Source organism: Lathyrus oleraceus, chromosome 5 (assembly GCF_024323335.1).
Source record: "Lathyrus oleraceus cultivar Zhongwan6 chromosome 5, CAAS_Psat_ZW6_1.0, whole genome shotgun sequence".
Taxonomy (NCBI): domain Eukaryota; kingdom Viridiplantae; phylum Streptophyta; class Magnoliopsida; order Fabales; family Fabaceae; genus Lathyrus; species Lathyrus oleraceus.
In genome coordinates this window covers 609,641,762-609,713,850 of record NC_066583.1, presented here as the reverse complement: position 1 = coordinate 609,713,850, position 72,089 = coordinate 609,641,762, and the positions used below count along the sequence as shown (strand labels likewise).

The 72,089-nt window shown below is 38.5% G+C and overlaps 1 protein-coding gene and 1 pseudogene across 2 annotated transcripts; both read left to right on the top strand.

Annotated features, from left to right (window-relative positions):
* Window positions 1-33,110: 33,110 nt before the first annotated feature.
* LOC127089332 (uncharacterized) lies at window positions 33,111-33,210 on the top strand (annotated as a pseudogene).
* A 21,997-nt stretch (window positions 33,211-55,207) lies between these two features.
* On the top strand, window positions 55,208-65,903 carry LOC127087005 (V-type proton ATPase subunit a1). 2 transcript variants are annotated; one of them, XM_051027840.1, is made up of 19 exons: window positions 55,208-55,344; window positions 55,441-55,684; window positions 57,013-57,057; window positions 58,249-58,371; window positions 58,576-58,683; window positions 58,990-59,103; window positions 59,219-59,392; window positions 59,554-59,691; window positions 60,120-60,227; window positions 60,372-60,479; window positions 60,574-60,722; window positions 61,439-61,592; window positions 62,381-62,541; window positions 63,452-63,658; window positions 63,745-63,928; window positions 64,024-64,107; window positions 64,448-64,644; window positions 64,733-64,792; window positions 65,165-65,903. In XM_051027840.1, the coding sequence occupies exons 2-19, from the start codon at window positions 55,541-55,543 to the stop codon at window positions 65,367-65,369; spliced, it is 2,463 nt and encodes an 820-aa protein (XP_050883797.1). In that variant the 5' UTR covers window positions 55,208-55,344; window positions 55,441-55,540; the 3' UTR covers window positions 65,370-65,903. The 2 variants fall into 2 exon arrangements, with proteins under 2 accessions (XP_050883797.1, XP_050883796.1); XM_051027839.1 differs by having other exon boundaries at window positions 55,317-55,684.
* Window positions 65,904-72,089: the final 6,186 nt, after the last annotated feature.

The following is a 72,089-nucleotide window of genomic DNA, read 5'->3' as shown; positions in this document are numbered from 1 at the left end:
GTACGTCGACCGGGGCAACCCCTTACTCCCTTGTGTATGGTATGGAAGCGGTCCTGCCTGTTGAAGTGGAGATTCCTTCTCTAAGAGTCATGTTGGATGTCAAGTTAGACGAAGCTGAATGGATTCGGACAAGGTTCAATGAGTTGAGTCTTATCGAAGAGAAACGAATGACAGCCATTTGTCATGGGCAGTTGTATCAAAGTCGGATGAAGAGAGCCTTTGACCAGAAAGTGCGTCCTCGATGTTTCCAAGTTGGAGATTTAGTGTTGAAAATGATCCTTCCTCCTCAGACAGATCACAGGGGCAAGTGGACTCCTAACTATGAGGGACCTTATATTGTCACCAAGGTTTTTGATGGAGGGGCTTTGATGCTTGCAACGATGGACGGTGAAAACTTCACTTCCCCTGTGAACTCAGACGCAGTTAAAAAATACTTCGCATAAAATAGACCCGCTGGACGGTAAAAAGAACAGTCCAGGCAAAAATGGGCATCCTGACGAACCAAGAAAATGAAAAGGTTCGGGCAAAAGTTAGGGATTTAAAAATGAAAAGATCGTACACCCGGTAAGTTGAAAACCTGAAAAGGCAACTTAGGCAAAAATGGGTATCCCGGTGGATTGAAAACCCGAAAGGGCGATCCAGGCAAAAGTTAGGGATTAAGCGAATGACTGCGTTCCGAGTTAGTTCTGAATCCCATCTCAAGTCAATGACTGGAAACTTTCAAAAGGAAGAAAACAATCTAATCACCTTTTCAGAAGGCTGATCATCTGGAAGATCTTGAAGACGAGCGGGTCATAGCAGAATTGGAACCCAGTAGAAATCCATTTCACATTGCCATTAGATTAATTTCCGTTTTTATCTTTCGTGCGATTACCTCTTTCCAGGGATTGCTTCCTGATGTAAATGCCTATTCAGAGGCTATTCAATCAATAAAATCATGTTATTCAGTATATCTCTGTTTTCATTTTCATTTTACTGTTTTGTTTGCAAAAATGACGTCCGAATTTTTGATAAACATTGCATCATGAAACATAAGAGCTTTACAGGTACATGCTCAATGAACATTTAAAATTGCTGTGAATTTTAAGTATTTTGAATCGTCTATTCAGAACATGTACACTCAGGGCATTTCCTTAAGATTCCCAGCAGGTTCTCACTACGGTGCCTCCCAAGCATGTGTTTCAGACTATACACTCCCTAGTAGAGTTAACAGTGCCAGACTGTGTATCCCCAGCGGAGTTAACAGTGCCAGACTGTGTATCCCCAGCAGAGTTAACAGTGCCAGACTGTGTATCCCCAGCGGAGTTAACAGTGCCAGACTGTATATCCCCAGCGGAGTTAACATGTGCTTCAGACTATACACTCCCCAGTAGAGTTGACAGTGCCAGACTGTATATCCCCAACGGAGTTGACAGTGCCAGACTGTATCTTCCCAGCAGAAGCAGCTGCTCCTCGGGGTTCGATGTCAGATCAATGTTTTCAATCCCAGATCGATGATCTCTTTCCTGGAAGCATAACCTCGGTACTGTATCGGTGTTTGCTTCCCCCTACTGAGTCATCTCTCGTAGATTATGGTTGCCAGAACCACTATCGCTTTCCCCAACAACAGGTTTTCAGTGCCATTCTCTCCCCAGTCAGAGTCTCGGTATTTCGCTATCGTCAGAACACCGCGCGGCCGGTCATTTCCCCAACAGGATTCCTTGCTTCGGCTTGGCATTTTCCCCAGCATTTCGCATCCCTGCATGTAGAATCATATTGCATTGCATCCTCCCAAATCGCGTAGCATTTCCATTCTCATGGAGCATTACGCCATTGAAAAATTCAAACATACGCATGTAAGCATAAAACATTCTCGGTATCCCAAGTGATAAGCCAGAAGTTTGTTTCCAGTGCTCAGACTGAAGGTTGTTTATGACTTATCCCCAACAGGGATCGTTGGCCCACGTGGCGCCTCAATTATTATTGTTCCCTATTTCTGCCGATGCTGACAGGCATGAAGTTTCCGGTATCCAGACCGAAGTGGCATTCAGGCCAATTTTTCCGATATTCAGATCGAAGAAGTTTCCAACATTCAGGTCGATGCAACTTGTGGCATTCAGGCCAATTTTCCGGTATTCAGACCGAAGTGGCATTCAGGCCAGTTTTCCCGGTATTCAGACCGAAGTGGCATTCAGGCCAGTTTCCGGTATCCAGACCGAAGTGGCATTCAGGCCAATTTTCCGGTATCCAGACCGAAGTGGCATTCAGGCCAGTTTTTCCGATATTCAGATCGAAGAAGTTTCCGACATTCAGGTCGATGCAACTTGTGGCATTCAGGCCAGTTTTCGGTATCCAGACCGAAGTGGCGTTCAGGCCAGTTTTTTCCGATTTTCAGATCGAAGAAGTTTCCGACAATCAGGTCGAAGCACTTATGGCATTCAGGCCAGTTTCCGATTTTCAGATCGAAGAAGTTTCCGACATTCAGGTCGATGCAACTTGTGGCATTCCGGCCAGTTTCCGGTATTCAGACCGAAGTGGCATTCAGGCCAGTTTCCGATTTTCAGATCGAAGAAGTTTCCGACATTCAGGTCAATGCAACTTGTGGCATTCAGGCCAGTTTCCGGTATCCAGACCGAAGTGGCATTCAGGCCAGTTTCCGATTTTCAGATCGAAGAAGTTTCCGACATTCAGGTCGATGCAACTTGTGGCATTCAGGCCAGTTTCCGGTATCCAGACCGAAGTGGCATTCAGGCCAGTTTCCGATTTTCAGATCGAAGAAGTTTCCGACATTCAGGTCGATGCAACTTGTGGCATTCAGGCCAGTTTCCGGTATCCAGACCGAAGTGGCATTCAGGCCAGTTTCCGATTTTCAGATCGAAGAAGTTTCCAACATTCAGGTCGATGCAACTTGTGGCATTCAGGCCAGTTTCCGGTATCCAGACCGAAGTGGCATCCAGGCCAGTTTCCAATTTTCAGATCGAAGAAGTTTCTGACATTCAGGTCGATGCAACTTGTGGCATTCAGGCCAGTTTCCGGTATCCAGACCGAAGTGGCATCCAGGCCAGTTTCCGATTTTCAGATCGAAGAAGTTTCCGGCGATCAAGTCGGAGTACTTGGGGCATTCAGGCTAGTTTTTCCGATTTCCAGATCGAAGTGGTGTTCAGACCAGATTTCCGGTGATCAGACCAACATTGATACTCTCATATCCCAATGCTTAGTGTGCAGACTAATGTGCGGCGTTCAGGCCATGGGTATTCCTGTGTTGCCATTTATTTTGGTATCCAGGTCAACTTGCTGTTTCGATACTCAGGCCGATCTTCACCACACCAGCCAGATTCTTCTTTTGAGATTGCTTCTTTGCTGATTCTGACAGGCATTGTTAATTATTTCATGGGGATTCAGGATCAAAATCCGGGTCTTCTTAGTATTTAACCATCTCCCACAATGATCATATGAAGAACGTCCTGCTTCATATTCTCTAGTTGAAGACGCTTAAATAGGGGCAACTGTCATACCCCGATTTTGGTCCTGAATTTTTTTTATGTTTTTATTTTTGTTTAGCATGCCTGGCCTAACCTTACTTTGGTTTTATGAGGATTGGTTTTTGTCGCATCCTGCGAAAAATCAACCGGCGAGCCTAAAAATAAAAACACACAGAGCCGCCACTAAACGTTATTTATCCCAAGATAGGGAAAGGAAACGCTCAGAGAAACCTGGAAAGACATGGTCTCGCGACCAGAGAGAAAAGGTTCGGGAGTCGGTTACGCAAGGGGAAGGTATTAGCACCCCTCACGTCCTAGGTACTCCTAGGGATCCACGTCCTAGAATAAAGAAAAGGTTGCTAAACATCACACACACACACGGGGAACACAGGTGGGGTTAGGAGAAGGGAGCTCGATAAGGTATCGCACCTTATGCCTACATATCTTGTCTGGAACAAGAATCAGAGCCACTGTAGTTCGGCTTACGCACGCCAAACAACACAACATACAAACAAGCAAGGGTGGCAAACATGGAGCCCGACAACCACTGGATGGAATTACGTCGGCATCCGAACCAAAACACACTCAAAAGGGCAAACGTGGGGCCCGACAGCCAATCACTGGGCTTACGTCGGCATCCGAACCAAACACACAATCAGATAACAAGTAAACACACGCAAAAAGAAAAAGGTTGCCCGGAGAGGTCTCGCACGACCCCCTGCCTACATACCTCGTCTGGAACGAGGATCAGGGCGATGTAGTTCCCCTGAAAGGGACTGAATTGCTAACTAGAAACCGGGGAAAGACACACTACTAGGGAGCTGGGACTCGAGCCTAGTGTTGTCATGCATCGTTACCCTAAGTTCAGTTTTCTATCCTACTTGCATAAGCAAACTACTCCTATCCAGGAAAGAAGCCAGCACACAAGCATACAAAATAATTCAAGCATACATCAAATGAGAACAAGCGTCTCAAACAGATATCCACACAGCACGCACTATAACCAAACAAGTGGCTCACACAATAGGTTTGACTGCCGAGGCGAGTCGTCTGTACGGGTTGGGTTTGCTCTTAACCTTGCCATTACGAGGCTAAGGTGAAGCAGATGAAAGGTGAAGTGAGGATCAGACCTCACAGCTCTTATCCCTAACTAGGGAGAGCTTCTGACAAATGAGCATGGGTCCAGAATGGGGGGACCCTTCTATACTCAGAGACTCTGACACAATGTGCACTGCACGAGATCTTGGGCTTTTGATCTCAATGCTACAACCATGTAATGGGAGCAAGGAGAAGACTCAACTGAATAGTGGGGGATAGATTGCATATCCCTACCTTCCACCAATTGCCTCTTTAGAGGACTTTCACCTGCTTAGGCATAAAATTAAACAATCACAATCATCGCCTCTTAAGGAGGACTTCAGACATTTATTTGCCCGGCCCGGTAACAGCCGGGTCTCCAGACTACATGAAGTTAGGAAGTTATACCTCAATGCAAGTTGCTTAAGCAAAGCAAAGCAAAAGTTCACAAGGAACTGAGCAACTAAAAGTACCTGGAAACAGTCAAACACAGTTAGTACTCAGACAGACAAAACTAAACAGCAAGTATCAACCAATTAATCTATACAGATCAATGCACAACAAAGCAAGCTCAAAGCTCAATCCCAAACTTCACAACCTACAAAACAATGTTATGTTAGTGTACAAACATCAAACAACACCAATTACATTTAACTTGATTCATTCTCCATGTGCATTATGCTTTTGATCCTGAAAAATCAAGCAAATATTAGCAACAAGACCACTAGGCTAAGCCTAGGGTCCAAAGGCAATAAAAATTCCTAAACAGCAAGGTATTCACCATCCAAACTCAAATTAATGTCAAACAAGAGCAAACACCATTGGTCTCATGTTTATATCATTCATCATGTTCATTTTAAGCACAAAACAAGGCAAACTAGTTCAAATGAAGCACCAAACATGCAAACAGAACTATTGCATTCAAATCCACATCAAAACAACTTCAAAAATTCTCAAATAAATTACACCTAAACAGGACCTAATCCAGGTATGGCACACCAAATTTCAGCTTAATTGGGCAAATGGAACCATGTCAATGAAAATCAACAAAAACAGACACAATTACATGCTCCAATTCACAACATCAATACATGAACTCACTTCAAAAATTCACAAGTTAATGAAAACAATAAAGAAATGGATGAGACCAAAACAGGGATGTCACATCATGTGTCTATAACTATCATATCAAATTTCATGACAATCCAATACCATATGAGCATTTCTCAAAAGATTTGCCAACCTATGTCACATGAACTTGTAAATTCAACCACCAGAGATGAAAAATACCAAACAATTTGAAAATGCAATGTAAAATTCCACAAAAATTCATACAACATCTCAACATGTTAATGATTCACCATGCAAAATTTCATTTCATTCTAACAAGTATAGACCACTCAATTAAATCCAGCAAGTTGACATCAAGAGGTGTGACACAAATTGTCACACCTAAGTTCCAAAATTCATATCTCAATGGCCAGGTATCAAAAATTCATGAAACTTACATATAAATGAACATCAGCCAGTCAACAATCATCACAAAAATTTTCAAGTATTTATTTTACACTATGTGCATTTTATGAACAAAATGGTAGAATGTAGCAAAAATGAGTACATGTTAAAGATCCCTAGGTCAAACATTATTCCTACCATGCACAACTTTGACCAATAGGTCAAACAAATCCTACAGTCAACAAGGAAGTCAACATAAAAATTTCCACATTTTTCTGATTTTTCTACATTTTTCTATGAATTTTTTAAGGTGCTAATGTATTTTATGAATTAAACAAATTAATTAAAATTAACAATGGCATATTCGTAATTACTGCATGGCGGGAGCGGTAAACATAGAATTTGAAAATTCAAACAGCTTTGAAGATCAAACAAGCTAAACTCCATCGTTCCAACTCAGAAATTCCCAGAACATGCAAGAACACGCAATTTCCAAAACGTCACCAAAATGGACAAGCCTATATTCATTCAAACCGTATGAACGTGTAGATCTCAAATATCAACTTAGTTTGACCTAACAGTTCCTAAATCAAACGAATCGCGCGAGCTAGGGTTTGACATCAAAATTTCAATTCCAGATTTCTCCTCCTATGGTTCATCATTCGCAAAACCAAAAGCATCACAGTACTCTACGATCAACACACTATAGAATGCATATAACAATTAAGGCATTGGCATGATTCGAAAAATTGAGAACCTGCTATGGCAGTGGTGAGATCGAAGCTTTTCACGTGTTTCCTCCACAAACAGTCCAACTATAAGCTCCAGGAAGATGAATTATGTACTCAGGTTCGAACAATGTTGCTTCTAGTGCTCGAAATCCACATTCACCATTGATGATGCTCCTTGGAACAGTCACGATTCAATGCTTCTTCCAATCCAAACTCCACAAACAGTTTGAGAAGATGATGAGAGGAGTTCAGTACAAAAAGAAATTCGAAAATTGGTTGAAGAATGAAGAAGTTTGATGGATTTGAAGCTTTTGGTGTTCTTGAGGGTTTGAGAGAATTTGGATGAGTTCTTGATCTGGTTTTGAAAAGTGTGCATTCTGTTATGCTTAGAATGAGATTAGGATTATATATGTGTGTTTAATCATTCCTTAATCATGTAATTAGCCAAATTGGAATTGTTAGTGAAAATGTGAAATTTCAAGTGAGGGCAAAAATGGAATTTCCATAGGACAGCTCATGCCACCTCAATGACAGCTCACACACCTTCCAAATGCCATGTGTGAGCTGTAGAAACTTGTCTCACCCTCATTGGTTGTGTAATGCTCAATTTCACCTTGTATTTGCCTTTTGTCCAATTTTACACTTTCATTTTTCAAGCCAATTCTCAAATTACATGCCTTAGCCATGAAATGAGGATTCCAACAAATTTTAAATACCATTCATGAGGCATTGCAAAAATCCCCACTCAAGAATTCCAATTATTTTGCAAGTTGGACAATTTTGCCCTTGGTCCATTTTAACTGTCCAGTTGAAAATTGACTTTTTGCATTGACCACCTTTGGAAAAATCCAATTATGCACCATGAAAGTACATGTCAAATGGAGTTTGTGCATATAAAGAACTTGCAATTTGGACAAACCATGTGGAAGTTATGGCCTCCTGATTATGGGTCATTTTTGAATTTCACTGAGCCATAATTTCCCAACCATACATGGTATTTTCAAGTTCTTGGACTTTTTGGAAAGGTGAGAACAAGATCTACAACTTTCATGTTGAACAATTTTTCATTTGAAGCTTCCTTGGACACGTGGTCTTGAGGTCAAAAACTTTCCATTTTTGGAAACTTCAATTACAAGTCACTTTCTATTTTTGGCAGTTTTTGTCCTGACTTGATTTTCTTCATTCTTAAGCTTTGAGATGTCATTTAACACTTGTTCCAACATGAATGAAGTGTATCCAATTCATTTCCACCTCCAAATTCATCAGATCATGTACAGTTGACCAGAGTTGACTTTTCATCTGACAGATGAATCTGGCAATGCATAGATCAATCTGAGCTCCAATCTTCAACTGAAATGGCTCAAGGGTGAAACCCTAGCCTCAATAAGCACAATATAATCATATAATGAACCCCATAACCATCATAAACCCCATCTCCTGACCATGCCCTGATTGGCCCAATGCAACTGATTAGGGTTGACCAGTGGTCAAAACCCTAATCTCAAGGAATAAGCTCCAATCACTTGATTCTTCTGATGATAACAAGCCATGATGATGATGATGTATCATTGTAATCAAGATGAAATCCAATATCCTTGGAGAATCGCAAAACCCTAATTCACAGCCCAATCCTCAGATGGCCAATGATCAGTCAATAAACCCTAGGCTTGCACTTTTGACTTCCTCATCTCCTGATCAAGACTTGGGAAGATAGCTTGCACAATGTAACCACATGATATGCAATATGCAATGCCTAATGACCTAAAATGAAATGCAATATATGTTAATGCTAGTCCCAAGAGAGGAGGGCAAATTTTGAGGTGTTACAGCTGCCCCTATTCAATCCACTGTGAACCTGTCGATACGAAATAGCCTCGGCTTTCGGATGATCAGGATGAAGAGTGATTGAATACCAAGAACAGACGAACAATTTGCACTCTGATGGGATATAATTAACAGCGCCTGTCAGCATCGGCGAAGAAACAAACTCGAAAAACGTCGACCTGGATACCAAAATAAATGGTAACGCTGGGATAACCATGGTCTGAAAACCACACATCCACGCGGGATTATTATCTCTTCTTTTTATTTTTCTTTTCTTGAACCCCGACATTTTTCTGCGCAAACGATCCTCAGATCTCTGCATTTGAACCCCCGAAAATGCCTCAGCACTCCTTTTTTCCAAAATAATGAACCCCAATCTCCAGTTTGAATCCCAGTCGCCTGACGATAACTCGCGATCGCCAATATGAACCCCGTTCTCCAGAAAATGTCGCAACATCTCCTTTTCTCCATTTGAACCCCAGAAAATGCCTCAGCATTTCTTTTCTCCGTTTGGACCCCAGGAAAATGCCTCAGCATATCCTTTTCTCCGTGATAATTCCGCTGGCAACGTCGGAAATAACACCAAACCACTCTGAGGGCGACATGTCAGAGGGTATACCTTCACAAAAGGAAGGTAGCGTGTGTATCTCTTCCTCAGAAGACACCTATAACGACCTCCATTGGCCTCAGCCCGAGTCTAAGGTGACACATGAACAGAAGAAAATCCTAAGGACCTCATCCCGGATATAATCTTCAACTCCATCTCCATTTGAACCCCAGAAAATACCTCAGTATCTCCTTTTCTCCATTTGAACCCCGGAATCGCGCTGATCGCGTAACGTCCTCTGGTTTTATTTCCATCTCCGTCCGACGGAAACATTTCCTCCAATATCGCACTACTGGGGAACATTGCTGATCTGACGTCATGATGCTAGACTCCTCGGAGTAACATCCAACTCCTGTCTCGCACGACAGAAATCTCCTCCAGTATCGCACTACTGGGGAACACCTTTGATCTAATCATGATGTTGAACTCCTCGGAGTAACACCTCTTCACCTTTGGGCAAAACCACTTCTCGAACAGTAACCACGGTTTGAGACTAGCTTATGCTTGCAATGATGAATGATCGATTTTTCTCTGCGTAATGCTCCATAATTATGGAAATGCTACGCGATTTATTATTTTTTCTATGCAATATGCTATGCTTATTTACATGATGAATGCATAAAAAATATCCCCCTCAAGGGACTCTTCTGGGAAGCACGAGACACTCTGCTGAGGAACTCGCCATTGCTTCAATTCCACCCTGCTGGGGAATAGCACTGCTGCTGGGAAAAGGCAACCCTTGCTGGGAAGAACCTCCTTTGCACCCAATCCGCTCGGGAATTTGCTGGGGATAAGCACCACCAACGCTCTGTGAGGATACAACAGTCTTGACTTGCTAGGGATATCAATCCTGACTCCGCTTCGGGAAAACCCTCACAGATACCTGCTGACTTCACTGGGGAAATGCTCACAGATACTCCGCTGGGGAAATAGCAATCTATCACCTGCTGGGGACAACCATCCTGACCATGCTAGGGCAACGAATGCTACTCCGCTGGGGATAACCCATGCAATTTATAGGTAGAATCAACTCAGCTGGGGATGCAAAAAATCCGTCCGCTACGGGAACTTGTCCAATCCACTGGTAGGATGAACACTGCTGGAGATATATTTCATTGAAACCCGCTCCACTCGGGGATCTGCTGGAGATATATTTCTTTGAAAAAGACCCGCTCCACTCGGGGATCTGCTGGAGATATATTTCTTTGAAACCCGCTCCACTCGGGGAATAGCAACCTTCAGACCTGGCTGCTGAGGAAACACCGTTGTAAACCGGCCGGGGACAACCATCCTAACTCGGCTGGGAACCACAGACCTTGGATCCGCTGGGGAGCTAGTCCTCTTCACTCTGCTTGGGGACCTAGCTGGGAAATGAGAAAAGTTGGCACAGAACACCCGTCGACTCGTCGAACCACGGTATCCACCTCCCAATCTCGTATCAGCTTTCCACTTTTGAGAACTCCCAGACTCGTCTGGACCTTTTCTGCTCCATCATCTTGTATTCCAAATCGCTCCGCGCTCGACGAGAACGTACTCCTGGGATTTATACATAATTTCAACCTTTCGACTTTGAAGAGTCTTCTTGGTTAATTTCAAAGGTCGTCGGACGTCTCGTCGTCTCTCCGTCCTTTCTTCATGCACTCGTCCCTGAGCGGACTCTGCGGGGAATTACACACTTTCAGGTCTTCCGACTTTGAAGAGTCTTCTTGATTACCATCAAGGATCGTCGTACGTCTCAACGTCACTTCGTCGTTTTCATTCATTCGTCCCTGTGCGAACTCTCTGGGGATTTGTTACAAAGCTTCCACATCACAACCTGCAAGTGAGTGAAGAATACCCAGCAGTTCCTGCAAAATAAACCGTCAGATAAAACCGTGTCCCATGCGTGTCAAGATTTCAACACTTGAGTCACTCATCCTTCCAAATAAGATTTCAAGCTTTCAATCTTATAAACATGCATTGGAAGGGACCTATATGTCTTAAAATGCAACATTCTTTATCAAAATAATCGGATGTTTTTGCAATCAAAGCGGTAATGAAAACAAAACAAAATTATTTGACTGAATATGCATTTTATTGATTGGAAAAGTGTGGCTCAAATGAGCAATACAAAAGGAAGCAATTCCTGAAAAGAGGTAACTGCGCTCAAAAGGAAAAATCTATCCTAATGGCAATGTGAAACCCGTGATCTCATCGAGTTCCAATTCGGTTACACCCCACATGTCCTCAGACTCTCCATGCTTTCTGACTTCTGAACAAGACGCTTCCAACTGATCCCTACCGGGTATTATCCACGATGCTTTAACCAAAGCGCAAACGATCATGCTAGACGCAGTTGTTCGTTTCAATCCCCCTTTTGCCTGGACCGCCCTTTCGGGTTTTCAGTCCACCGGGATACCCTTTTTTGCCCAAGTCGCCTTCTCAGGTTTTCGACTTGCCGGGTGTACAGTTTTTTTTCATTTTTTCCCTAATTTTTGCCCGAACCTTTTTTCTGTTTTTTGGTTCGCCGGGATGCCCCTTCTTGCCTGGACTATTTTATTCTTTTCGCCCAGCGGGTCAATTATACGAAGTATTTTTTAACTGCGTCCGCATTCACAGGGGATGGAAAATCCTCGCCATCCATGGTCGTTAGCAACAAGGCTCCACCAGAGAAAACCTTCTTGACCACGAATGGACCTTCATAATTGGGTGTCCATTTGCCCCTTCGATCGTTCTGAGGAGGAAGGATCCTTTTCAGCACCATATCACCTACGTGATATACCCGAGGTCGCACTTTCTTGTCAAAAGCACGCTTCATCCTTTGCTGGTATAACTGCCCATGACAGATGGATGCCAGCCTCTTTTCCTCTATCAGGCTCAACTCTTCGTACCGGGTCCTTACCCATTCAACCTCTTACAATTTCACGTCCATCAGGACTCTCAAAGAGGGAATCTGAACCTCAACAGGTAATACAGCCTCCTCCATCCCATATACCAATGAGAAAGGAATTGCCCCAGTAGACGCACTCCTCGAGGTTCAGTACCTGGGATACCAGTTTCCTACTCAATCACACCATCGGTGCATTCAAAGGTTATCCGGGCAACAAAAGCTCATTCACCTTAACCTCCCCATCAGACATCAGAATCCGTTCGGATTCAGGGTCAGGCCCCTCCTCCGGGATCGGTTACTCTCAATCTTTCGATTGGAGCACCTCGAGATGTCCTCATCAGGGAACTCAAACTTCATCGGTTGATAACCTCAACGGGTTGCAGAGAGATGTAATCAGACAATACACCCCTTGATTGCTTTCTGAGCGGATCACAACTCAGTCAACATTCTTTTGCTCTCCCGCAACCCGTCCGGTCGATGTTGGCTTCTCAAACACATACCCGATCGGATCCATCTCGGAAATCCACAAAATGGCATGAATCAACATATACTGTCTCAGTCGGCGAGCAGCCTATGCCAAAGTATATCAAGTTTTCTCGAACAGTGAATGTATTGTTTCACAGTCGGTAAACTTTTTGCTAAGGTAAATTGCATGCTCTTTTCGACAAGACGCGTCATGCTGACCCAATTCACCTTGTAGACCCCTCGAAGGCCGTCAAGTACAGATTAACAATTGCTCCTTCCACAGGAGGTATCAGAATTAGAGGTTCCTGCAACTTATTCTTTTTTAATCTTCAATGCCCCTTGGCAATCATTATTTCACCTGACCGTTTGATCTTTCTTTTTTCAACATCTCGAATGTGGTTCGCACGTGGCTGTTAGATGAGATGTGAACCATGACAGGTAGTTCAATCTTTCTAAGAAACCACGAACCTCTTTTTTCCTTTATCGGTTCAGGCGTTTTTTTTTTTTTTTTTTTTTTTTTTTTTTTTTTTTTTGCAGGATGAACCTCGATTCCTCCCTTACAACTTATGATGAACCCCAGCAATTTACCGGACCGCACTCCGAAAGTGCACTTGTTCGGATTCAACCTCAGTCTGAACTGTCTCAGCCGGTCGAACAACTTGGCCAGATCTACCAAATGCCCCTCTTCTGTTTGGGACTTTGCTATCATGTCATCAACATAGCATTCAATTTCATGATGAATCATATCATGAAACAAAGTCACCATGGCTCTCTGATAAGTAGCACCAGCGTTCTTGAGACCGAATGGCATCACCTTGTAACAAAAGGTACCCCATGGTGTAATGAACGTTGTTTTCTCCATATCATCTGGCGACATTTTGATTTGATTATAGCCAGAAAAGCCATCCATGAAGGAAAACACCGAGAATTGAGCTGTATTATCTACCAGCACGTCAATGTGAGGCAGTGGAAAATCATCCTTCGGACTAGCCCTATTCAGATCTCGGTAGTCCACACACATTCTCACCTTCCCATCTTTCTTCGGGACTGGCACAATATTCGCGACCCATGGCGGGTAATTAGTGACAGCAAGGAAACCAGCATCCCACTGCTTCTGCACTTCTTCCTTAATCTTCATCGCCATGTCAGGTCGAGTTCTGCGCAACTTCTGCTTCACTGGAGGACAATCTGATCTCAACGGTAGCTTGTGCACAACGATATCGGTATCCAACCCTGGCATATCTTGATAAGACCAGGCAAAGATGTCGACATATTCTTTCAACAACGCTACCAATCTGCTCTCGACTTGCCTCTGAAGCGGCCCCATTTTCCTATTTCCTTCCTGACCTCGGCGGTGCTTGGAATAACAATCTCAACCCGCTTCACTTGCGGCTGAATCACCTTCTCCTCTTGTTTAAACAACCTGGCTAATTCCAGCAGATCACAATCTTCTTCGTCTTCTTCTTCAGCAAGATAGATCGGTTTGTCGAAGTCATATGAGGGTGTAACAGGATTGTTATCAATGAGATCCGGAGAATTATTTTTGAATTTGGGACGAGACAAATCAAAAAAGAAAAATGAAAACATTGCCATTTTTTTATTTGTTTTTAAACTGCAAAAATAAATGAAAAACAGGGAACACCGCTTTTTGACTGAAAAACATCCATTTATTAATGATGCAGAAAATGCAAATTTAAACATGAGGTGGCCCTTACAATGGACCATTACGTGTCGGGCAACACGTATGGCTTTCATGCATATAAACTGAAAACAAGAAACATTACTCTTCAGGTTGAGTGTCAGTGCTGATCTTTTTTAGGCCTTCCAGTTCTGGTACGCACGGCTTTATCCAACCACTGAACTTGCAGTCACTGTCAATCTCTCCCCCTACCGCACAGGCGCGATCTGAATTTTCAGCAATTGCACCCACCATCGCCTGTCCATGCGCCGGCATGGGATTGGCATCAGCATTCAATGACAATGTAAAATTGAGGGCCTTGGAATCCACCAGGTCTTGGACTACGTGCTTAAAAGCTTTGCAGTCCTCTACACTGTGCCCGGGAGCACCCGAATGGAATTCACATTTGACATTCTCATTATAGTTAGGTGGCCTCTGATCTGATCTCACTGGAGCTAACATCCTTGGCTGAACCATCCCCAGATCCATCAACTTCTTAAACAGAACAGCATACGTCACGGGCGGCTTATCAAAATGGCGATCAATCCCTTTACCTCTCCCTTGATACCCGGCTCTCTGTTGAGGTGATTGACGTTGCTGTCGGACTGACTGATTACCAGCAGGGATGGTTACAGCAGCAGTGTGCTGGTAGTAACGATCCCTACTGTATCCCCTCTGGGCATACACAGCACTCGATTCACCCTCATCCTTGTGCTGGTCATTACCAAAAGATTTCTTCGGTCCAGATGACGAAGCGTTTCCTTGCATGTTCCCCATCTTTAGCCAGTCTTCAATCTTCTCCACCTTCTCAGCAATTACTCTCTGCCCCAAGGCGAACTCTTGCATGACGCCGATCAGCTCTCCCATCTTCTCTTTCAGCTCGAGAATGTCGGTGTTGGACGGATTCATCATTCCTGGAGTATTGCGTCTGGTGAAGTATCTGTGAGGGCGTGTTGAGTGCAAAGGTACAACTCTGCGAGCACGAGCAATGATTCCTGCAAAACAGCAAACAGGTTAATATGCATGAATGCAACGTCTATCCATATGAGGAAGATTCTGTCCTTCGATCCTGGTTTCATCGAGACAGATAAAATTTCACCAATAACATTTTGACATCCAGATGTCTCTCAACCAGATTCTCACTCCATAATGCTCCCCATATGGCTAGACGTAGGTTTGATGCAGATGAATGCAAAATGTGAATGATGCAGATGAATGAATGCAATGCATTGCCATCCTCCAAGTCCTCTAATCATCTGTTGCTCTGAAACCTGGTCTCTGAACTGATCATAACCATCTGAGGAAATGTAACCACAAATCCACCTCAAGAGTTCCGAAATAAACGGAAGACAGATACATCATCATCATCACCAGACAAAACTCTGAGCAGATACCCACAACATCTGAATCGGCCCGGGGAATCCTGAAATAAACGGATCCCCACTGATAAATCACGGACAGCACTCCGGCGTCTCAGAAATAAACGGCCATAAATCCGACTTATAAATAGAACTCTGATCCACGGAACAATTAGTCACCATCAAAGTCACCATCTGAACATGCATCTGAAAGAATCACCCTCCCCTCACAGGTAAATTCTAAACAGGTCACCCTAAGGCGGACAATAGTCTCGACAATCGGGCAGAGATACTCAATGGGTTTGCCCTTTCGGGTGTGCCATTGCAGCTCTCCTGAGATCGTCTAAACCAAAGATCCGGGAAATGATCGGTCACCAGAGTCAACAGCTCAGATGAAGTAACTCAACCAAAGTGGAGTACCCCACAGAGGAAAGCACTATCACATGAACCTCGTCTGGCTTGTGGTATGTCACGTTGCAACAATATGCTGATCCAGCAAATGAGGAACATGAGACCACACTAGTCCTAGGTGTATACTCGGGCCTGGGTTTTAGCCCCACTCAGAACACCCACCCCACACAGAGGAACCACCTGCACAGAGGACGGCAACAGCATGATAGTATGATGCATGCAAACATTAATGCAAATATATACACAGGTTAGAATAATAAATGCAATAAATAACACAAAACGAGCAACCTAACTCGTCCTAAAACGCTAGGAAGGACTCGCTTAGGGACGATGGACCAGCATAGGTCTACATCAATGACTTTCCCGAGCAGAGTCGCCAACTGTCGCATCCTGCGAAAAATCAACCGGCGAGCCTAAAAATAAAAACACACAGAGCCGCCACTAAACGTTATTTATCCCAAGATAGGGAAAGGAAACGCTCAGAGAAACCTGGAAAGACATGGTCTCGCGACCAGAGAGAAAAGGTTCGGGAGTCGGTTACGCAAGGGGAAGGTATTAGCACCCCTCACGTCCTAGGTACTCCTAGGGATCCACGTCCTAGAATAAAGAAAAGGTTGCTAAACATCACACACACACACGGGGAACACAGGTGGGGTTAGGAGAAGGGAGCTCGATAAGGTATCGCACCTTATGCCTACATATCTTGTCTGGAACAAGAATCAGAGCCACTGTAGTTCGGCTTACGCACGCCAAACAACACAACATACAAACAAGCAAGGGTGGCAAACATGGAGCCCGACAACCACTGGATGGAATTACATCGGCATCCGAACCAAAACACACTCAAAAGGGCAAACGTGGGGCCCGACAGCCAATCACTGGGCTTACGTCGGCATCCGAACCAAACACACAATCAGATAACAAGTAAACACACGCAAAAAGAAAAAGGTTGCCCGGAGAGGTCTCGCACGACCCCCTGCCTACATACCTCGTCTGGAACGAGGATCAGGGCGATGTAGTTCCCCTGAAAGGGACTGAATTGCTAACCAGAAACCGGGGAAAGACACACTACTAGGGAGTTGGGACTCGAGCCTAGTGTTGTCATGCATCGTTACCCTAAGTTCAGTTTTCTATCCTACTTGCATAAGCAAACTACTCCTATCCAGGAAAGAAGCCAGCACACAAGCATACAAAATAATTCAAGCATACATCAAATGAGAACAAGCGTCTCAAACAGATATCCACACAGCACGCACTATAACCAAACAAGTGGCTCACACAATAGGTTTGACTGCCGAGGCGAGTCGTCTGTACGGGCTGGGTTTGCTCTTAACCTTGCCATTACGAGGCTAAGGTGAAGCAGATGAAAGGTGAAGTGAGGATCAAACCTCACAGCTCTTATCCCTAACTAGGGAGAGCTTCTGACAAATGAGCATGGGTCCAGAATGGGGGGACCCTTCTATACTCAGAGACTCTGACACAATGTGCACTGCACGAGATCTTGGGCTTTTGATCTCAATGCTACAACCATGTAATGGGAGCAAGGAGAAGACTCAACTGAATAGTGGGGGATAGATTGCATATCCCTACCTTCCACCAATTGCCTCTTTAGAGGACTTTCACCTGCTTAGGCATAAAATTAAACAATCACAATCATCGCCTCTTAAGGAGGACTTCAGACATTTATTTGCCCGGCCCGGTAACAGCCGGGTCTCCAGACTACATGAAGTTAGGAAGTTATACCTCAATGCAAGTTGCTTAAGCAAAGCAAAGCAAAAGTTCACAAGGAACTGAGCAACTAAAAGTACCTGGAAACAGTCAAACACAGTTAGTACTCAGACAGACAAAACTAAACAGCAAGTATCAACCAATTAATCTATACAGATCAATGCACAACAAAGCAAGCTCAAAGCTCAATCCCAAACTTCACAACCTACAAAACAATGTTATGTTAGTGTACAAACATCAAACAACACCAATTACATTTAACTTGATTCATTCTCCATGTGCATTATGCTTTTGATCCTGAAAAATCAAGCAAATATTAGCAACAAGACCACTAGGCTAAGCCTAGGGTCCAAAGGCAATAAAAATTCCTAAACAGCAAGGTATTCACCATCCAAACTCAAATTAATGTCAAACAAGAGCAAACACCATTGGTCTCATGTTTATATCATTCATCATGTTCATTTTAAGCACAAAACAAGGCAAACTAGTTCAAATGAAGCACCAAACATGCAAACAGAACTATTGCATTCAAATCCACATCAAAACAACTTCAAAAATTCTCAAATAAATTACACCTAAACAGGACCTAATCCAGGTATGGCACACCAAATTTCAGCTTAATTGGGCAAATGGAACCATGTCAATGAAAATCAACAAAAACAGACACAATTACATGCTCCAATTCACAACATCAATACATGAACTCACTTCAAAAATTCACAAGTTAATGAAAACAATAAAGAAATGGATGAGACCAAAACAGGGATGTCACATCATGTGTCTATAACTATCATATCAAATTTCATGACAATCCAATACCATATGAGCATTTCTCAAAAGATTTGCCAACCTATGTCACATGAACTTGTAAATTCAACCACCAGAGATGAAAAATACCAAACAATTTGAAAATGCAATGTAAAATTCCACAAAAATTCATACAACATCTCAACATGTTAATGATTCACCATGCAAAATTTCATTTCATTCTAACAAGTATAGACCACTCAATTAAATCCAGCAAGTTGACATCAAGAGGTGTGACACAAATTGTCACACCTAAGTTCCAAAATTCATATCTCAATGGCCAGGTATCAAAAATTCATGAAACTTACATATAAATGAACATCAGCCAGTCAACAATCATCACAAAAATTTTCAAGTATTTATTTTACACTATGTGCATTTTATGAACAAAATGGTAGAATGTAGCAAAAATGAGTACATGTTAAAGATCCCTAGGTCAAACATTATTCCTACCATGCACAACTTTGACCAATAGGTCAAACAAATCCTACAGTCAACAAGGAAGTCAACATAAAAATTTCCACATTTTTCTGATTTTTCTACATTTTTCTATGAATTTTTTAAGGTGCTAATGTATTTTTATGAATTAAACAAATTAATTAAAATTAACAATGGCATATTCGTAATTACTGCATGGCGGGAGCGGTAAACATAGAATTTGAAAATTCAAACAGCTTTGAAGATCAAACAAGCTAAACTCCATCGTTCCAACTCAGAAATTCCCAGAACATGCAAGAACACGCAATTTCCAAAACGTCACCAAAATGGACAAGCCTATATTCATTCAAACCGTATGAACGTGTAGATCTCAAATATCAACTTAGTTTGACCTAACAGTTCCTAAATCAAACGAATCGCGCGAGCTAGGGTTTGACATCAAAATTTCAATTCCAGATTTCTCCTCCTATGGTTCATCATTCGCAAAACCAAAAGCATCACAGTACTCTACGATCAACACACTATAGAATGCATATAACAATTAAGGCATTGGCATGATTCGAAAAATTGAGAACCTGCTATGGCAGTGGTGAGATCGAAGCTTTTCACGTGTTTCCTCCACAAACAGTCCAACTATAAGCTCCAGGAAGATGAATTATGTACTCAGGTTCGAACAATGTTGCTTCTAGTGCTCGAAATCCACATTCACCATTGATGATGCTCCTTGGAACAGTCACGATTCAATGCTTCTTCCAATCCAAACTCCACAAACAGTTTGAGAAGATGATGAGAGGAGTTCAGTACAAAAAGAAATTCGAAAATTGGTTGAAGAATGAAGAAGTTTGATGGATTTGAAGCTTTTGGTGTTCTTGAGGGTTTGAGAGAATTTGGATGAGTTCTTGATCTGGTCTTGAAAAGTGTGCATTCTGTTATGCTTAGAATGAGATTAGGATTATATATGTGTGTTTAATCATTCCTTAATCATGTAATTAGCCAAATTGGAATTGTTAGTGAAAATGTGAAATTTCAAGTGAGGGCAAAAATGGAATTTCCATAGGACAGCTCATGCCACCTCAATGACAGCTCACACACCTTCCAAATGCCATGTGTGAGCTGTAGAAACTTGTCTCACCCTCATTGGTTGTGTAATGCTCAATTTCACCTTGTATTTGCCTTTTGTCCAATTTTACACTTTCATTTTTCAAGCCAATTCTCAAATTACATGCCTTAGCCATGAAATGAGGATTCCAACAAATTTTAAATACCATTCATGAGGCGTTGCAAAAATCCCCACTCAAGAATTCCAATTATTTTGCAAGTTGGACAATTTTGCCCTTGGTCCATTTTAACTGTCCAGTTGAAAATTGACTTTTTGCATTGACCACCTTTGGAAAAATCCAATTATGCACCATGAAAGTACATGTCAAATGGAGTTTGTGCATATAAAGAACTTGCAATTTGGACAAACCATGTGGAAGTTATGGCCTCCTGATTATGGGTCATTTTTGAATTTCACTGAGCCATAATTTCCCAACCATACATGGTATTTTCAAGTTCTTGGACTTTTTGGAAAGGTGAGAACAAGATCTACAACTTTCATGTTGAACAATTTTTCATTTGAAGCTTCCTTGGACACGTGGTCTTGAGGTCAAAAACTTTCCATTTTTGGAAACTTCAATTACAAGTCACTTTCTATTTTTGGCAGTTTTTGTCCTGACTTGATTTTCTTCATTCTTAAGCTTTGAGATGTCATTTAACACTTGTTCCAACATGAATGAAGTGTATCCAAGTCATTTCCACCTCCAAATTCATCAGATCATGTACAGTTGACCAGAGTTGACTTTTCATCTGACAGATGAATCTGGCAATGCATAGATCAATCTGAGCTCCAATCTTCAACTGAAATGGCTCAAGGGTGAAACCCTAGCCTCAATAAGCACAATATAATCATATAATGAACCCCATAACCATCATAAACCCCATCTCCTGACCATGCCCTGATTGGCCCAATGCAACTGATTAGGGTTGACCAGTGGTCAAAACCCTAATCTCAAGGAATAAGCTCCAATCACTTGATTCTTCTGATGATAACAAGCCATGATGATGATGATGTATCATTGTAATCAAGATGAAATCCAATATCCTTGGAGAATCGCAAAACCCTAATTCACAGCCCAATCCTCAGATGGCCAATGATCAGTCAATAAACCCTAGGCTTGCACTTTTGACTTCCTCATCTCCTGATCAAGACTTGGGAAGATAGCTTGCACAATGTAACCACATGATATGCAATATGCAATGCCTAATGACCTAAAATGAAATGCAATATATGTTAATGCTAGTCCCAAGAGAGGAGGGCAAATTTTGAGGTGTTACAGTTTTGGTCCAAAGTCATGGTGTTGTTCATGTGATTGTGGATACATCTATGGTCTGGGTCATCTGAACAACCAAGCTTCTTGTGTTTCAAGCCACTTGCTAGTCATGTTAGTGGTTCATGGATACTATGTCAAAACCCTAACCTTATGGTCTCATTTCATGACCTTGTTCATGTACATTATCAGTCAAGTTATTTTTTTTTTCAAAAAGTCAAACACTCAAGTCATAAACAAAACAATTTGGAAACCAACTTCAAACCATTTTGTTAATCCATTTCAATTTATTTCATGTCATTGTAAACCATTACATTTGATTCCATACAAGAAAAATACAAAATTTGACATTTTTGACCAATTGTTGACTTTGGTCAACGTTTGACTTTTTGGTCAACTTTGACCAAAGTCAACCCAAAATCCAAAAACTCTAAATTTCACCCTAACCAATAATTCATTTTCCATTTACAAAGAAGATACAAAAAAATGCATTTTTGACCAATTGTTGACTTTGGTCAACGGTTGACTTTTTGGTCAACTTTGACCAAAGTCAACCCTCACTTGCTCTTGACTATCCAAACTTGGCCCGGCCCTTTGTTTCATTGTGTCATCCAATCTTCATGTTTGTTGATGATTTTCTTGATTACTTCATTTGCAAGTAAGTGACTTTGTGCACACCATGCTATTTGAACATCTTTGAATCAACGGTCATTAGCCTTGATTTATCCCAAACTGATCGCTCGACTGTGCGAGTCGAGAATGGGATACAAACTGCAAGTGCACAGTTCTATCGCGTAGTTTTAAAAGATATCGATCCCACAGGGACTTATGAATCGATGTACCGTTATCTAAGGTTACTACGTAAATCTAAGGTGAAAATGTTTGATTGTTTGGGGAAAAGGGAGCTAAGAGCTAAACTAATATCTAGATTAAATATTAATAAAACGGATATCGGTATGTGGTTCGTCAAAACTAGGGAATCAATTCCTTGTCGGTCTCTCGGTTTTAAAATAAATCGTTTCGACTAACTTTATTGGTTAAAGGTTTTATCTCAAACTCTCGCTCTGTTGAAGAAACCATGATCTTATGTTAATGTTGCTGTCACTTATAATTAAGTCAAAAATCATATTTTGAAAACAATAAAGTTGCAGAAACTCTTTTTAAGAAAATACTGACCGTTTTAAACACCCTTATCTCAAACTTTCGCTCTGTTGACTTAGGTTATACAATTAAATCTAAATGCTTAACTCTCGTCCTCACATTCAACCTTTAAAAATACTTTTTGGAAAAAGGTCAGAATTTAATTAATTCTAAAACTTGCTCTCGCCCTGAGATAGATTTAATGACTAACTTACACTGTCCAGTTAAAACCTCAAACTCTCGCTCTGTTGGTTTCAACTTCTTTATGTCTTTTACCTTTGTAAAAAATCTTGTTATTAAACCTGTAAGTTAAGACCGTAAAAAGATTGATTCTAATTTTAAGTTTGAATAGACCGACTTAGTTTTGATCCCTCTTTCTGCTTACTTTACATACCGATACCTAGGCAAATTAGCCAGACATGCTTACTAAATAATAATTAATATCATGCATACACAGACTCATTTCAGGCAGGCAATGCAAATAAACAATAGAATAAAGCATAAAAATTAAATAACAATTAAAGAACCTGAATGCGTAATACAATGGTCTTGAACACTCCACCACAAGCCGGTAGGATTTGTTCTTCGATTCTTCAATTAAACAGTAAATTAAATCAAGGAAATAAAAAAAACTCGAATATAACGTAAGGTTAAATCCGGTATAAAGTTGCCCAGTAGTTTCCGGTGTAGAAACTACTACGCGAAAAATATCTAAAAGCTAAGAACGGGGGAAAATAAATTGCAAGGGAAAAAGAAAACAAAGCTTGCAAAATAAAATAAATAAAATGGACGATGCTGGAAAGGAAGAAAAATAAGCAAAGGCGGAAAAAAAATAAATTTGGCAGAGCTTCCGCAAAACTGAGCGTGCAAAAACTGTGTAACTTTTGGTTTGTGAGACGGCTATTTATAATAGCCTTGGTAGCAGCATTCCGTTTCTCTCCTTCTTCAGCGTGGCTATATCCACGGCGTGCATATAGGAGACCAATTCCTTAACGTTATTCTTCAAGTCCTTCTGAGGGCGATACTTGCGCCACAAAGGTAGTGGGGTTGCGTGACGCTCGTCACGCTATGTGTGACGTCCGTCACAAGGCTCCTTCGCGTGACGCTCGTCACGCGTCCTGTGACGTCCGTCACAGGCACAGCATTGGTGACTTGTGCGCTTTGGGCTGGGCTTTGGCCTTTGGTTCCTTTTCTCTCCTTTTTGTTGCTTTTTACACCTCCTTTTCTTCCCTTTTTCACTTTTGCTTCAAAATGGGTACCTGATATAAATAGAAGAGAAATACTGCATAATATCTGATAAAATGGGATAAATTAGTGTAAATGATAAAATAATTTAATTGAATTAAGTCTTAAAAAGCGATATAATTTCGTGTTATCAAACTCCCCCATACTTAAATCTTTGCTTGTCCTCAAGCAAAATTCAGTATAGAACTTGTTAAAAGTTTTAGCCGGATGAAATTTTAAAGCACACATCAATTCGTACTAGGTTGCCAATGGGTTTTTGTTTAGGAGGATTTGAGTTAAATCTTGACATCAACAACTACCGTTACAACTTAGATAACCCTACCTTATGCCAATCAGTTCAAGTACCCTATGATAGCTATCCTGGTTCCTTTAGTCTTATTTTGCCCGTTTTCATTCTAGCGAAATCACATTAAGCCCTTTATCCTTTCGCGCACATAGTGGAGTAACCGGTTAGTGTCTATGATCCGCTTTTAGCTAGAAGTTCTGGTACATAAGTCGGATAACTTCATTATTCAGTCCATTGCAAATTGCGGGGGATCGAACCGTAGTCCGCCCTACCAAGTTCAGTACCAGATTCCTACTGAACCAATTCATAATGGATCTTTCGTATTGTGCTTTTGCATGATTTGCAACCTTTAGATTAAATGATCCGGTAAGGGTCACCTAATTTAATTATCTTAGGTTACTTTGGGGATCATTCACTTATATTCATCGGCTCTCCACGTAGTTTGCTATTAAGATGGTGCTGACTTCTGTATAAACTACTTGGGGTTGCCATAGAACTAAAAGTTCGAGGAATCGGTATGATAGGTACTTATCCTGATCTAACATATTGAGGTTCTCAGAGCGTTGTTATGGTAATGATTTTGTTTTGATTTCACTCAAATTTTATAAAGTAGGCGACCTTTATACTTATTGGGTGTGTTAAAATTTTGTTATGGCTCAAGAAAGTTGAGGGAAATAGATAATAGAAACTTTTTCACATTCAGGACTTAACTTAAAAAAAAAAATTTTGTTTTTATAAGGAAATAACAATGAAAAGGGAGAGTACAAACTTGAAACAAAGATGGGAATGGAAAGAATAATTTCCCCCCCATACTTGAACTAAACATAGTCCTCGATGTTTGAAGGGAAAGAAATACAAAATGGAAAGGAAAAAGAAAAAAATACAACTAAGGCTGCCTTCCACCTCTGGTTCTTGGTCCTGGTGATCTTTGACGTATGTCTAAGCTGTCGAATCTGCTAAACAACTCAGTAAACCGCTGGTCGGTTATGGCATTCCGAGCATCCTGTTGCTGTTGCATTTGACGCATCATCTGCATCATCTCTGTATTCTGTGCCTGCATTCCATCGATAGCATCCATAATGTCATCGTTGGTCGCAGGCCTTCGTCGTCGACGACGTTGGGAGGATGGGCCGGCTGCATTACTGGAAGGGTTGAGCGGGACTGACGGTTGTTCTGGCGGATGATCGCCTTGTTCCATTTCTTCAAACTCATCTGTTTGTTGGTTTGTTTGTGAAGGCTCGGTGGTTTCAGGAGCGCTAAGATCGTAGAGGTGGCGGTTCGGGTTTGTGACATCGGTTAGGGTGGTATTGGGTAGCACAACACTTGGGACTGCTTGGTTGTTCACCATCAGATAATAGCCTCCGCCTACTCTGTTTTTAATCAGGCGGCTGGAGCGACAATAGCCGATATCCATAGACAGGGGTGGAAGGGATTCTAAAGTTTGGAGTTTATCCCCTAGGTTCAGGCCAAGTGCTATGGAGGTTATTAATCCGCCAATTATGAATGGTTGCCGGCCTCTAGCACATAAGGTGCGGATATGATGAAGGAGAAAAGAGGCGGCGTTTACCGTAGTATCCGATTCGAAAACGCACTGGAGGAAAAAGAGTTCTTTTGAGTTGACCTTACTGTTGTTTGGTCTTCCAAAGAGTGTGTTTTGCAGGATACGGAGAAAATAACGGATGGTGGGGTTATGGATGTGGGAGAGAAGGAGTTCTTCCCAGTTGTTGGTATTTATACCGGAAATTTTCTTAAAAAGGTCGAAAACTAGAACTGTGTTCCAGTTTGAGGTTGGGGGAATTCTGGCATGGAGCAGACCTTCTGTGGGAAATTGTAGCATGGCACTCAATTGGCGTTGGGTTAGAGAGTACTCGGTGTTAAACATACGGAAGGTTGCTGTACCGGTTAGGAATTCACCTTCACCGGCGGGAGTGGTGTAGTCGTAAGAGCTTAGGAATTCTAAGGTTAGGGAAGGATAGGTGGGTTGGTTATGGGTGCAAAGGAAGGTTAAATCGGCTCTACGGAGCATCCACTCGATACCGTGGAGTAAGCCCAATTGTTGTAAACAAGTTAAATCGGGGTACCTGGTGGGAGCGACGCCTCGCTGTTGGAAGCGCTCGAATTGCTCTTGCTGATAGTTGTCATCTCCGGATCGGAAGATGATATTTCCGAAGTTTTGACTTCCCGCCATTGTGATGGATTTTTGAATGAGTGATTTGGAAAGGAAAAGAAGTGTATATTTGATATGAGAGAGTTGTTTGTGGTGAAAGAAGGAAGTTTGGAGGGTATTTATAGGTAAAATGTGGGAGGTGAAAAGAAAGAGTGGTTGAAAAGTAATTAATTGTGGTAAATGAAAAATGAATGGGGAATGTAAAAAGGTGGGGGGTGTAACGTTCGTCTCCAACGGCTCCCTAACGTTCACATATCTGAGAGGCGTTACGCTCGTCACAAGGCTGTGACGCTCGTAACAGGCACTAAGTGTGCCGCCCGTCACGGGTGGTGTGACGCTCGTCACACTTCCTTTTGGAAAGGCTTAGTAGCGCTTCACAGAATCACTTGGTAGCGTAATTAAATATTTTATTCTGCTTATGAACGTTTTAGTCTGTAGCTTAATTTAGTATGCATGCTTACTTGCTTTGTATAATAATAATAATAAGTAATAACAGTAGAGCATAATAGGCATTGCAAAATAAATTAACTAAACAGCTTCAATAAAAAGGATCATAATGTATTACAGGAAGGGAAAATAATAAAATGAAATAGAAATAAACATGAATTCAAATAACATTAATGAAAAAAATCTAGCCTAAAACTAAATAACTTAGAATGAAGAAATAACTAAATTCCATCTATCTTCGGATCTCTGGCCGGAGGAGTAAAAGAGTTAACATGATGCCGTAACATACGTAACTGACTTGCCGTGCTGCTCATGTGTTCTAGGACTGCAAGTCTCAAGCTGTGGAAATCTTCCCTGAGGGCGTTTTGTTCTGACATCAAGGCTTCAATGACGGTTTTAATATCTGTTCCTGGCATATGATGTCGGAGATCAGGCATGGCTGATTCTTCGGTCAGGACAGGCTGAGGAGGAGGATCAATATCATGGTAGCCGGATGGAGTCTGAGGGTCAGATTCAGCAAGAGAGGTATGGTCAATATAGTGCTCATAGTCATCACAAATCTCATAATCCTGGATGGATTCAGTGGATCCAGCAGGAGTTGGGGTTTCATTCAGGTTATAGAGCCAGTTCCTTTGGTTATGAACACTAGTCCTAGGATCGGGCAGGGTGAATAGGCAGAGAACCTGGTTATCAATAACAAGCTCAAACTCATCAGACCCTATGTTTGCTATAAACATAGTGTTGAAGAGGAAAGGTATACTCATAGTGGTAATGCCACAAAAAGGGTTCAGGTCAAGCATAGGCTGACGTAGTCCAATAGCATTACCTATCATAGTTATCAGGCCGCCTATTCTAATGGGTGCTCTCTCATCCTGGATAAGGTGGTCCAAATTAGCTAACATAAAAGTAGCACCGTTTACTGGACGGTTCTGGGAAGCACAAAATATGATGAAGAGTTCATCACGTGAAACTGAAGTACTATTTGGCTTCTTCCCAAATAAAGTGTGGGTCAGGATCTTATGGAAATAGCGAAAAGCCGGGTTATGTATGTTTCCAGAGAGAAACTCATGTTCTTCGGGCTCATCATTTCCAGTCAGCTTACCCCAAAAGTGTTCAAGCTCTCTATATTCAAGAAGTTCTTCCTGGCTTATAGTGAATGTATCAAAGGAGGTAGGAAAACCCAAAAGGTTGGTGAAGTCTCTAGTATTAAATTGGTACTCCATATTGAACATTCTGAACTGGATAAAACCTCTGGTAATTCCTTTTCCATGGCTAGGTAGATAGATTAATGAACTAAGGAATTCTAGTGTGAGCCTCCGGTAGGTGGTGAAAGGTCTCAGGATAGGGGAGGTCTCCCATCCTATCTGATTCAGCAAAAACAGGACACTCTGTCTCAGTCCAAGGGCAGTCATAGCCCAATCATCAGCATATAAACTAGGTAGCATCTCCCTAGTGGCTAGTTCTTCAAACCTTCGTTTCTGAGCCATTCCTCTGAACTTGATACCCATACGGTCAGAATGTCCCATCTGGTTAGTGTTAACTAGAGAAAAGAAAACATGAGTTTAAGTCAGGATTTGGCCAAATGCCGAAAGAAGAATAGAATTATTATTATAATATATAGATATATTTTTTTTCTTTTTGAATAAATCAATAATGAATACTAAATAGAAATTAAAAGAATAATTAAGAGAAAAATAGAGAAATGATAATAATAATAAAATAATAAAATAACAGATTAATTTGTGGGTTGTCTCCCACTAAGCGCTTTGTTTAAATGTCGCAAGCTCGACAAAGAAACTGTTAAATATAGTCTATGAGTCCTGGGGGCGTTTCGTCTAAGTGTAGAATTTGCGAATCCTCGTTGGTTTCCGCATAGTGATAATGTTTCAGACGTTGCCCGTTTACGGTGAACGGTTCTGTAGATTGTCCTTTAATTTCTACCGCTCCACTGGGAAAGATTTTAGTGATATGGAAAGGTCCTGACCATCTGGATCGTAGTTTTCCCGGGAATAATTTTAGTCTGGAGTTAAATAAGAGTACTGCGTCGCCTTGCTTGAAGATTTTCCTTGATATACGCTTATCATGCCATTGTTTTGTTCTTTCTTTATAGATTTTGGCATTTTCATAGGCGTCTCTTCTGAGTTCCTCTAGTTCGTTTATGTCAAGGATTCTCTTTTCACCGGCGGTTTTATAATTCAAATTTAAATTTCTAATAGCCCAATAGGCTTTGTGTTCTAATTCTACCGGGAGGTGACAGGATTTTCCATAAATGAGCTTAAATGGGGTCGTCCCTATGGGAGTTTTATAAGCAGTTCGGTATGCCCATAAAGCTTCTGGTAATTTCAATGACCAATCTTTCCTTGAAGTGGCGACCGTTTTTTCTAATATTTGCTTGATTTCTCTGTTAGATACTTCCACTTGTCCACTGGTTTGAGGGTGGTAAGGTGTTGCTATCCTATGTCTCACTCCATATTTAAGTAGTAGTTTTTCGAGTACCTTGGATATAAAGTGCGATCCACCATCACTGACTACTATCCTTGGGATGCCAAATCTCGGAAATATTATATTTTTAAAGAGTCTAGTTACTACTCGGGTGTCATTAGTTGGAGAAGCTATAGCTTCGATCCACTTTGATACGTAGTCAACCGCCACGAGTATGTACTTGTTACCGAAGGAGGATGGAAACGGTCCCATGAAGTCTATTCCCCACACGTCAAAAATCTCTACTTCCAAAATACCTTTTTGTGGCATCTCGTCACGTCTAGATATGTTTCCCGTGCGTTGACATCTGTCACACTCCTTAATAGCCGCATGTACGTCCTTCCATATAGTTGGCCAATAAAAGCCAGCTTGTAGGATTTTAGAACAGGTCTTGGATGTACTTGTGTGTCCACCATAAGGCGCGGAGTGACAGTGTTGGATTATATTTTCTACCTCTTCTTCGGGTACACATCGACGGAAAATACCATCGGGACCTCTTTTGAAAAGTAAGGGATCATCCCAGTAATAGTGTTTTATGTCATGGAAGAATCTTTTCTTCTGCTGGTAAGATAAAGTAGGTGGAACTATTCTGGCAGCTAAATAATTGACTAGATCAGCGTACCATGGTATGGCAGATATAGCTAAGGTGGTTTCTACTTGCATGTCGGAGTTGTTCTCTTCCAAAGTAGCTATGAGTTTGTCATACGAGAAATCATCATTAATGGATGTTCTTTCTGGTTCAAGGTTCTCAAGTCTAGAGAGGTGGTCTGCTACTACGTTCTCAGTTCCTTTCTTGTCCTTGATTTCTAAGTCGAATTCTTGTAGTAACAAGATCCATCTTAGGAGTCTAGGTTTAGCATCCTTTTTTGTTAGAAGGTACCTGATAGCAGCGTGATCAGTGTAAACTATTATTTTGGCTCCTACCAAGTAAGAACGAAATTTATCTAGCGCAAATACTACTGCTAGGAGTTCTTTCTCGGTTGTGGCATAATTCATCTGTGCTTCATCCAGGGTTCTGCTAGCGTAATATATAACATGAAGCTTTTTATCCTTTCTTTGTCCTAAAACAGCACCTACAGCATAATCACTGGCATCGCACATTATTTCGAATGGTTCATTCCAGTCTGGTGTCTGCATAATGGGTGCGGAGATCAATGCTTGTTTAAGAGTTTGAAATGCTTTTAAACAGTTATCGTCGAATATGAATTCAGCATCTTTCATTAATAGCCCGGTTAAAGGTTTAGTTATCTTAGAGAAGTCTTTGATGAATCGTCGGTAGAAACCGGCGTGTCCTAAAAAGCTTCGTACTTCTCTCACGGTTCTTGGGGGTTGAAGATTTTCGATTACCTCTATTTTGGCTTTGTCTACTTCAATTCCTCTGTTCGAGATGATGTGTCCTAAAACAATTCCTTCTTGTACCATAAAGTGGCACTTTTCCCAATTAAGTACTAAGTTTACTTTTACACATCGTTCAAGAACTCTTTCCAGGTTTTCAAGGCATTCTTCGAAACTTTGTCCGTATACAGAAAAGTCATCCATGAATACTTCCATGATGTTTTCGAGAAAGTCGGCGAAAATTGCCATCATGCATCTTTGAAAAGTTGCAGGGGCATTACACAGACCAAACGGCATTCGTCTATACGCGAAGGTACCAAAAGGGCATGTGAATGTTGTCTTTTCTTGGTCATCAGGGTGAATTGGTATTTGAAAGAAGCCTGAATAACCGTCCAAATAACAGAAATGTGAATGTTTAGCTAGTCGTTCTAACATTTGGTCAATGAATGGTAAAGGGAAATGATCTTTTCGGGTTGCTTTGTTTAGTTTCCTATAATCAATGCACATTCTCCATCCCGATTCGATTCGTTTAGTTATAGTTTCTCCTTTTTCGTTTTCAATAACGGTTATGCCTCCTTTCTTTGGTACAACGTGTACGGGACTGACCCATTTGCTATCAGATATAGGATATATAATACCTGCTTCTAATAACTTGGTTATTTCTTTCTTTACTACCTCACTTAGGATCGGATTTAGTCTTCTCTGGTGTTCCCTAGAGGTTTTACCGTCTTCTTCTAACATGATGCGATGCATACAAATAGAAGGGCTTATTCCTTTAAGATCGGTTATGTGGTATCCTAGTGCGGTTGGATATTTTCTTAAGATATGTAGGAGTTTTTCTGTTTCGAGTCTTCCTAGATCTGCATTGACTATCACAGGTCGTTCAAGTTCTAAGTCTAGGAATTCATATCTCAGATTTTTGGGAAGTGTTTTCAAATCAGGGGTTGGTTTGTTAAGACACTGCGTAGGATCTGGTGTTATTGCTAAGCATTGTTTAGATTTGTCTTCTAAAAGATAGTCTGATGATTTGTCTTCTCCTGACTCTGCTTCTTTTATGCATTCATCGATGATATCCATGAAGTAACATGTATCTTCTATTGCAGGTGCTTTCAAGAATTTGGAAAGAATGAATTCAATTTTCTCTTCACCTACTTCGAAGGTGAGTCTTCCTCATTTTACGTCTATGATTGCACCGGCAGTTGCTAAGAATGGTCTTCCTAGTATAATGGGTGTAGTATCATCTTCTCTAATATCCATAATTGTGAAGTCAGTGGGGATGTAAAACTGACCTATGCGTACGGGAACGTTCTCAAGGATTCCTACAGGATATTTGATGGAACGATCTGCTAGTTGTACAGACATCTTGGTCGGTCTTAATTCTCCCATTTCCAGTCTCTTACATATGGATAAAGGCATAACGCTAATTCCGGCTCCTAAATCGCATAAGGCTTTGTCGATGACAAATTTTCCTATGTGACAGGGTATAGAGAAGCTACCTGGATCCTTGAGTTTAGGGGGCATGTTTTGGATTATAGCGCTACATTCGGCAGGGAGTGTAACGGTTTCACTATCCTCAAGTTTCCTTTTATTAGAAAGAATTTCTTTTAAGAATTTAGCATATGAGGGCATCTGCGTAATAGCTTCGGTAAATGGAATTGTAACGTTTAATTGCTTAAGGAGATCAACAAATTTTCTAAATTGACCTACATCTTTGGTTTTAACAAGCCTTTGAGGGTAAGGTATAGGTGGTTTGTAAGGTGGTGGAGGTACATAAGGTTCCTTCTTTTCTAGGGTATCCTTATTACTCTCTTCCTTTTCCTTAGGTTCACTTTCCTCAGTAGATTTCTTAGGGCTTTGGTTTTCTATCCTTGGATCAGACGGTCCTTCCACTTCTGTTCCACTTCTTAATATAATTGCATGAGCTTGGCTTCTCGGATTAGGTTGGGGCTGTCCAGGGAATGTACCAGTTGGTGCAGCAGTAGGTGCTTGTTGTTGAGCTACTTGAGATATTTGGGTTTCTAACATTTTGTTATGGGTAGCCAAGGCATCTACTTTGCTTGCTAGTTGTTTAAGTTGTTCGCCAGTGTGTATGTTCTGGTTTAAGAAATCTTTATTGGTTTGTTGTTGGGAAGCTATAAAGTTTTCCATCATGATTTCCAAGTTGGATTTTCTAGGGGTATTATTGTTAGGATTTGGTTTCTGGTACCCCGGAGGTATAGATGGGGTTTGATTCGGAGACTGTCCAGGTGCGTATAAAGCATTATTACTCTTATATGAAAAGTTTGGATGATTCTTCCAATTTGGGTTATAGGTATTCGAATAGGGGCTTCCTTGAGCATAGTTTACTTGCTCTGTTTGGATTCCAGTCAAGAGTTGACATTCCGCAGGAGTGTGGCCTTGGATTCCACAGACCTCGCAATTCTGAGCTATAGCAACCATGGCGGTTGGTGGTGATACATTTAAACTTTCAATCTTCTGGACCAAAGCATCCACTTTTGCATTGACGTGATCAAGGTTACTTATCTCGTACATGCCAGTTTTCGGTTGAGGTTTTTCCACTGTTGTTCGTTCGGTTCCCCACTGATAGTGGTTTTGGGCCATGCTCTCGATAAGCTGGTAAGCATCAGCATAAGGTTTGTTCATTAATGCACCACCTGCAGCGGCGTCTATTGTTAACCTTGTATTGTATAAGAGACCATTATAAAATGTGTGAATTACTAACCAGTCTTCCAAACCATGGTGTGGGCAAAGTCTCATCATGTCTTTGTATCTTTCCCATGCTTCGAAAAGAGACTCGTTGTCTTTCTGTTTAAATCCGTTTATCTGGGCTCTTAACATAGCTGTTTTGCTTGGCGGAAAATATCGGGCAAGGAAAACTTTCTTCAACTCGTTCCATGTGGTGACCGAGTTGGAAGGTAGAGATTGAAGCCATCTTCTAGCGCTATCTCTTAATGAGAAAGGAAAAAGACGAAGTCGAATTGCCTCTGAAGTGACACCATTAGCTTTAACAGTATCAGCATATTGAACAAATACGGATAAATGAAGGTTTGGATCTTCGGTAAGATTTCCAGAGAATTGGTTCTGTTGCACAGCCTGCAGCAGTGAAGGTTTAAGTTCAAAGTTGTTTGCTTCGATTGCGGGCGGAGCAATACTTGAATGCGGTTCATCTTGCGATGGAGCGGCGTAATCTCTAAGAGCACGAGCTGGTTCTGCCATCTCGGTTAAAGAAGGAAAAATGTTTTTGATATCAGGAAGGTTTATAGGAGGGAGATTGTTTTCAGCACGATATTCCCGAATTCGTCGTAAGACTCGGAGATATAGTTCGATATCGTTGATTCGTAAATAGAGCGGTTCGCCTTGAGAGCGAGTGCGTGGCATACAAATCAACGAAAGAAAGAATAGAAGGAAAAAGAAACCTTAGTCTCTACAGCGTAACGGAAGAGTTACGATATCGATTGAATAAAAGTCCCCGGCAACGGCGCCAAAAACTTGATCGCTCGACTGTGCGAGTCGAGAATGGGATACAAACTGCAAGTGCACAGTTCTATCGCGTAGTTTTAAAAGATATCGATCCCACAGGGACTTATGAATCGATGTACCGTTATCTAAGGTTACTACGTAAATCTAAGGTGAAAATGTTTGATTGTTTGGGGAAAAGGGAGCTAAGAGCTAAACTAATATCTAGATTAAATATTAATAAAACGGATATCGGTATGTGGTTCGTCAAAACTAGGGAATCAATTCCTTGTCGGTCTCTCGGTTTTAAAATAAATCGTTTCGACTAACTTTATTGGTTAAAGGTTTTATCTCAAACTCTCGCTCTGTTGAAGAAACCATGATCTTATGTTAATGTTGCTGTCACTTATAATTAAGTCAAAAATCATATTTTGAAAACAATAAAGTTGCAGAAACTCTTTTTAAGAAAATACTGACCGTTTTAAACACCCTTATCTCAAACTTTCGCTCTGTTGACTTAGGTTATACAATTAAATCTAAATGCTTAACTCTCGTCCTCACATTCAACCTTTAAAAATACTTTTTGGAAAAAGGTCAGAATTTAATTAATTCTAAAACTTGCTCTCGCCCTGAGATAGATTTAATGACTAACTTACACTGTCCAGTTAAAACCTCAAACTCTCGCTCTGTTGGTTTCAACTTCTTTATGTCTTTTACCTTTGTAAAAAATCTTGTTATTAAACCTGTAAGTTAAGACCGTAAAAAGATTGATTCTAATTTTAAGTTTGAATAGACCGACTTAGTTTTGATCCCTCTTTCTGCTTACTTTACATACCGATACCTAGGCAAATTAGCCAGACATGCTTACTAAATAATAATTAATATCATGCATACACAGACTCATTTCAGGCAGGCAATGCAAATAAACAATAGAATAAAGCATAAAAATTAAATAACAATTAAAGAACCTGAATGCGTAATACAATGGTCTTGAACACTCCACCACAAGCCGGTAGGATTTGTTCTTCGATTCTTCAATTAAACAGTAAATTAAATCAAGGAAATAAAAAAAACTCGAATATAACGTAAGGTTAAATCCGGTATAAAGTTGCCCAGTAGTTTCCGGTGTAGAAACTACTACGCGAAAAATATCTAAAAGCTAAGAACGGGGGAAAATAAATTGCAAGGGAAAAAGAAAACAAAGCTTGCAAAATAAAATAAATAAAATGGACGATGCTGGAAAGGAAGAAAAATAAGCAAAGGCGGAAAAAAATAAATTTGGCAGAGCTTCCGCAAAACTGAGCGTGCAAAAACTGTGTAACTTTTGGTTTGTGAGACGGCTATTTATAATAGCCTTGGTAGCAGCATTCCGTTTCTCTCCTTCTTCAGCGTGGCTATATCCACGGCGTGCATATAGGAGACCAATTCCTTAACGTTATTCTTCAAGTCCTTCTGAGGGCGATACTTGCGCCACAAAGGTAGTGGGGTTGCGTGACGCTCGTCACGCTATGTGTGACGTCCGTCACAAGGCTCCTTCGCGTGACGCTCGTCACGCGTCCTGTGACGTCCGTCACAGGCACAGCATTGGTGACTTGTGCGCTTTGGGCTGGGCTTTGGCCTTTGGTTCCTTTTCTCTCCTTTTTGTTGCTTTTTACACCTCCTTTTCTTCCCTTTTTCACTTTTGCTTCAAAATGGGTACCTGATATAAATAGAAGAGAAATACTGCATAATATCTGATAAAATGGGATAAATTAGTGTAAATGATAAAATAATTTAATTGAATTAAGTCTTAAAAAGCGATATAATTTCGTGTTATCACAAACCAGGTCCAAAGAGTTCTCTAACAATCCAACATAATACTTTGCTTATCACCCTTTGGCTTGAACCAAGAAATAGCTCACGATACATGTTTGATCCACTAGCCCTATTGCCCTTTGTTTTGCCTTGCTGCTATTGGACAAAGGCATGAGGAGTGTGCTACAAAAGTGCCTACTGCTAGATGAAACCTTGCCCAGGCCAAATGCAACCACCAAAGTCCCAGTTAGCATGGAAGAATGGAAGGAGTTGTGTACAACAGAGGTTTCACTCACCAAATGGTCTTGTAACGACACCATGCACACTCTTGCCAAACAACATGATTACCGGACCTGCATCAAAACAACAGTCAGCAGTCAGGTTGCAGTGAAAACAAACCACCCTCCAAGGTATCAACTACAGTGAAGCATCAATGCACCATGACACTACCTTGTTGTAGGTGCTAGCCTGCTACTGAACAAATTATGTTTCAGTCATAACAGTTCCATAGTCCAAACAACTCCATTGGCTCCAGCCCTATGTCATACCAACTGCAACCAAATTCCTTGCTCACAGTACACCACATTACCTGGCCAAAGCCTCAAATACAATTGGCCCTGCAGTAGACATTGGTTCAGAGCATCATTAAACAAAAAAAATGAATGGAAGCCACAAACCCGCCGAGACAATGCCGAGGACAAATGGTCATCCATATCCATTGTAAAATGGCTGCTACCGACATTGTGCCAGATCTGTTACCGCACTACTACCACAAGCTCAACATGGAATGGCATTGAATCAACACACCATCAGCCTGCAAGTAAACCCAACCAAAAAAAAACTAGTTAGCTGCATGTGAAGGTTGAAGCCAAACCATGATCATTGGATTTTCCTGCAGCAAAATCAGTGTGAACATAATCCAACAACCACCACAAAATTTCCTTGCAGTAGTGGGCATTACTGCAGGACGGGTTCCACATATGAGAAAAGATGTTTCAAGCTAAGTTCATGCAATTCAAACACAGCAACCCAAAACATGCATGCGTATGGAGTTATGCTCATTGCAGCTTTGAGTACTTTGCTACTCATTATTTACAACTGTTCTGACCAAGTTCTCACTACTAGGGAAAGGAGAGTAGCAAAATCAAGAGAAACAGCAACAAAGAAATTCAAGGGTGGAAAACACACCTAACAAGGTTCAGTCATGACAGCCCCCCACAATCCAAACAACTCCCTTTGTTCCAGCCATGTGCCATAAAAGCTTGCAGAACTCCATGTGAGTGGCAATCCAAAGCACCTCAAGTTCATTCCTCTTGTTGTAGAAACTATAACCAAGCCTGCAAAACCAGTTGGCAGCATGTTATGAATCCCAAATGAAGGCAGGCCATGAGGAAAGATATAGATGGTACTTATCCAAGCCAGGAAGAAATTTGCTTGCAGCAGTCCATCAACAGAATCAGCATGCACAACTGAGTCCAACATGTATAAATCCTGCAAAAAAGAAAACTCACGACCAAAACTAGCCAAATGATGAAGCAAGTAAAACTATGATTTGCAAGGCAACAAACCCAGGATCAAGGTCCCAAAGAATTTACCTACAACAAAAGGTTAATGCAAAGCTCATAGTCATAATGCCATGCTGCGAAATTTGAATGTGGCTCATGACAGACCAAGCCAAAACATGGTGGAGTTGTGACCACCTGTTGTAAACCTTGGCAGTATCAAATGCTGCCCTTTGAGGTGTAACATGCCAGAAATGGTGCAGAGCAGGGCATAACATTAGACTTAGAACAAATCCAGGTTTGCAGAGGACTTACCTACAGTAGAATAGACAAAACAAAGCAGTTACATCATTCAGGGGTGAGTAATGCACATGGCTCATCATGCTGCAACACCAAACTAGCTCACAACCATAGTGAATGCCATAAACCATAGCTAAGATTATAAGTGGGTTAGATCATACCTCACACTATGACAGCATTGAAGCAACCAGACAAACATTGTAGTAAAGCAACCATCCTACTTGATTCATGTACAACAAGCAACAACATGCCTTGGCAAATCATCAGCAAGCCACTGTATTTAACCAACCAAGTTCATGAGCCTAAAACAAACCTTTACAAGCAACCAAACAAGTGCAAGGTCATGGAGATTTCACCACACAACTGATCAAGACATACCTTGTAGCAGACCAAGCTGAACCAAGGTGATTACCTTGAAACTCAATCACAACCAATACCTGTAGACAAGCCAATCATCAATCCAAATTGCAATTGCTGTAATGAGCATATTAAAAGTACAACCTGCAACATGTTACCAACCCAATTCCACCTGACTGCAAAACCACATCAGTCTTGCATCCTGCAGCATCCATGTTCATCATCAAGCCAAGGCATAACAGCTACAATGAGGTTCTTAATGAAAGCAGTCAAGTTGTTCAGTCCAAAGAAACATGAAATAAATTGGCAAATGCAATCCATCATCAGTGGAAATCATGTTGTTGAACCTGTTTTGAAACCCTGTTGCAGAAGCAAATTGAAGCCAAGCCAAACCTCCAAAGCCATTGAACCTCAACCGAAACTGTTATTGAGTTTTCACAAAAAAAAAGTCACTGCAGTAAAAAGAATAAGGTAATTAGCAAAGGCAGTAATTCAAGAATATCCCATTTTGGCATAGAGACAAAAATGAAGAAGAAAGAGTGGGTTCAGAATACCGTTTCCGGTTTTAGCATTAAACAAGCCCATCCGAGTCTGAACAATCAAAAAGGTATTTTGCAGGATGCTCCAGTGAAACACCAAATGCACCTTTGAAACCCTAAATCAGGAGGCGTAAATAAAAAGGGTGAATCAGTAAGAGGGGGCGACGATTCGAAACAGAAGGACTTGGAGGCGAAAATCTGAGGAAAAAAACCCTAAAATCCCAAAATCAATTACCTGGAGGCCAGCTTCTTCGCGTCCTTCACCGCCACCACCGCAGTGACACTTTGTAAGAACCTCTCTTTCTTTCTCTTTATCCTTCCCATATGCTTGTTGATTGAAAATATTTGTGAGAGTTGAGAGAGTTTGATTCGCTGAGTTTGAGAGCGTGAGAGGGTTTCGTTGATGAGTGATGTCATAAGAGGGACGAGAGGGGCGAGTTCGTGAGATTGCCATTGTTGGGGAAGGTTGAGTTCGTGAGGTGGGGGAGAAGAGAGGAAGACGAGTTCCTGTTTCGTCGTCTCCATTTCGTTATTATTTTTTTTTTAATCTTTTTTTTAATTTATTTAATTTAATTTGTTTTAATAGGAATAAACAAAAACATAAAAAGGTTTTATATGTTAGTATTTTCTGTTATTGTCCTTAATCTTTTTTTATTTATTTTTTATCTCGGTTTATATATTTAACATAGTATCACAGTAGCAGCTGATCATAAGTGGTCTGGTGGAGAAGGGCAGTGTGTATATTCTTGAGTGGGTTGGGTTCAATACTCATGTGTGGTATTTTTTGGCATTTTATTTCTTTTAGCTATTTTATTTTTCTTTTAGCATTTTCATTTATTCTTATGTTTATGCCTTTATTACACTCATATTTTCATTTTGTTAATAATGCAAAGTTGTTGTATTTTAATCTAATTCAAAACCATTTTAAAACTATAAAAATCATATTTTTCTCGATTTAATATCGAGCCCATTTTTCACACCCTTGTAAGTCGATTGCTTTTTAAGCATCGCCATCGACCTCACATAGCTTACTCTTGGGCTTCCTTACAATGAGACATGTCCCTTGCACTTACACTCATACATTGTTTAATGCTTCATTATTTCATTCTTTGATTATTTAATTCGATTATATACTTGTTTATATCTTACTTGTTTGATTAACTGTGGCCTACTTGTATGGTGTTTGAGGCATGTATTATTATTGTTTGTTTGCCATGAACAATCCCCATTCATAACAAATGTATCCCTCTCTCATGAAATGTATAATATTCTTTCATTCTTTATTCATCTGTTAATACAAGAATTAAAATGAACATTCGATAACCATTTCAAAACAAGACCAAAACCTCGATCCAACGTCGAGTAATCACTTTTCTCAAAACCTAACAGAACCAGCACGTATTCATCCACCCTTTTTGTAAGTCGATTGCTTTATGCATCGCCATCAACCTTGTAAGTCGATTGCTTTATGCATCGCCATCAACCTTGTAAGTCGATTGCTTCATGCATCGCCATCTACCCTTATCCCTAACACTTCTCCTTGCTCCATTCGTCGATTCTTGTTTCGATTAGGTAGCACCCATTAGATAGAACCCTTTGTATGATAACATAGGTAGTTTTCCCATATCCTTTTGTATGATAACATAGATAGGTTTCCCATATCCTTTTGTATGATAACATAGGTAGGATTCCCATATCCTTTTGTATGATAACATAGGTAGAATTCCCATATTCTCTGCATGCTAACATTAGGTAGATATTCCCATTTGTAAATCCTAAACACTTAAGTACATATTGCATGACAACTCTAGGGTAGAGCTTCCCCACTTCTAGACCTTTCCGAGCGTCTCCGATCTTGTGGCATGTAGTCCGTTCTATTGCAAAGAGGTAACTGCCTAAGACTCGATTCAGCGAGCTGCGACACCTACTGCTAGGACGTGAACACATTGCCCACTCTCCTTTGACACAACTGGTGTCCTCCTTTGTAAGCCCATGTTCAGATGGCAATCCCTCAAGGGGAACTATGTTGCCCTGATCCTCATACCAGATGAGGTACGTAGGCAGGAGATCGAGCGAGATCTCTCCGGGCAACCTTTTTGTTCCTGTTGACGTCTCAGCGTCTCTTTGTGTTTGTGTGACAACTATTAGGCTCGAGTCTGATTCTCCCTATTAGTTTGTTGTCTCCTTTCCCCTGTTAAGGGGAACTACGTCGCCCTGATTCTCATACCAGATGAGATACGTAGGCAGGAGATCGAGCGAGATCTCTCCCCCAACCTTTTGTTTCTTTTGACGTCTCAGCGTCTCTTTCTCTTTTTGTTTGTTTGCCATTATTAGGTTCGAGTTCCAGACTCCCTATTAGTTTGTGTGTTCATCCTCTCCCCTGTTAAGAGGAACTACGTTGCTCTGATCCTCATACCAGATGAGGTACGTAGGCAGGAGGTCGTACGAGATCTCTCCGGGCACTCTTTTCCTTTTTTGTGTGTGTTTGCTTGACAGCTAGCAGGCTCGAGTACCAGACTCCCTGTTAGCTTGTTTGTTCAACTTTGTTGTTGCTTCTGATGATTCAGCGTCCGGTTAAACCCTTTGTGTGTGTAGGAGTCTGACATAAGTCCAGCGATTGGCAGTTGGTTTCCTGTGTGTGTTTGTTGGTTCGGAGTCCGATGTAAGTCCAGCGATTGGCATTCGGTTTCCATGTTTGCCCTATGTAGCCGAACTACGGCAACTCTGATTCTCATGTTCAGATGAGATACGTAGGCACAAGATGCGATGTCTTGCCGAGTTTGACTAACGACTAACAACTAATCCTTGTTTGCTTTCGCCCTTGTTGCGATTTTTTCTCTCGCCCTCGTTGCGATCGAGACCTTTCCCTTTCTCTTGCCCTAATTGCAATCGAGACCTTTGTTCCCGTTAGTTAGCCGAACTACATTATGCTCTGATTCTCATTCCCGATGAGATAGGTAGGCGTAAGACGTGATGTCTTAGCGAGCACACATCTCTTTAACCCATAGGTAGCCGAGCTACGAAGACTCTGATTCTCATATTCAGATGAGATACGTATGCAATGGATGCGACATCCGTGCGAGTCATTTTTCTCTTGACCCTTTTAGTAAATAGTACATTAGATAAACACACACCCTTTAGACAAGAAACAAACAAGAGTGGATCCCGTAGAGTACTACGGATGCGTAGGGGTGCTAATACCTTCCCTTCGCATAATCGACTCCCGAACCCCAGATTTGGTTGCGAGACCTTGTCTTTTCCTTTCCCTTCTCCAGGTTTACTTCGAGCGTTTCCTTTCCATCCTTTGGGATAAATAACGCACGGTGGCGACTCTTCTGTCATTTCTTTCTCGCCGGTTGTTTTTTCGCACCACTGTATTTTTCAGGCTGCGACAGGTACCTAAGTTGTCTCATATATAAGATTGGATTGGCATTGATGCAACCTCGAGTACCAATGAGTGGTATGTTGGGGAAGTCCCCACAGTCGGATATAATCTCTATACCGTCCTACTCTCTTGAGTACAATGAAATATCACTAAATCAAACTGATCATATCCTCTAGGGCCAAGTAGCATTTCTTTGTTCCGCAAAAGGTCATTCCTCTGGAAGACGGGTTAACAATCATTTGTATAGTAGATGAGCACAACAAGCAACCATTCTTTCTCTCTTCTCATTCCTCAAACTTAGATAATAGAGCATATCAGCCAAAAGGGTATGCACTAGATTCTTCGTGAGGAAGACATCAATGACATTTATGTCTACAAAATCATCCAAGTTTGGGAACATAACGATTCCATAAATAGCCAATATGATCGTAGCATAGAAAGCCTCCCAACTTTGAGCCTCCAAAAGGGTGTAGGATTTCTATCTGAGGAACTTGAGTGAGAACCCTTTGATATTTCCTTTTACTTCTATATTTGTAGTAACTTCCTTATTATGCATGGATATGGAAATAACTTGAAGTTATCAGAAACATAACTGAATGCATCGTACACTTGAAGATACAACAAAGTCGCCATCAAACTTTATTTATTCCTGAAGGAAAGGGAAAACATCAATAAAACCCGTGGGAAGAGAAAATCGGTAATGAAGTCGGTTATGCAAGGGAAAGGTATTAACACCCCTCACATTTGTTGTACTCAACGAGAACCATTTTGATTATTCTATGCTCAGATGGGTGTTACTATCTAAAGATTACTCACGAAAGAATAAAGGAAAAAGGAAGAGAACAGATAGAGTGATTTATGAGGATTAAGACCCTCATGCCAACATATCCTTATAGTGCAATAAGGAATTCAGAGCTCAGTAGTACATGAAACTAATGCCGGGAGATGAAATAAGTTATGATTGAAGGTATGGTTTGAACAAAAAGATAATGTTGTTTGAACCCATATGGTAGGTATATCTGAACCAATGAGAAAACTGGAATCAAGCCAAAACAAAAGGGGTACCATGGTATCAATCCACAATAAAACAGGCATCAAGCCACAAAACTGGCATAAAGCCAAAAATAAAGGGATGTTGGGTCAGAAGATGGACACTAGTTGTTTGCCCTCAGTATATATGGAGCTCAAAGAGATAATGTATTTGGCTCAAAAAGAGAGTGTATCACATAAGTGAATGATTTGTAAAAGGTATTGAATGTAGGTAGTGAATAGTGAATAATGGAAATGAATGGTAGGATAAAGAGAAATAACTAACAGAGAGATAAATGAAAAGTTTGGTAGAAGTGACCGAAAGGTATAATTTGGAACCAAAAGCTAAGGGTATTGTTGGAATTCATAAAGGAAATGGTATTTGAAACCAAGAGTAAAGGTGACATGAACCAATGCATGGTATGGCCTAAGCATGAATCACTATATGGTATGGTCGAAAATAAAGAGAATTAAGTGTTTGCTGACGAGATAAACAACTCTTGGCACAAAGGTGGACAATTATCTTAAAATGGTATATATGGAATCCCAAAGAAAATGGTATTTGGTTCCAAAGCAAGGCAGTATGTCACTAAGATGAATGGTTATGATTGAAGATAGATGCTATGGGTCACGAAATATATGAATGGAGCCCTAAGGCAAGAGAATGAGGAATAAATATGGTGGTGAATCAATAGTTAATGTGCTCGCCAAGGGTTTAAAGCTTTGTGCCTACGTATTCTCATCGTGCAATGAGAAAGTCAGAGCTTCATAGCTCATAGAACTAATATGGAACAAAGAAAGAGATTTGATTGGGTTCCCAAGAGGCAAAGAAAATTAATTGAATATTAAGAGTGTGGAATTAACCAATGATTGGTGTTTTTCCAAAGTGACAAAAGATCAAGTGTTGTTTGAATAGTGAAAACATGGTCTGAACCAAATATGCTACCAGAGTTTGTGACTCTACAAGATAGGAAAATATGTTTGCCGAGGTCTGCAGCCCAACAAAGCAGAATGAGTGATAGCCAGAGTTTGTAACTCTACAGGATGAAGTGGATGAATGCCAGAGTCCGTACTCTATAGGGCAAAGGAAAAGTAGCCAGAGTATGTAACTCTATAAAGTTAAGTGCAAGGATGCTTGCCAGAGTCTGCAACTCTACAAGGGCAAGAAATATATTTCTAGAGTCTGTAACTCTAATGGGCAAGGTGCATGTGTGTGCCATAGTCTGTAACTATACAAGGAAGAAGGAAATGAATGCCAGAGTATATAACTCTATAAGGGCAAAAAGTAGGGTTTCCAGAATCTGTAACTCTATAGGGCAAAAGTGAGCTTGCCACAATCTATAACTCTATAGGGAAATAATACCAAAGTCTTCACTTTATAGGCAAGGAATAAAGGATGCCAAAGTCTGTAACCGTAGGAAGTGCATGAAGCAATAAGAAATGGATGCCAAAGTCTGTAATTGTAGGAGTTGCATGAGGCAATTGATTAGGAAATGAGTGTGTGACCCTAAGGTAATGATCCCAAAAGATGTATGGACATCAAGAAGGGGAATCTGGAATTGGATCCAAAGAGGAGAGTGTGATGGATAAAGCAAAGGTGTTTCACTATTGAAGTGTTGAAGGATTGATGTGTTTTCCTGAAGAAGACTTGTCAATTATATGATTCGAATTGCACTAAAGTCTACGAACGAAGGCGAATACCTTGAGCAATTGGGTCATTTGTCCTGTACCCAAGGATATTCTAGACAAGTTAAGGAATGTTCCACTCACATCATTCTTCGTTACTTAAGGCTCATGGCATACAACTTGAATTATGATTGACATGTGTTGATAAAAGGTCCTGATTGTTGACCTTGATGGTGCGATGTTGCTTGTTATGGTAGAAGACTTGACAATCGTTTGATTTGAATTATGCTAAAGTCTATGAATAGAGGTGAATACGATGAGCAAATAGGTCATTCGTCTCGTACCCAAAGATATTCAGAATGAGGATATGAATTCTCCAATCTCACCCATTCTCTATTACTTAAGGCTCGTGTCAGACCGTTTGAATAATAAATGAAAATTATTGAGGAGGAACCTTCATTGTGATCCGAATAGTGCTACAACCTTCAAAGTTTTGCATGAGAAGCTTAACTTGATCGGGACTTGTATTGGAGGTGAACTAGAGTGTGAATTTGCCTTGAAGTCTTGAACAAAGCCTTGAACTATATTAGTTGGAATGTAAAGCAGAGGTGTAATCCTATCAAGTGATCAAGATCACTTGAATGGACAAGAGCTCAAGTAAAAGTGAAGTGATAGACTGACCAAAATGGTTTTGGTCAATTCATCAAGGCATGGTTTGGGGGTGAGCATGTGAATTTGTGAAGTCTAAAAATCCTAAGGATCAAAGTGCTATCATGTACAAATTCTACAAGTTAGACCTAATCATGAACTAATTTCTAATTGATCAATTACTTTTAAAAGTAAGGTCAACTGAAACTATGAACAAATCAATACGGTGAAAATGAATCAACCACATTCACATATAAAAACGATGTGTTAATATTTTCTAAAAAAGGATTTGCATACAAGTAAAAAAATTGAAAATAAATAAATAAAAAGCAAAATAAAGGAAAATAGAAACAAAGCCAAGAGGGTGCAATCAACAGAACTAGAGTCTGCCAAGCCAAGTGAAGGTGCAAGCCCACATGAAGGCCCAAGTTTCACACTTTTGTAATGCACCGTTGGAAAGCATTTTAAAACATTACGGTGCATCACACGGAGTGGCAACTCCGTATCACCCACAGGCTAATGGTCAAGCCGAGGTCTCTAATCGTGAGATTAAGAGAATTCTCGAAAAAACTGTGTCAAATTCGAAAAAAGAGTGGTCACAAAAATTGGATGAAGCGTTATGGGCATACCGTACAGCCTTTAAAGCTCCAATTGGGCTCACTCCTTTTCAATTGGTGTTTGGTAAAACTTGCCATTTGCCGGTCGAATTGGAGCACAGAGCCTTGTGGGCTCTGAAATTTTTAAATTTTGAAAAGGATTTGGCAGGTGAGAAAAGGAAGGTGCAACTGCTCGAGTTGGAAGAGATGCGCAATGCCGCATATCACTCAAGTTGGTTGTACAAAGAAAAGGTAAAAAAATATCATGACAAAAAGCTTCGAAAGAAAGAATTTGTGTCCGAACAGTTGGTCCTATTGTTCAATTCCAGGTTGAAGTTATTTCCCGGAAAGTTGAAATCAAAATGGTCCGGGCCATTTCGTGTCAAAGAAGTTAAGGAGTACGGAGCTATTGTCATTGAGGACATGGAAAAGAAGGAGAGTTGGACCATTAATGGCCAACGTTTGAAGGTTTATCTCGGCGGTCATGTGGATCGCGAGAGTTGTGCTATTACTTTGGATGCTCCTCTGTGAGCATCGCACCGTCGAGCTTATCCGACGTTAAACAAGCGCTTGTTGGGAGGCACCCCAACATTGTAAGTATTTACAGTTTTTCTGTGGTGACATATTGGGATTCCAATTGTTAAACCTTGCTGAATGTACCAGGAATGCTATTTTTGAAAAAGCAAATGCTGTCATGCTCGCTAGATGCTCGCTAGGCGAAGCAGTAGCGAGTGGATTCGCTAGCTGCTCGCTAGGCGAAGCAGCAGCGAGCGCTGCGTGGCAACACTCATTTAATTCTCAGCATGCCACTCTTTTGGGCCCAAATGCAATTTTTTTTACAACTCTGAACTGAAGCACTCACACACAACTCTCACAAACACTCTCTCACTTTTCATCTCACTCAAACCCTAAACGGTTACATTGCATTGCAAACCTCACTACACTTCAAATTCAATCAATCTCTTTCACTAAGGTTTGCCCTAATTCCATTTCTTTATGTTTTAACATTGTAAATTTCTGATGTATATGTCATTTAGGGTGAATTTGGGGGAATGGGTACATTAGGCTTTGCATGTGGATATAGATTTGCATGTACGTTAGAACAATGCCTTTCTTTATAAATCATTTTGTTCTGAAATAGATGCCATGAGACCTTGGGTTTTGTCAAAATTTCAGTGTAAGCATTGCAGAACCCAAAAACCCGTAAGATTCGCTAGCAACTCGCTAGGCGAATCAGTGGCGAGCATTCGCTGCCACTTCGCTAGGCGAACCTGTAGCGAAGCTTCGCTAGGTTCTCGCTAGGCGAAGCAGCAGCGACCATGACAATAGTTGGAATTCTGTGTTGCTTTCTAATCTGTTTTGTGTCGTGTTGTTTCCTCTCTATGTCTGTGCAGATGGAATCCAGGTCCGGAGCTTCGAAAAAGAGAAAGGGCGGGAACACTTCCCGTCCTGTACCAATACAATTCGACACCGACAAATTTGTCGGGCCAAAGCAAGCCGCAAGATATATTGCTTTGGAAAAGCGAAAGATTTTGCCGGAAAAGAGATTTTTAATCAACCCTGAAGGCACGAACCGAACATTCGCCGGGTTGATTAACAGCAAAAAGTGGGATCGGTTAATATCCCCCCTGGAGCATTACGATATCGCAACAGTGTGTGAGTTCTACGCGAACGCACTGCCGAACGACGACGAGCCATTCACATGGACGTCTAGAGTGTCCGGCCGTCCTGTTGCGTTCGATCGGGATGCAATTAACCGTGTCCTTGGTGAACCACTCCATCTGGGAGCCGAGGAGAGAGACACCTACCACCAAGATTTAAGGCTTCACAGGGATACTGATTCGATTTCTGCTGCCCTGCTTTTGAAAGGGAAATCAGTTGAGCTGAACCCATCTGGGGTTCCCATGAGATACCATAGGGAGGACATGATTCCCTTAGCTCAACTGATCCTTTTGTTGGTTCTTACAAACATCAAACCCAAGTCTCATACTTCTACCGTGCCGATCCCAGTGGCACACTTGGTACACAGCATCCTCACGAACATCCAGATTGATGTGGCGAGGATTATTGCATTGGAGCTGAAGTCCGTGATTGAAAGCGGGCTAAAGCTCGGATGCACCAGATGACACGTGAGCAGTTTCTGCAGCACGCTAGCTGGCCTGTGGACAGGCCTGTGTTTGGAGAGGGGGCGGGTGCTGGTGCTTCTTCTGGTGCTGCTGATGATGATGAAGATGATGATGATGATGATGAGGCTACCGGTTCTGAAGCCGGTAGTGATGAGGGTTATGATTCCTTGGAGGGCTAAGTTTATTTCATTTTTTATATTATGTTTTATTTCTATTGTATTTTCAGATTTGTGTATTTTGATGTTGGTTATGTACTTTTGGGGTGTTTTGTCCCCCGTGAACAATTTTAAATTTTGAAGTAATGTTATTATTTATGTTTTAAATTTCTTCTGTTTTAATAAATTTTTGGTTGGTTGAGTGTCAAACCTTCTAGATTGGTTGCTCCTCAAAGAAGTATCCAATGAAGGTGCATCCGAGCTTGGATGGCAATGATAAAAATAAACAAGTGAATAATGCTAAGGTACATGGTTACCTTCGGCTAGAATTTTAGAATGCATTAAGAACTTTACTCTTTTTTGTAATTGAATATTGTCTTTTTGCAACATAATTGAATGAATGTTTCATCTAGGACTTAAAACCACAAATTGTGAGGAAACCTCCATTGTACACTTAAATGCTGGATTCTAATAGGCTTTGTTGATTCATGCTTTGTCTTTTATTATTGTGAATATGTGGAAGCAATTAGAAATGATCAAGGCACTTGTTTTCTTTCGAGCACAACCAGTTCCAAATGCAACTTACCTGTGAGCAGAGAGAGTATTCGTTAACCCCTTTGAGCTTAAACAGTTGAATCTCTGCTTGAAATAAAGCGAGATTTCAAAAATCTTTTTTCGTGAAACCCGGAAAATTTTGATAATTGTTCTTTTGCCGTAAAAAGTCAAGAGCATTCACTTAGGGTGAGTAAGAAATAAGTTGGGGAGAACGAAAATGAGAATCGGTAAGTGCCACAACTCTTGAAAATCAAGCAAGCATAAGAAAAATATATATATATATAATATAGAAAAGAGAAACATCTGTTTGTAAATATGATGTGAAAGAAAAGAAAAAAATAGAAAAAATGAAAATGAATGCTTGCTTGGAAGAAAAATAGTGAAAAACAAAAATTGAGTTGTGAAATAAGAGTTGTGAAGGTTTCAAATGAGAAACAAATGGAACGAAGTTGAGATGTGTGAATAATGTACAGTGAATGTCTCTTTTGCATCGGCAATTTCGTTTTCAAATGGCCTTAGAAATGACCCTTGTTTGTTAACCTAACCAAGCTTCAACCGAAAAGTCCTTAGTGATCTTCGTGCTTCCACATTACCAATTATAATTGTTAGACATTGTATGAATTGAATTGATTTCTTCATTGTTTGTTGGAGAGTGAGATTATTCCCGCGGTTGCAAACGCGTAATTTCTTCAATCCTTATTCGAAGAGGAGAGATAGGGTGATTCATTCAAGATAATATTGTTGTGGATATATACATATTTCGCATTGCTACTAAGTTTTAGTTCTTGTGTATTATTTTATTCTAACCGTTGGAAATTTGTATATGCTGATTCGCTTGTGTTTGAGCCGTTTTATCCGATTTCGGAGAAACCTTTTTCTTAATGCAAATCCTCTTGTCTTTCAAGAGGCATACTTTGCTTGAGGACAAGCAAGAATCTAGTTGGGGAGAGTTGTTAGATACCCAAAAGTGCTTATTTGAGCTATCAAATATGGGCATCTTTCACTCCATTTCCTTGCTAAAGTGTGCGAAACCACCTTTGTTTTAGATGAATTGCAATACAATGATAAACGATCTTGGTACCTTTGATTTGTGTGTTATTGTGCAGGAATTAAGCATGACATAATAGAAAATGAAGCCACAAGAAAGTTGGCAAAGGGACCAAAGAAAGGATGCATTCATCAGCTTGCTCGCTAGGCGAGGGCTGTGGCGAAGAGCTCGCTAGGCGAGCACCCAACGAGAACCCAGCGAAGAGCTCCAGTATTTTACAGTAGCAAACATCAACACACTCGCTAGGCGAGCAGCCGACGAAGGGTGTAGCGAACACGTCCAGACTTGGTCAAAAGCGCAGCCAACACTCACTCGCTAGGCGAGCCATTAGCGAGCTCCCAGCGAGCAATTCCAGTAGCAAAACCTCCTAAGCTCGCTGGAGCGAAGGGTGAAGCGTGGGCTTCGCCTAGCGAAGGTTTTGTTCGCCTAGCGAACATGCCAATCTGGAAAAGGTTATTTCTTTGGACGCAGGTGCCTCATTTTGGGGCTCGCTAGGCGAGCCATTTTGCTCGCCTAGCGAGCATGACAGCTCAGTAGCAGCACTATAAGTAGCAAGGGCTACTTTTTGGAGCCATACTTTTACACCTCCATACTTTTGTACTTTTTAGATATTTTTCCAGCATTGCTCTAAGAGATACTTTGTGACCTAGAAATCATTTCTCTTCATCTCTTAACAATCTTTCACAAAAAGAAGGTGGATTCCCATCCAATCTCGATTATTCGACTCGGATGTTGATCAACCTTCTTCCGAAACTTGTTGACCAAGCTACCATGAAAATGAGTAGCTAAGTTCTTCATTTTGTCAAGGTTAGATGTAGATGATCATTAGCTTTGTGTGTAAATGGGATGATCTTCATCTGTAAACTCTTTAATGGTGAATATATGGTGAAAACTTTGTTCTTATTGAAAACTCTTTGTGTTGGTTTATGATCGAGAGATGTTTACCAACTCTTTACCTAGGTTTTCATCCAATCTTGTTTGTTAGCTAGAGATAATAATGAATGATTTTGTTCACCATAAGGTTGAACCAAAAAGTTGTCATTTTGATAGATTGTGTTAGAGATAAACAATGGATCAAAATGGGAAAACTCACAATGTGTGTTAGAGATAAACACATTGGGAGGACTTTGTGAAATAGTTTATCATCTAAAGGAGTTTATAAGTTTTGTTGATCGAACATATACATGCAAAGTGATCGTCGAACCCTAACTTTGGCAATATTTCTCAAATATTAAAACCAAATCTTTTACCGCATTTTCTTACACTTTTATGCAAGATACCGTGACTAAACCCAAAAACCCCCTTGTTACTACAAGTTAAGAATTGAAACAACTGTCGAAAGGCGGTGATATCTCACAATCCCTGTGGAGAAGATAACAAAAATCCGACACTAAAAATACATTCAACAGTACCCAAAAGGGTATCCATGTTTTTCTCCAAATCTTGATTGTTAACTAGTTTTAGCTGATGTTGCATTCTTTGAAGATTGTCCTTTTTTGCCGAGTCTCAATCCTCCTTGAAAGTGTGTGTTAGATGATTCTTTTTTAAGCTATACAATTGCTCATTCTATTCCACCAACTCCTATTGTAAAAGGTTTCAAGAGGTTTCTTTGAGCAAACATATTCACGTCGTCCATAGGTTTCAAGAGAGGATATCTCAAAAGATACTCAACCTCTACCCCCTCCAGTGCTTCTAGGTTATGCAAATACCTTCAAATTTATTTACACAAAGGTAAACATAGTTGTACTTATCCCATTTCATCTTATGCATCTTTTAGTTTTTTGTCTTCTACTTCTAAATACTTTGTTTTTTGGCATAGATTCTATTTTTGTTCCTAAGTCTCTTTCAAATGCTATTAATCATGATGTTTGGAGACAAACTATAGAGGAGGAAATGAGGCTCATGATCACAATGACACTTGGGAATTGGTTTCTCTTATTGTAGGGAAGTAAACTATTGGATGCAAGTGGATTTATACTGTCAAGGTGAATCTAAATGGCTTTGTGACATGCCTAAAAGCGCGACTAATTGCCAAAGGATATGCCCAAACACACAGAGTTGGATATACTAATACTTTTCCCACGTGGCTAAACTTTCATCTATTTGTATTATTACATACCTTGCTGCCAAACACCACTAGCCTTTAGGTATGGCAATGGGGTGGGTCGGGGATGATTTTTACATCCCCCAAACCCAAACCCGAATCCCAAAATAATCCCCGTTCTCCACCTCAATCCCCATCGGGGATGAAGAATTAAAACTCAAATCCTTCACAAACGGGTTAGGGTATCCCCGTCCCGCCGCTATCTATTTAATATGATTATTTTTTTAATGAAAATATTTATTTCCAAAATCAAATTACATTACAAATAAAAAAATAAAAAAATGTCAAAAAGTTTCATACATGCAGTTCAAATATTTTAAATAATATGTGCAAATCAAAATATCAAAACATTAACCACATATTTAATATTTTAAACCATTAAACCAAAAATAATAAAATACATAATAAAGTAAACGGGGCAGGTTCGGGGTGGATACTAGTATCCCCATTACCCGACCCGTCCCCATATTTTATAATTGGGAAAAACCCAAACCCAGTCAAAGTGGGGTTTCCCCGTCAAATTCGGGGCGGGGTCGGGTGGGTACCCGCGGGTATGGGTTATATTGCCATGCCTACTAGCCTTTATTTCAATTAGATGTGAATAATGTCTTATTGCATGGTGACTTACAAGATGAGGTGTATATGGATCAACCACATGGTTTTATTGATCAAGGGGAGCATGAATAGGTGTTTTGTTTAAAGAAATATTTGTATGGCTTGAAACAATCACATAAGTATTATTTTGGGAGATTTAGTAAAATTATTTTGGCATTTGAGCCGAAAAGATGCCATAGTGATCATACAATATTTTTAAATAAAACCAATTATGAAAATATCTTACTTGTGGTGTATGTTGATGATATTGTAATTACAAGAAGGGATAGCAAAAGGATTGATAAACTAAAGGCTTTCCTCCAAACCAAGTTTCAGACCAAAGATTTCGGAGTCTTGAAGTACTTATTGGGCATTGAAGTTATGTACTCAAAGAAGGGGATTTTCCTTTCACTAAAGAAATATGTTTGGATATATTGAGTGAAGCTGATATGATGGGATCCAAACTATGTGAGACTTATATGGAGCCTGAAGTTAAGTTGATAGTGGATTGAACTATGTTCTTGGACTCACGAAAATATAAAAGATTGGTGGGAAAATTGAATTACTAAATTGTTACAAGACTAATATTGCTTTTCCTATAAGTGTTTTAAGTTAATTCATGTCTTCCCCATCGATAATAATTGGGACTCACTAATCAACATTGTTAAATATTTAGGAACATGAATTATATCTTTTAATGCACTAGTTTCTCTATTAAGGTTCTCACGTATAGAACATAATTCATGAAAGGTAAATTCAGATTTAGCTTTACTTAACTCATCTTCTTTGTAGGTTGTCATAAGATATAAGTTTGTTTCACCCTCTTGCTCTGATTTATCAAATGAGCCTATATTGTTATCGTATTATTTGGGCTCATCAGATGATTCTGATTCGTCATTTCCCTTTACGGAAGCTCTTTTGTTCTCATCTTTGTCATTTTGAATCTTATCTTTTAAAAAGGAGTTTTATTTTTTTGAGTTTCTTGAGATCTTTTAACCACTAAAGTTCAACTACTATGGACTCTAGTTAAAAAGGGGGATTCAACACTGTGTCGTAATTTTACAACATATTGAAATAACCTTCGCATGTAAAAACAATGTAACATATGTAGCTAATATTTTAAAATTTCAGGTATATCAAGATTAATTTTTGATAGTCAGTCTTTAACCATTATTACTCATGTAGGTTTTACACTCATTGTGCAATATCATGTATATCAAGATTAGTTATTGATATACCCGAAACTATAAATTTGAACCATAATATCACATTCACATATAAAAATAAGATCGAATATGGATTTGTTTTGGATTCAGTCGGGGTTCTTGAAATCTTAATAAGGTATTATATTTTTTCTATTCATTTAAATTTAAAAGGTTAGCAATTTTTTAAAAGGTATTTGGACAATTTATCACAAAATTTCTCATTAGAAAGCTAACCCAAAAACACTATAGATGTTAATAATATGTTCCACCTATTTAACTCTATTGCAATATGCAAACTTACCTGAATAGCAGAAGTAAAGGCAAGAAGTGGCCCACCGAACTTGTAAAGTGTTATTAGTTAACTAGATGTATCTAAAACAATTGTTCCATGGGCTTCAATTATGGATTCTTCTTCCGAAGTAGGATAAAAAAAACTGTAGCTATTGTGAAGCATACATGTTAGTAATAATGAAATGGTTTTTAATGTGAGTTTCCCTTTCTCCTCATTGACTTGCCCCTTTTCCTTGCTTTTCTCTGTCTTCCTCCAACATTAGTACTATTTTTCCATCATCGTTCATGGCATCATCATGAGTTTGCATCTATTATGTTATGTAACTCATTCTCCTAAATTAGTTGGTCCCTGAGCATTATTGTAACAATGATTGACGATCAGTGCCATTAGTTAACAAGTAACTGTTAAAGACCTCTCTCTGACACTATAAATGTATCACCTAAGACTGAATCAATTAAGTCAATACATCAGAATATCAAATACTATGTTCGAGTCAGGCGATTAGACCCAATTCAAACGACTAACCATGCTTCACACGACCAAACCTAATTCGGGAGACCAAGTCCGCTTCAGGCGACTAGGCCCAACTCAGACGCTCGTCAATGTTATTGCACTTGATTCAAATCATTTTATCATGGACTGTCCTCTTTTAGGTCCAACAAAATGATCTCAACCAAAATACAAAGTTTTAAATAATTTTAAATTTATTGATAAATACTTTACTAATTAATATCTACATATGATTTAAATAGTTCGTAATCAATTATAATAAAATATTATGATGGAATTTCAAATAATTTAGGCAAAATTATATTAGAGGTCCTTTAAGTTTTATTTTTAACAGGTTGATTCTCTAAGTTTTTTTTAATAACTCGGTCATTTAGAATGATTTCTACACCATTTTTCTTACATTTTGAACATTTAAAAATGTGTGACTATTGTATTTCTAGTTACACTTCATCATTTTTAAACCACTAAAAACAATTGCTTTCATAATTAACACGTTTACTCTCGTAAAAAATGATAACAATGCACACCTTTGATAACTTAAAAGACAAAGTTGTTAAAAAAAAAAAAACAACCTATTAAAAAAAAACTTAAAAGTATTTTTTTCAATAATTTATATTTTTGTACGTAGTTATATATTTAACAATAACCATTAACTTAAAAGATATGTTGATTCAATTCATATCATACATACAATTGTTTAAAAATGAATATTTTAAGATTCACACGTAAATTCTTTATATATCATCAAATTCTGTTTTTATATATTTATTTTTACCAATTTTTATAAATAAGTAAACACTTATCTTATATATAATTTTTCCCATCTATACATTATCATAACCATTTATATAATTTTCTAAAATATTTCAAGTCATTTATATAATAAAGTTAACATAAACATTTATTTGTGGTATATTATCTCACATAACTTTTTATGCAAAATATTCTTATTAAAATTAAGGAACACAAAAGCAATTTTAATTAAAAAAAAAATACATGTGTAGTATAATAATGCTTCGCAGCAGTTTTTTTGTGTGTTGACATATACAGCTTGCAAGATTATGAAATATGACCGCACCGTCAGCAATTCACCATGACCATCATGTGTTGGAGAATTTACACTCAAAAGCAACACCAATAACTTGTATTTGAATAGCGTTATTTCTAAAATACTCTCTTACTTTTTTCCATTTCCATTAGACTTTGCTAGGTTCACCCAAATTTCCCCATTCTTTTGCAGTTGTTAATGACAAATTGAATTTCTTCAAATTAAGCTTCTCTCTCTGAAACACGGTTTCAGATCTATCAACAGATCCATTTTCTCGACGTTTCCCGGGAAAATGGAGCGCTTCATTGACAACTTACCGCCGATGGATCTGATGCGATCCGAGAAGATGACTTTCGTTCAACTCATCATCCCGGCCGAGTCCGCTCAGCGTGCCGTCTCCTATTTAGGCGAACTCGGTCTTCTTCAATTCAGAGACGTAAGTTCTCTTCCAGATCTAAATCGTTTGTTCATGATTCCGAGCTTTCTTCTATTTTCTTCGCGGTTTTTTCTTCTTTCTTTTGCGTTTTTGAGGTTTTCGTTGAGTTCATTATGCAGTTTTAACGGTTACTGTTGTGCATGGATTATTGTATAATCTGTATCAGTTTTTTTTTAATTATTATTTTTATCATTTGAATTGCATGTTAGTTGGATTGAGTACGAGAGTTAAGAAATGGTGAAAATGCAGTACTGCATGAATTGATGGTTCAATGCTGAATGCAAATTTGTAGGATTCTAGTGCCGGTTTGTGGATTTATTGATAGGTTAATGTGATTGATTTGGATCCTTCTTGCTGAATAGTTTGTAGCAACTGATCCAAAGTTCGAGCATAGTTTTGTTAAAAAATTGTTGAATCTAGTTATGGTTCAAGACTTGGGAGGTATGGATTCTGTTGCATGATTGCGTTATGAGATGTAGAGCACTATTGAGTATTTAGTTATTAGTTCATATGAGTGAAGATGAAGGCGGTTAGTATAGTAATCCTTTCTCATTTGTTCAAGAGATGAATACTGTGATTTTTCGGTTCAACTTGCAGTCAACTTCTAGATCACTGCTCTTTGTTGAAACTTGTTTGATTGGTTTCTTTTTGAAGTTAGACTGTATTAATGTGTAATTGTGTATTCAAATACTGTTGATAATGGTCATTTGAATTTCCAATTGTAATTTAGGACATAGTGATTTTTGCTTATGCAGACTATTTTCATCAGGCATGTGGATGTGGTATCATGTTAGAAGACTATTTTGTGATTCAGATTGTTGTTTATTATTACTCTCTACTGTTAGCTTCTGTTTTAAAATATTGTAAAAGGATAATACTCAGTAATTGCTATAAAACTGGTGGAGAGCCCATCTACATGTGAGAATTGCTATCTCTTGGAAGTGGTAGTTTTTGAGCCAGATCCTGACTGGCCTCATCTGGATATGTTTTGACTTACAAATAAATAAGATGTTAGTTTTCTGATTATGGTCTATTCTGTCACACAATTGTGCTTGGAGATACTTTAACAAGTTAATGTTTTTAGACTTTCAATGTTGTATCTTTGTAATATTGTACACAATGCTATCCAACTGCACCTATTTGTAGAAGGTAATTTGAGTGGCAGTTTTACAGGTGCACAATGAAATATTCAAATTTTGTTTCCCTCCATATGTAGGAGAAGTAATCTCTGGCCTTCTAAATTTTATAATTGGATGTTGCTGGTGTAGTAGTTTTCTATGTTATTTCATCATTGAATTCTTATGAACACTGTTTTTTTTTGTCTGCAGTTAAATGCTGACAAAAGCCCTTTCCAGAGAACGTTTGTTAATCAGGTACTCTTTGTTGCACTAGTGAGAAATCATGTTACATTCTGAATTATCAACTGTATTGTTTGGATGGGTGGATTTTGGAAAGATAGAAATAGAGAGAAGAGAGATCAAAGAGAAATTTTCAATCTCTCTGGTCTGGACACTGTACAGAAAAGGGTGGAGGAAGATTGTGCGTTCTACACATATATTATCACTCTTTAATCAATCACCGTAGTATTTTTAGTCAATTACCATATGTGCGTGTCGATTATGAAATGTTTCTAATCGAATAGTAAAATCAACTTACCAAACTCGCTTAAGGGTTAAAACCTGTTTATGTATATTCTTTCTATTCTTCTCTACTTACTCTCCTACTCATCCCAACATTGGAAAAGTTTTCCTCATTCCTTTCTCTGTCATTTCTACCAACCAAACCATACATATTTTTCACTTAACTCCGCTTCATTTTCTCTTCTCTCCAATTTCTTTTTCTATTTCTTTGGCTAGCCATACAATGTGTAAATCTCTACACTTTTTTTTTTTGAAAAAGAATCTCATTTGTATAATTTGTGGATATTGTTTGTCGATATTTGGGGTTTGAGACCTCTCTATATGGTCAATGCTTATGACACCATTTCCTTGTTTGCTAGCATTTACAACTTCATTTACTTGTGTAAAGAAACTTGTACAGGAATGAAGTGAGTTGGAATTAGATTGTAGTTATCCTACTGCTCAAACATTGATTTCATTATGCCGAATAAAAACAAAAACAGAAAAAAAAAAGATTTATGTTTAGTGGTCCAATATATAAGAAAATATGATCTAATTACACTTTATGATATCAATCATAGAGTACCCTTCAATTAATTTGCAATTTATTTTCTAAAACCACCCATGAAGCAAATTTCCACGAGGGAAGTTTGGAAGATGCAATTACTTTTAGAATTATTATATTTATAAAATTAAAGAGTTAACTGATCTTCTTAATTAGTGACTTGGTGCAAATATGATTTTTTTTTTATATTTTTTATATTTGAGACCAAAGGGAGTATATTTTCTAGAATTTGGCGTCAATTGAGTTTGTTGCCTTTTTTAGTGTATTTTTAGGCTGGTGGAGGCACTGTTATGGTTTAACCTCAGAAGTGATGATTGTGATAATGGTTTCTTTCTTTTTTATTCCTTAGTACAGATATTAACTGCATTTCATTTTGGCAGGTAAAGCGATGTGCTGAAATGTCAAGAAAGCTAAGATTTTTCAAGGATCAAATCAATAAAGCTGGTCTAATGTCATCTTCTCGTACTCTATTGCAACCGGACATTGATTTGGAAGATTTAGAGGTCTCTTTTTTTTTCTTCTTTTCTATATCAAATATGATTGTTGCCTAAGGGTTAATATTCGAGTTACATGTTGTCTTGCTGTTAACAAGAACGTGATGCCATAACTTAAGTTGGCACTCATTACTGATCAGTTTTTCAGTTTGCTCAAAGATTTTCACTTTTGGATCTGACTATAGATGTTCTGTTGGGTTTCCCTTTTATCAGGTACATCTTGCTGAGCACGAACATGAGCTAATTGAAATGAACTCTAATAGTGACAAACTTCGGCAATCATATAACGAACTTTTGGAGTTCAAGATTGTATTACAGAAGGTATTTATTCCCTTCACAATCTATTTGTTCCCTTTGGTTTTGGTAGTTATTACATTTTTTTCTGTTGAGTTCATTTAAAAATTAATGGTCTTTCTGATGATAATTTGACATTAGTTATTGATTTTTAATTTTTATTTTTTTATATTCTTGTACATGTTTAATTTTTTAAATTATTATGTCATTCAAACACCAATATGGTATTTTTCTGAATTCATGAATGCGGTCCTGTTATTTTATTTAATGAATACAATGTATCCTCTATGCTTCCTGCTTCTCATGTGGTATATTATTGTTGCTAAATTTCAGGCATGCAGCTTTCTTATTTCTAGTCACGGTCGTGCTATTTCAGATGAGGTAGAACTACAAGATAATGTGTACTCAAATGGGGACTATGTTGAGACATCATCTTTGCTTGATCAGGTTCCTTGTATATCCCATCCTTGATATATTTTTCTTTAGTGTGAGAAATTAGCATACTGTATTTTAAATTTATTTTGTCCATGAAGTGCACTATGCTAAATTGTTTATTTTACAGGAAATGAGACCCGAGCCATCAAATACGTCTAGTTTAAGATTTATCAGTGGGATAATTTGTAAATCCAAGGCTCTTAGGTTTGAAAGAATGTTATTTCGTGCTACAAGAGGCAATATGCTTTTCAATCATGCACCAGCTGGCGAACAAATCATGGATCCTGTTTCAACTGAGATGGTTTTCTTCTTTCTTACAACTTTATGAAGATTGATAGTTTGGCTCTTTTCCCTCTTCAATTTGTATTTATCATTTTGTCCTATTGCATTCACAGCTGGTGTATATTCCCACGCTGTACCCTGTCTACACAGTGATTCAGACTCCTGTAATTTTCTTTTCAGATTGAGAAAACAGTGTTCGTTGTGTTTTTCTCCGGGGAACAGGCAAGAACAAAGATTCTGAAAATTTGTGAGGCATTTGGTGCAAATTGTTATCCTGTTCCTGAAGATATAAGCAAGCATGGGCAAATAACTAGGGAGGTAAGTGAGCTCTGCTTTGTAATATATCACTATTAACCTCTTCTATTGTATTATTACAACATATGGGCAAAGTGTGCTCTAGATAAAGTTTGGATATTTGTAGCTAAAGTTTGAGTGAGAATATTTTGTAGTATTTAAACCTAAATACTGGGGAACTTTAAGGTATGTAGGTTTTGCACTCCAACAGGTTATGTTTAGATGTTCTTTGATTTATTAGTATGATGTGTCATAATTTTTGTGAGGTATTTACTTTCATAGAAATACCATTATGTATGGGGAAAATAAGTTTTTCATTGAACTGAAATCTACTGTACTTAGTGCATTTTCTTTTATGCCCTTGATGTTGATTTAAATATTTTATCTTTGGTGATTACAAACTTGCAAAGTGCTGTGTGGCTTATGGTTGAAAACTTCACATTTGGGTACAGGTTACATCACGTCTTACTGACTTAGAGGCAACTTTGGATGCTGGGATTAGGCACCGGAACAAGGCGCTAGCTTATATTGCAGACCATATAACAAAATGGATGGACCTGGTAAGAGTTTGCTTCTGTACGTCTTAATATCTGGGATAATTTTGTTCTTTTTATTTTAAATGCAAATTAATCCTTATTTCTGATCAACATTTGCAATCGTGTCAACTGGAACCAATAGATTTCATCCTTGTCACCTTGTCCTAGGTAAGAAGAGAAAAGGCCGTGTATGATACACTGAACATGTTAAACTTTGATGTCACAAAAAAATGTCTTGTTGGAGAGGGATGGTGCCCTATGATTGCAAAATCACAGGTATTTTTAATTTCCTAATTTTTTCGGAACCGAAAACATCATTGGTGCGCGTGTGTGTGTATTTAAAAATAACCTGCTTTCAATTATTTTCCAGATGCAGGAGGCACTGCAACGTGCAACTTTTGATAGCAACTCTCAAGTTGGCATAATCTTCCATCAAATGGATGCAGTGGAATCACCACCGACATATTTTAGGACCAACACTTTCACAAATCCTTATCAGGAAATTGTTGATGCATATGGGTGAGCTTAATTCTATTGACTGTATTTAGTAGCAGTAGCATGACTATTTTAATGTCATGAAGTTAGTTTTTGGTGTGTTTTAAAGTGCATTTGTTTCTCTAAATTATAACATTGGGCAGCAATGTGTGCAATACCTCTGCACGAATAGATTGATGGGTGTCTGACTACTGTATGTAGAATTTATAAATTGAGTTTATGTTGTCACTTGCAAGTGGCACGCAACTTTCTGATTAGTGTATCTTTTACACCTAAAACTTGTAGACCTTATTTTGGGAATAAATAAATTCTCAATGAAGTGAAACTAAATTTTTAAGTTCATGAAGAAATATTTTTGAACGAATGAAGGAGAATAACAAACTTTGTATACTGGGGATGAAGTGGTAAAACTTTTGATTTTTAAAGTGAACAGTACTTCACAAGGTTATCTATAAACTTGGATGAAAGAGCCTTTCCAAAGAAAAAAATTGGAGAGTTGTCTCTTTCCCACTCCTTCCTTTTCTATTTATAAACTTGTTTGTTGATCGGAGTCTATGTCCAAGAGGCTGTAAAACTTCCCTAGCAGTTAATCCATATGATATTACTAAAATATACATGTTTGAGATTTGGCTTTCTGGATTAAGTTGAGGGGTTATTGTTGCGGATACAAATTATCTAGCTCACTAGTTATTACGTTCCAGGTTTATATTGCATCTCTAATTAGTCCTTTTTCTTGGCAGTGTTGCAAGATACCAAGAAGCAAATCCTGCAGTTTACACAACTGTTGTATTCCCCTTCCTATTTGCTATGATGTTTGGGGACTGGGGTCATGGAATTTGCCTGTTGCTGGGAGCATTAGTTCTTATATCACGTGAAAACAAGCTCAGTACACAGGTAAAAAATCATCCTGTGTTTTAAATAAAGTAAGAATAGAAAGATCTGCCAAATTATGTAGGGGTCATGTGACACATGTTACGCCGTACGGATCATATGACATATGTTATGCTCAATCCCGGATTAATAAACAAGTTATTCAAGATTTGTCAAATTTGAACATTCTTCCTTTTACTTCTAACTTGAAGTAGGGTCACCATTGTTGATGTTCAAAGAATTGTCAACTAAGCTCTTTATTGTTAGCTACCGAGCATTCAGTGTTTAGCATGACTTAGCTACGAGGAGACATTCTTAAAAATTTGTTTCTTGCAATATTTATGTTTTTTGATGCCTAAATGTCTTATAAATTGAAATGTTTTAGTGAAATATATCTCTATTATGCTGCCTCTGTCCCAAATTATAAGTCACTTTGTACAAGAACAATTGTCACAAATTATACGTCACTTTACATTACTAATGAAACATTAATGATTATTTTACCATTATACCCCCTACTATTTGTTACACATTCTTCTAACAATTCTTTAAATTTCTCTCCCACATGTAACTAATGAAGGATGATTTTGTAAATTATCTCTTGATTTCTCTTTCCCATACAAAATTAACTTCATTCCTTAATTTGTGTGAAATGGTCAAAACATCATATAATTTGGGATGGAGAGAGTAGTACGTTAAAATTGTTTAGAGACTTAAATGTTAAAATTGTTTAGAGACTTAAATATTCTTTACTTTTGTTCTGTTCTTGGCATTGCAATTAATACCTAATAGTTCTATTTGGTTTCTTTCAGAAGCTTGGAAGCTTCATGGAGATGCTATTTGGTGGTCGATATGTGATTCTCTTGATGTCACTATTTTCAATCTATTGTGGGTTAATCTACAACGAGTTCTTTTCTGTTCCTTTTCACATATTTGGTCCATCAGCATTTCAATGCCGGGATACTTCATGCAGGTGTGTTCTATTTATCTCTTGGAGTCTAACTTTTGTGCCACTAATTTTTATTCTGTTTTATTGTCTAGATGTATGATGTTATGGCGATGTAGTGTGTTTCCTTTAGCATTTTAAATTTCATAGTTTCCCTGTACACCTAATTCAACATTTTTCACATGTTGGTCCAAATTTTTCTTCTTTTTATTAAGGTTAGATTTGCCGCTCTTCTGCCCCAGTGTGAATATGACCTCCATTATCTCTACTTGACACTTGACATTTCAACCAACAGTGGGGTTGGGGCAACAAATTAATTAATTTGCCAAAATGCCATCTAGGCTATAAAACTTGTGGTTGACGTGGGTGGGATTTTGGGTAGAGATCATAGGTTCTTGTTATTGTAAGAATCCTTAGTGTGACCAAAGAAGCTAGTTCTTTTTTTTGTTTTAAAAAAAGAAGCTAGTTTTCAAAAGACAAATATTAATTCAAATTGCTTTACTTCTCTTAGATTAGCTATAAACCACCACAATGAGATGGATGTATAGTTAGTAGAAACCATCAATTGAACTTGGTGTTAGTTCTGGAAGAGTTTTCTTAATTTCTAGGTATTATGATGGTTTTATAGAGATCAAATCCCCCTTATGTACCTGTTACTGAATTGTATTTTCCTTAGTCCCCTCGCCGAGTACTAATGATTCACATTTCACTCAGTAATTTAACTTCATATTTATGTCATTGGGAATTATTTTGCCATATAGTCTTTCACGATTGCACTATTTTTTTAGCTTTATGTATTTTATATTTCTTTTCTTCTTTGAATTGTCTGGATTTTGGCTGTTTGTATTGGCCAAGAATGCAGTTAAGTTCCTTTTGTTTCTAAAGCAGCAAGCTTTTAACTTTGTTGCCTTTTGATTTTTCATGATTCTCCACTTAGGGATGCACATACTATTGGCTTAGTCAAATACCGTGATCCATACCCGTTTGGTGTGGATCCTAGCTGGCGTGGAAGTCGTACAGAATTAGCTTTTTTGAACTCTATGAAGATGAAGATGTCCATCCTGTTTGGTGTGGCACATATGAACTTGGGAATTATATTAAGTTATTTCAATGCTCGTTTCTTTGGAAGCTCATTGGATATAAGGTGTGTCTCTCTTCTGCCTGACCCGTGCAATTGTTTGTCTTATCTTCTCAGTAGAATGTTTTAACTTCCTCTAATGTTGCTCTCAGGTACCAATTTGTGCCACAGATGATCTTCCTCAACAGTCTCTTTGGATATCTTTCCCTTCTCATTATTGTTAAGTGGTGTACTGGCTCTCAAGCAGACCTTTATCATGTGATGATATATATGTTTTTAAGCCCTACAGACGAACTTGGTGAAAATCAGTTGTTCTGGGGCCAAAGACCACTTCAAGTATGCGTTTGGTTATTTTCTTCACTTTTGCTTAAAAGTTGCTGTTCTGTCTGCTGGCTTTTCATCTGTCTGAATTACTGCTCTTGATTTGCCAGATTGTGTTATTGCTTTTAGCTGTAATTGCAGTTCCATGGATGCTCTTTCCAAAACCTTTTATACTAAAGAAGCTTCATACTGAGGTGCCATTTTTACTTGCCTTTTGTATGGTTTTCTTGCTAGGAAGTGTATAATTTCATTTGTATGTGTACATATGCTTGTGGTTTGAGTTTCCCCTTTTTGACCGTGAGTATCTGCAAGAGTTCATTAATGTCAATTCTCTGAGAACCATTACAAAATCAATTTTCTTTCAAATGAATATGCATAAGTGCTAAATTACTTATAATTCCTGTTGGCAAATGCAGAGAGATTTTCAGGCTATAGTTGCTTTGTTTAATACGTTTGTTGCATCTTGTAATTAAAAAGATGATACAAAGGAGCCTGTCAAAATTATTAATGTTTTATCCTTCTGACCTTGTTCAGCGATTTCAAGGCCGTAGTTATGGTATTTTGAATACTTCTGAAATGGATCTTGAGGTGGAACCAGATTCTGCCAGGGAACATCATCATGAAGAGTTCAATTTCAGTGAGGTTTTTGTTCACCAAATGATCCACTCCATCGAGTTTGTTTTAGGTTCAGTTTCTAATACGGCGTCCTATCTTCGACTGTGGGCATTAAGGTTTGCTCAGCCACGATCCTCCTGTATCTTCATTAATCTCTTGTTTACAGATTCTTTTCCGATGGTTAATCTTTGTTAACATTTGCAGTTTGGCTCACTCCGAACTTTCTACCGTTTTCTATGAAAAAGTGTTGCTTCTTGCTTGGGGGTGAGTTTGATTTATAATCCATCTTTTATACTTCAATTCAAATCATTTAATGGTTTTCATGTGCTTCCCTTGAGACAAAACTAAATAGCTAATTTAGATGAGGTGACTGTAGATCGGCACTTTATCAAGACAATAGCTGTTCTCCAAATGTTACTAATATTATTTTATTTTATTCTTACATCTGTGAAGTTTGTACTTTTTTTGTTGTTATGAAATTAAGGCAAATATGCATAGAGAAACACTAAACATGGAGTATGACTTCCAAAGCTTTAGGAGTTATCCATCTGTCATATCTGTATACCTTTGTTGCATTTATACACTTCTATTTTATTCTTTAATTATTAATGTCATTTCTGGTTGCAATTAAAACAGGTATGACAATCTCATCATTCGGTTAGTGGGGCTAACAGTTTTTGCCTTTGCAACTGCCTTTATACTACTCATGATGGAGAGTCTCAGTGCTTTTCTTCATGCCCTGCGGCTTCACTGGGTAGAATTTCAAAATAAATTCTACCATGGTGATGGCTACAAGTTCAAGCCTTTTTCATTTGCTTCTTTAACGGAAGATGACGATTGATCTATCGTATCTAACTTGCATTTTTGGCAAATACTATGGAAAGAATATTTGCTGGCACAAATGAATTGAGCACAAGATGAGAATTTGTAGAAACCTAATTTAATGGTTACAGTTGTTAGGTCTGCCTGATGATATACTGCTTGATATGGACCTAACAACAAAAAAACTCTTTGCATATTATTCTGTGGCTTCAACTGTATAACAGATCACACTACTGATGGTCATGGAAGACATCTGCATCTGTAACAGAATATCTACTTTGTAGCTTTTTTTTATCAAAATTTAGAATAGGAAACAGGAAGAGATAAGGAAAGGGATTTTCTGACTAATTTTTTGTAATTAGGAGCTGGGATTCATCATATAGTGTAGCTATTGGATTCTTGGGTTTACATACATACATGTTGTAGCGCAGGTTTTGCTGAGAAACAACCAATTTCTCTGAAATTTTCTTGTATTGATAAATAATAAGTCGAGAGTCCCATTGTTTTTGTACGGATTTATCAGAGTAAAGTATAGAAATCTGAAGTTGAATAATGCCTTGCTGCCTGGAAGGTGTTACTTGTGTGTTGTTAAACTTATTTTGTTTAGTTCAGCAACAAAAATGATTTTGCTTATAATTTTACAGATTTATTGTAGACCGTTGATTTTTATAGGCAATGTCATTTTTTAAATATTTAGTTATTTTAAAATTTATTTATTTTTTGAATTAATTGTCTACATACTTAGTAAAACTTCTCGATACCAAAAAACTAAGAATTTTTGTTGAATAAATTATTTCTATATTTCTATAATTTTTTTTTGTTGCAAAATTAACAAATATATTTTTTATTTGATTTTTTTAAGTTGATTTATTGATATATTATACTAATGATTGTGAACACCAAACTTTAAATAAATTGAATAATTCTAGGTATTAGATTTCATAGTTGAAATTTATTTGTATTTATTAATATACATGAGTTTTACATGTAATTTAAGTTATTTGTAATAAGTGTGTTTGCAGTGCGGTTTTAATCAATTGAGATAAAAAATCATTTGATCATTTGATTCGATTCATGCCGTTTAATTTAGATTGAATTTTAGATATCTAAATTACAAAGATATATTTTTTTAAAATTATACAAATGTTAATAAATAATAAATTAGATATAATATATAAGATATATTATATTAAAAATTAATATTATAAAATAAAAATGAAATAATAAAAATAAATAAATAAATAATATAAATAATATAAATAATATAAATAATATAAATAATATAAAAAGTATAAATATCACCAAATAGTAAATTAACATAAATATATCGTATTTAATAAAAATAAATAAGGATTTAATTGAAATACATTGACAGTATAAAAAATTAATTTTATACGTTGGATATTAAAATAAATTTGATTTTTATTTTAAAAATCTACGGATAATGGTGATGAATCACAAATCTTTTTATAATGAAATATAATAAATATAATAAATATAATAAATATATATCGGTAGTTCGATTTGAATTGATTTTAAAAAATCAATTCAAAATTCAATCTAAACCGAATATTTTTTACAAAATAACATTCAAATATATCATAATATATATTTTTTATTTATAGTTTTTGGTTTTCTAACCGACTTGCAGTTTTATTTGAATGATTCGGATTTAAACATCCCAAATTTATACCGTAAAGTAGTTTTGAAATTGTGAGAAAATTTAAAGTTTATTAAATCATTAAGAGTTTTTTTATTGACAAAATCTGTTAAGTTTTTCATTAGAGTGCTGAATTGTTAAATTCCATATTTTGCGTTTAGTTTTTAAATTGAAGAATTGTGTCAATGTTTTTTTTAAATAAATTGTCTCAATATTTACTTATTTACTTTTAGAGTAATTAATTGAACTTAGAGCACTTTTAAAATGTTTATTTTATTAAATAACTCACATAAATATTTAATTTTATCTATCTTTTTTTTTAATCTAAAACAATTTTTTTATACCAAAATCTAACCACCGAATATTTTCATGTTATTATATAATTTATAATTGTTATTATATTCATAAAAGTTTTTGACTTATTAATTATTAACATTCAAATGGGTACTCGTGTGTCCCTGCGTGCGCTTTTTAAATGCGTATTAACGAAAATATAAATTATATTTTTTATTTAAATATGATTTTAAAAAAATACAATGAAAATTAATAATAAAAAATTATATAAAAGTTAATAATAACAGTAAAATTTTTTAAATAAATTATATAATAAAATAAGAGTAAAAAGTGATAGAAAAATAAATTATATCAAAATAAAATATTTTTTATATATTGTTGTAGATTATGATGTTTTTTGCTATGGAAAAAAAAAAAACAAGATGAAAATACCATGTTCATGCGAAACTTTTTTCAACCTAAAAACATCAAACTGCCAACCACCTTGTGTCGCCATCACACCCAAAAGCCGGTCATTATAGAACACTTCCACATTATTTGAGCTTGTCTATACGATAAGAACAAGGATTAATACATGATAATCTAACTCCATAACAAAACAAAAGAACATTTGCACAAGCGGTTTCTAACGAGTGCAATATTTCGGTCTCGCAACTACCACAACCAATCGTATGGGGTCGTCATGTAAATCCAATTCCTGAAGACGAGTATCTAGCCGGGGTAGAAGCCTCCAAATATAACTTATGCTGACGGATTGCGTGGCCCAAGGGTTCCACACCTTAACTGTAGTTGCCTTGAAGAACAAGCTAACACCACTTTGTGTTAGGTGATTTTAGTATCATCAATATATTTTAGTAGTAATGTGATTTACTACAGACCGATGCAATTATGCGTTAAAGCTTGGAAACGAGTTAAGGGTAGTGCGGAGTGCACGCTCGTCGAGCCAACGTATAATTGAATGCGAATAATTGAAACGGGGTTTCAATTCGAAATTTTCTTTTGAACAGTTGAATCCTTTCCCAACCGACGTAACCGTTTCTGAACAGTTGCGTCTTTTCGGTTTCTGTTATTGATCTCCTATATAAGGAGTCATTTGGCCTCAGTTTAAAAAATGATAACGAAACCAAACTTTATCTCTACATTCCTGAACATTTCTCTTTGCCAGAAACAAATTGTTCTTCAAGAATTATCCCCACAAAGATTTCGTGAACCCAGGCAAGAATAGGGTCGAAATACTTTGTTCGGAAAGTGTACGAACACGATTCTTCGAAGTTATCCAGGATTATCATACCCGATTCTCTAACACTTTGGAAAAACATGGATAGATGGGGGTAACTTCTCTTGGCCGTGGCTTCTATGATTTAACCCTATCCCTCCTGCTAAAGTTCTAGTCGAAAGGCATGGTTTGATTTTTTTGTGGAGTTAAGTTATGATAACCTAACCTACTTGATTTCTGCAATCACTAGAAAATCATTGGTCACAATATAAAGGTTTACAAAAGAATTCAGTTATGGAGGATAATCTGGAAGAAAAAGTCACGAAGGACAATGTAGAATCCAAGAGAGGAAAATCCAAAGCCTATGTTCAAGTCAAAAAAGGCCACAGAAAAGGTTCTATTGAGGAGAAAGATTTAGATCTATCAATAGAAATAACAATGCTTAACAAGGGCAAAGAAGTGGTGGTTGATGATACACCACTCCAACCAAGTGTAAATGAAGCATGCACTAGTAAGAGAGGCATAGTTAAGAAAAATAGATTTGAGGCTCTCATTCATGAGGAGGATGTAAGAATATATAATTAATTGAAAGATGGAACTGAATTGGATGATGTTGAAAAAAGTGCTAGAAATGAACAAAACAACAACGTGGACTAGGAGGATCACTCAAGTTCCCAAGAATTAGAATTTGTAGACATGAGATTGACCCTTTGATTGTTGATTGTAGTGACTTGTATCCTTTCACATTACCACCATGAACACCACTTTTGGTATTGCTCTAGTGTATGCATCCTAACATCCAAGTTGAAGTTTCTGAAAAACAATCTCAAAGTTTGGAACAAAGAAGTTTTTGGCAATATGCATGAGTATGTAAAGGTGGATGATACTGATTTGAGGGACATTTAAGAGCAAATTCAGTCACTTGGTTACAATGACTTTAGGAGACTTGGAGAAGAAGGCACATGTCAAGATGGATGATGCCTTTTCAAAGCTAAATTGTTTTGGCAGGAGAGGGCAAAGGTGAAATGGCACACTGATGGGGACAAAAATATAAGCTATTTCCACAAGATTGCAAAGATTAAGCAATCCTCTAGAGATATCTCATCCCTCAGAGTTGGAGACCAAACTTTAACCGACCCTGAAGTCATTGCAGACCACATCACTTCACACTTCAAAAACTTATTTTCTAATAACTTTGCTATTGCGTAGGGTCATTTGCTCGTGGAAGAAGTCATTCATAAATTGGTTAATGATGACGCCAATTTCATGCTCACTATGATGCCTAGTTCCTTGGAGATCAAGAAAGCAGTCTTTGACATGAACAAAGACGGTCCCCTGGGCTGGATAGTTTTGGTGCACACTTTTTTCAAACTTTTTGGGACATTGTGCATGAGGATGTTGAAAGGGACACCATGGAGTTTTTAAAAAAAGAAGACTAATTTTCTTGGATTGAACTATCATGAATTCTACAACTCTTTCTATATCTGTGACGAGTTAGTCAGGGTGCCCTTCATGGCTATTTCTCATGCTCTAGAGGGGTCAAGGAGGGTGATCCTCTCTCACCCCTCTTATTCTGCATTGCTGAAGTTTTTCTTAGCAAGAATTTATCTAGGTTGGTGGAGATTGGGAATCTCAGGCTTATGAAGGAAACCAAAGATATCATCGTTTCTTCTCATTGTTTATATGTTGATGATATCATGATATATTGTATAGGGAGTTAGGAAAACTTGAGAGCTCTTAGGACACTTTTCACTATATATGCATTGACATCTGGTCAGGTAATCATCTCTAGCAAATTAATAGCCTTCTTTGGAGGTGTGCCTTAGTCTAGAAGAACTAGAATTAATCATCAAATTGGCTTCAACATTGGATCTTTAGCTTTTAACTACCTAGGATTACCCATATCCAAGGGTGACCACAAATTGAGGTACTTTCAACCTTTGCCAAACAAATTGAAGAACAAGGTGGCATCTTTGAGATCATCACTCCTTTTTATAGCTGGTAGGATCCAATTAGTTAAATTATCTATCAAAAATATGATGATTTATTCCATCACAACTTATTTTTGGCATGCAACCTTAATCAAACAAGTGGAAAAGTGGATGAATAATATCATTTGGTCTGGGACTTTGAAAAGATGAAGCTAGTAATTGTGGTCTAAAATAAGATTTACAAACCTCAATTAGAGGGCGAGCTAGGTATTAGGTGTTTAGCAATCCTAAATGAGGCTTCCAACCTAAATATTTGTTGGGATCTCCTTAACTCCAAAAAGGAATGAGCTTTAATACTTAATAGAATAGTGATTAGAGGATATGGATGTATTCATTATCACATCCTTCTTTCATATGGAGTGGGATCAAGCATGAATTTCAGGTTGTGAAGGCTAATTCCAGATGCTTGGTAAGGATTGGTGGGAACATTTTTTTTTGGCTTAATGTTTGGTGTGGTGATCAAAAATTGGTTGATCAGCTAAACATTCCTAATGAATGGCATCAATCCTTATGTGTCAGGGTCTGCATGTTCATTCAAAACCATCATTGGGATATTCCTCAAGGCTCGGCTAACAATTTTGCTTCCCTTATAGTCCTGGTTGAGAAGCTAAGTATCCCATCATCTAGTGACCCTGGATATCTTATTTTGTTGGGCACAGATTCATGTGACTTGTCTCTTAAGGAAGCTTTCTTATTCAAGGATAAAACTAGAAACCATCCTCATTGGGCCAATTCTCTCTGGAGCATTGCTACCATTCCCTCAAAATCTTTGGTGACATGAAAACTTATTATGCATACGAAAATTCCTACTGATTAAAATCTCAAACTTATAGGATGTTATATCCCATCAATGTGCAACATTTTCCTTCAGCAGGAAGAAACATCCTTCCACATGTTCTTTGACTATCCATTTGCCATCAACATCTAGACTTAGCTTTCACATGTTCTTGATGTTAGGTTGTGCATTAAGTCATTTCAATATATTTGGAGTATTTGTGATAAACATTGGCGCTCTTAATGCAGAGTGGTAATCTATGAAGGAGAAGAGCGATCCAAAACGCAACAGAATTTAAAATTTCTCCTTTAGTGATCCTTACGAATGGGCATGATAAGTGATAGAATCATTACCTCTTGTGGTGATTGTAACCTTTGATGCAGATCTACGGAGCGATCACGAACGTTGAACGATGACAACACCTCTACTCAGTCCACACGAACAGATTTCTTCAATCTCAGTGCTAGCTGCTACGAATGAAGGCTTTGAGTGAGTGAGAGAGAGAGAAACGAAATTACAACTGCATAAATGCTTCTACACAAAGGTTCTATTTATAGAACCACTTGTGTGGGCTGCAAGCTAAAAAGCCCACTCAAGTGTATGTGGCCCGTATCTTATAATATGCCAAAATCACTTAAGCGCGTGGTACCTTGCCATATTTCATATTCTACTTAAGTACACCGTACCTTACGATGTTCTACAATTCACTTAAGTGCACCGTACATTACAGTATTCCTTAGTTACTCTATCTCTCATCAATCCGTCCTTTTGTGTGTGACCCTGTAGGTTTTCGCGGCATTGAC

Bases quoted from the DNA above. Each gene is read 5' to 3' on its own strand.
- LOC127087005 (XM_051027840.1), top strand. From the start codon at position 55,541: ATGGAGCGCTTCATTGACAACTTACCGCCGATGGATCTGATGCGATCC. The intron at 59,393-59,553 runs GTTTTCTTCTTT...TTTTCTTTTCAG, and splicing joins ATCCTGTTTCAACTGAGATG to ATTGAGAAAACAGTGTTCGT. The intron at 59,692-60,119 runs GTAAGTGAGCTC...ATTTGGGTACAG, and splicing joins ATGGGCAAATAACTAGGGAG to GTTACATCACGTCTTACTGA.